Here is a 60,948-nt window from a genome sequence, read left to right as displayed (position 1 = left end):
TTCAAATATATATATATAATTCAAAATCAAAAATTCCCATCAAGAGAGTCCCTATTCGCTTTCCACATCACAAATAATTATACATTTTTGTTCTGTTGTTCGCAACCGAGGATCAGTTATCAATGCAAAATTTGAAACCCGATTCCAACTATAGATTAATTACCCCCCCCCCCTGAATTATCTTTTTCTTAACAGAATACTGTTATTATATAATATAAGATTACGGTAGAGGAAGGTTATCTAAGCTAGTTTTAATACTATAAAATACTTCAGATACCTACTTAGGAGGAAGATTATGTACAACATTTCTAAACCCTTATAACCAGTGCCATAATATATGTTGAAAATATTGTTGGTGTTTGAGCGGAAAATTAAATACCCCCGCCGCAGCAAACCTGCAGACTAAGCGAATTTCCATTTGACTGATTGGATTTACACTGAAATGTCTACTTAAAAATATAGCATTTATTCCCGATTTAAATAGAATTAGTTTAACAAGTACTTAGGTTTGCTGCATCAGGGAGGGTAAAACTGTTTTTTTTTTGTAAAATGTTAATAGTTAGTAAGAAATAAAAACATTTTCCAAATTTGATCAAAATATGTTCATAAACAAGCAAACTACAACAGTTTACTCATTCTCCATAAGAATAACATGGGAATTTTAAATTTACAATTTTTTGGAATTTTCTCCGTAACCATTAGGCGCATAATAACGCTTCAATATACTAAATTATTTGTTTTTTTAAGCTCTACAAAATGGTTTGGAAATAAATTGCTAAATTTTATGTTTTTTGGGTCAAAAATGGGAAAAACCTATTTTTACCCCATAAAACCCCCCGTAAACACCCGTTCCCATGGTCCGATCATGCTGGATCGCGAACTCGTTCGAATAAACGTAGGTTTACACGTTTGTACCAAATTTCATCAAAATCCGATCATTTTTGCTCGAGTTATCGTGCTGACGGACACATATATATATATATGAATTTGAACGGATTGTGTTTTTGGCCTCTAGGGACCTCAAAACGAAAAAAAAATCGGTCCCGCGTCCAGGTCTTACCATGAGTACTACGGTAATAGCTTATTCCCTATATGGGAAATTCGCTAAAAGAGAGCTGTTTGTTTTGATGAATCGGTACTTTCCTGTTAAAGGGAACATTCATTATTATCGATGATTATTTTCGATATATCGAAATTAACAAATTGAAACATATCAGCTGACAACTACGATAAATATTATTCAGTATATGAAACTGTTCCAAAAAAAATAACCTAACATAACTAACCAAACTTGCTGTAACATTTAAAAATTCCGTGTTTAACTTGCCTTTTCTATTATCAAACCCAGACGGAAGTTTTAAATGGTACAGCAAGTTTGGTTGGTTATGTTCATGGCCGCCTTTAACTACAAGGCCGCGGCCTGTAGTTAAAGGCGGCCGTGGTTATGTTAGGTTAGCTTAGAACAGTTTCATTTCTTAATCCATATAGACTATTTTAGCCTAAACAAGATCATTTAGTTGTTGTCAATTTGTAATAGATCTGATCGGAAACAAAAATATCGATATATCGAACAAATTTCATCGATAATAATGAATGTTCCCTTTAACAGGAAAGTACCGATGAATCTGACTGGACTGAACCATAGATTAAACATATCTAGTATGTTTAATCTATGACTGAACTTAACTGACGAAACTGACTGGACTTTAAGTTGGATGCGGTTGGATGGAGTTTTTGAAGTTGAATTGAAAGCAGGTTGAATTGAATTGAATTGAATTGAAATTGAAACGAAACTGAAAGTGAGAGTGAGATGAGATTAGGTATTTGTTTTTGTTGTCTGTCTAACTAACTCAAACGAAGAAACGAGTTTGTTTTGTTTAATAATTTAAATTATGAGTTTGGTTTGGATAACCTAGAAATTGTAAACTAGGTTTAGATAGTATCTGTTATCTTACTAGTTCTTAGTATTTCAAGTTCAAGTGCCTGAGGGATAAATTTGTCGTAATAGGTAAATTATCTATAATTATACTGTATTCTAAATGTTTTCAATGGACTGACACACTAGGGCCTAGGAGGCTCTATGGGGAGGAATTTCTACAAACAAAGAAACAAAAAGATGGTCTAAGACCTCAAGCACAGACAATATAATACTTTGTTGTATTTATTATAAGGTTTATTCCATTGTCTGTGCCTCAAGGGTTTGGCATCTGATAGGAATCTCATTAATGTAACTAAATTAAAGAAAATTTGAGTGTTCCTGTTTAGGCTTTTACTTTTAGGCCCACCAGATGGTAAACATTCGGTAATGTTCATTGAACACCATGATAAAAGAAATGACAATTAATTGTCATTGACCACTAAAGTTAGTCAAACTAAAGATAAGTTAAGTAAGAAACAGAGGATACATTCAATGGTAGGCCTACTTAGTTTTAAGTAGTGTCTAGCACCAATTGCTGGTGTCCAAAGCAAATTTTATTGGTTGTTCCCTTCTGCTCTACTTTGCCCCCTTGCCATCACATACAACAGCACTCTAGCCTTAAGCACGGGTCACACTAGGCTGGCATCAGCGGCGAATTGAAAGAAGCCGCGACTGTCAGCTTAATGTGACCACAAAATTTGCAGCTGACACTGAGCTGACTCAGCCTGGATTGGTGAGCCGGTGATGCTGGTGCCAGCTGCTGATCACCAGCGGCTGGCGAACAGCCTAGTGTGACCCGTGCTTTAGGAAGATATGTGCTACGGTACAAATGCTGTAAGCCAGAAATATGCTATGTGGCCTGCCTTTTGGGCTCTTGGACTCTATTATTTGATGTTTGATTTGTGCATGTTGAATTGTAATGCTTGATATGACTTAGCCTATTGTACAGTTTGTGTTTAATGGCCAAATAAAATGATTTATGATTTATTCCTGGTTCGGTACATTTCTGCCCCCAAAGCACAAGGTTGTCCACTCTTGCTTGTATCCTCTGTATCTTACTTCTCTGTGGCCAACACAATCCCTTAAAAGTCTATTAGGCCTAAGTGAGGGCTTGGCTTTTGAAAGCCCTTAAGTTACTGCAGAACAAGTGTAAGGCGCATTTACACTGGAGTTTTGTTTTAAGAAATGTTAGGGCCTAGCCTATCTAAGTTACTTTTAAACTTATGTTAAGTTATTGACATTTTGTTTTGACTTGTAACTTGTTTAATTCATTAAAATTTTACTACTTAAACATCCAAGCTTCCACGTCAGTTCCCACGATAATGCCAAGTGAGCACTGAGCAGGATTTGTTTCTTGCTGCTGCTGCCTGTTTGATTTTGGCGAAGCTGAGGAAACCAAGAAGATTTTGTGTTAAGCCTTCTCGGAAGGCAAGAACTATAAGTGGAAGTAGCATGTTGCAAGATTTAAATTATAGTTAGCGGCAAGTGGGATGTACAATACGCTACGTTCTAGTTCTAGGACCATTAGTCCACCCCTCTTATAATACAATATTTTAATATCAAATTTTAAACATACGTTTGGCCTAATGTTCTAGTGTAAGTTTAGACCAAGTTCTAATGCTTGTGGCCTATTCTGATTAAACTTCAGTGTCAATTTCTGAAGGCAATACGCTATTGCATTTTTCACCACCTTTCTAATCGACTCGCAGGTGAAAGGAATAGATTTTCCTAAATAAAAATGTTATGATTTAACAAAACAAGAATTTGCACTGCATAAAAACCCAACTGTTAATTTTACATAGGCTTGCCTTCATTATAGGCGAGCAGCCAAGGGTACAAAATAAAAGTAAATCTACAGATTCTTTGATTTTAACATCTTATCCATTTCCCTCCGCCCAACTTAATTAACTTAGTTAGGCCTACTTTGTTTTCAGATTGATCATTATGAAAAATGACAGTGAAACAATGGCTAAACTTTCATCATCACCCAAATTTGCCAAGACAGCCCGAGAGTGGATCCTTGCTTCGGCATTATACGACGGAATCGAAGACGAGGATATTAGGTTTCAGTACAATTATTTACTTGACAAATTAAGGTTTTAAGTTAAATATAAGCTGGCTTATTCATTTATCTTATTTTTATTTAGCTTATTGGTTTCATTTCACTACCTACCATCCTTAATGTTCAGTTTTATTTTATTGAGTTTTCAGCTTACCCTCAGTAAAAAATTGGGATACAGTTCCACAGATAACTACAGTAGACTCCCTCTTATCTGGACTCCTCAGGACCGAGGCCAGTCCAGATAACTGTTTTTCCGGTTAAAACGACCTCCAAAATCTCTTAAAAACAGACCGTTTACTGTGATATTCGACTTAAATTCAGGAGAGCATTGTATTTAGACACGTGATCACTACGGTAGTCTAAAATCTTTCCCCACGAGAACAGTCGTTTCAGTACCGCCCACTTCCTGCTGATCTAGTCCGGTTAAACCAATGTGCTGATAAAAATTGTCCGGTTAAAGAGATGTCATTTCCGCCAAGTGTAGTCCGGTTAAAAGGTGTCCAGATAAGAGGGAGTCTACTGTATATTAAGATAACTTATAGTCTATAGGCTAATTTAATTTTTTTGTCTTAACTTATGTCCATTTTATTGGTTTTAGAAAAAGGTAAATTTTTTAAATAAGGTACCTTGTTTGCCATTATCTTAAACTAAACTAAACCAACCTTTCCTTTAAACGCCACAGCACATTGTGAAAGTGTTATAAAAGACTCATGACAGAAAATCAATATTTACATTCAATATTTAAACTTATATAGAATTAAATATTTTATTTATATTTATATCGGACTAAGTTAATATTTCTTTCAAGGTTTCAATAATATATCGTAGATTCTCTGCGATGCTGTAGGCCTACCCAAAAATTGATCCTACAGGCACCAAGATGTTTTAAATTTTACTTTTTTTTATTTTTACAAGCAATAAGTTTTGACACAACCGCAAAACTACGTTAGCTGCTGTTAATTCTACCAACTTGGCAGAGACTATATGGATGGCCTACCGATATTATTATAATTATTGATCATGGACATAGGTTTATTTTACCTGCTTTTTCAGATAGTGTTGTTTTTACTTAAGTCTCAGTTATGTCACTTATAATTTGCATACAACTTGTCTACTGAAGAATATACCTAAACTCTAGAGAAATAATACAAATCAACTAGGCTGATACGGTTATTATTTACTCTGAAAACTACACTATGACTTACATGTACTGTACTGTAATGTATGTTATTAGCCTATAGGTAAAATTTATTACTAGTATAATGAGAACAAACACAGCCTAGGTGAACAGTTTTTACAATCATAAGAGTGTTGTAAAATTTCTACTTTGTGTTAGCTGTTATGAAAAACAAGAAACTAATAGCACGATAATTTATTTAAAATATAAAAACTTAAAACTAAACCTTTATAACATACAATCGACTCAAACTACAACCAACCAAACTACAATCGATTTAAACTAGCTGTTACAGTTAAAAGTTTTGGAATTGAAGATTCACTTAACAGCATTTTTGTTTTACTTAAAGTACAACACGAGTAACGGATAAATGGGGTTCAAGGATTGAGAGAAAAGAAGTCAAATTGTAATTCTTCAATCTTCAACTTATTGGCTGTTAAGACCAATTAATTGGTTAGACAATGAGTGAGTGGTTGGGACAATAAGTTGTTGCACACAATCAGTGGCTAAGAGAGAATGGTTATAAACGAAAAAAAAACCTTTTTGGATGTTATGAGAAGTGATTTTTTGTAATTATGAAACGGATGTAGGCAAAGAGTGTACGCAACTTGCGTAAATAGCCTTAACAACACTTTTAGAAGTTTTAAAGGCACTCGCCAAGGCTCTTACCTTAAAGTTTCTACTTGTGTTGTTAAGACTATCCTTACGTGATCGTTGCGTAAACTACTATAACATTTTTTATTGTAAACAGGTTTAAGGGACACTATTGATCAATGGACTCATTTTGCTATTGAAATTTGACACTTTTATCTAAACCCCGGTCTGACAGGCCCACGGGAATTTTCACAAACGCATATTGGCAACACTGTTTGCTTGGGGGATTCCATTCCCCCAATACCTTCCCCCCTTTTCCTCCCCTACCTGTTGATATATTGTTTGTTAATTTTGCGTGGGTGTCATGACCTTGACAGAACATGACTGTTGACAGGTTGTCTGTTCATAACATGCCCGTCTCAAAAGCCCAGCGTTAGTGTGTGTATTTTAAAGGGGGTCTCACAGGCTCAGGGTTTCGGTTTGTGTGTTTCTAAGCGGGGTCCATTATTTTCAAATGGGGTCTTACAGACTGGGGGTTTCGGTTAGTGTCAGCCTGGGTCTGTATGTTAGTAGTCCTGAGCCTGGGTAGGGTTTCGGTATTAGTGTTAAACTAGTAACTAAAATTGATATTGCTTTTTTAAAGACAAATTGAGATGCTAGTCTCGGAGAGAGGTGCCAACCCAAATGTTCTACTACCCGAGTACGGGATCTCTCCGTTTCACCTAGTGGTGGCTAATGAGAGCACGACATTTGCTGTAAGAGCCACGGACCTTTGCCTTCAACATGGTGCGGACCCTAATGTCAGGTAGTGTTATTTTCTCTTGCAATTAGTCTGTACCACGAAATATTAATGTTGATAGAAGATAGTAACGATACTATGGTTTGGACTGTTCCCTTAAAACATCAGGAAACCCTAAAGGCGTAGACATGGATAAAATAGGCTAGAAAATACAACGTTTAAAAATAAGTAAATTGATTCCCTATTGTTAGGTCAGAACTTCAAAACAGCAGACAAACTAATTATTTCAATATCTTGAGCCATAGTGTTTTTTAGCCTAAAAATGTATATATAAAAACTAAATATGCTGTTAAATGTTGTATGGCCTAATCAAATCATTGGATCATGTGAAGAAACAGGTTTAAAATTTAGAATTAGTTTTCTTTAGAAGTTTGCTTATTTATGCAGAATTTTATCTATATATTTAATACACAGTTGTAACACTGTTCTCTCAGTAATTACTTGACCGATCTACAAGATTTATGTCTCAAATTAAAGGGGATAGTGTGTAGATTTACCAAACTTCCTTATAATTTACGTTTTTTCTAAGGGCTACGACCTACATCCCTTAAAGGTCGAGTCAATACAATTCTTATTGAAGAATATAATACACAGTTTATAAATTATTCGTCAGCTGTTTAATGTTTGTCAGACATTTGTTATTATTTTTATAACCTCACTTTCAGTAAGTAGTTATTAATCTAGGTGTTCCTGTAAAAAAAAAACACCCGATTTTGTACAAGGAAAAGTTTATTTGTTAACTTTTTATACCACAATGTGTTATTTATAAATGTATTTGAACATTATTTGTAGCCTATGTTTTGGAATGAATTTTGTATTTTCTAATAATGTGTTAGTTATCCTGCAAAGTGATTTGAAGGAAAGTGGTAATTAATGAGTTTAAGTTTGAGTATGGAATGTAAAATAATACACATAGGGGACTAAAACTTATTGTTTCGATCAATATAATTTATTCTCTACGGCCACCAAACAATCATAGGGAAATCCGCTTGCAAGTTGTACAGATAATTGCTAATGAGTGGGAAACGTAAAAACATTTTATCGTAGGTGATGAATCTTACTCAAGTTAGACTTTTAGCAGTACCAAAATTTCCCTTTCAAGATGGCGAGTACTCTGGATATGTGGAACTACAATTTATCAGTGAACTATACCCAAACATTTTTTTCGAGTACACAGGGTAGTTGATTGAGAAACAGTGACTTACAAATTCGGTTCTGGCGAAGAAGTGCTTGACTTAATGTTTAATTGCAATGTTGACTAGGGTTATTACAGTGTTATAAAACTTTGTCATGATTCCCTGGGTGTGAAATAAACAAAAATAAAAAGAAAAGGTAAAAAGTCACTAACTCTGCGTAAAGAGACAGCCAGAACGAAAAAACACGTGGAGAACCATCGAACCAAAGAAGTAAATTGCAGTTAAATGTGCTCTGGAAGTCACTACAAAAAACACCGATTCTTTTGTATTGGGATCGTTTAATTAGATTTGTCACAACTGCAAATCTATGAATATTGAGTCAGAACAGACTAACAGGGACACAAATATATTCTCCTTATGTTGCCATAATGTGAAGGTAAAATTAGCTCCTTATCAACAAATATTTGAATAATACATTTATTGCAATGGCGAGTTCTAACTCTCACTTAGATGAATCAACATCATTTTGGTACTTCATATAATTTTAAGATTCGGGACTACTTTTACCATCGGATTGGACCGTTAATAACCTCTAACATTTGGCTAAACTAATAAATGGGTTTGATTAACATAAATAGTTTATACAGGCCAATTATCAGTTCTATTTCGTGTAAAAAAATAAGCAGCCCCTAAAAAAATACAAAGATAAACAGTATTTGTTAATATTATTATGTCTCTTATTGTTGACAATATTCCCGTGGCGGAGCACGGGCGGTTACCTAGTCTTTTTAAATTCAATTTTACAATAAATATGTACCAGAAATAAATTGTTTTGGATTTCAAATTGCCACTTCACCTAGCAAGAAAATGGTGAGGATATATCGGCAAAACAAAACTTATTTTTCCTTAATTTTCTTATGTTTTTGCAACAATTCTTTGTAACATTAAGTAGCAACAAACATTTTAGTAGGCAATACAAATTATAATTATAATAAAATTATATAACACATACAATATTATACAAAAATGGACTGTAAAAGTAAAGTTTTTTTATTTCATTAAGCGTTTTTTATGATTTAGATCAGAAGACGGGTTGACGCCAGTCCATCTGGCAGCTATGTGGGGATGTGTGGAAGTGTTACATCTGCTATTGGCTAGCGGAGGCAACCCTTGGCTAGTGGACGACCTCGGACTAAACGCCTTCCACTACGCAATACAAGAGAAACAACACAAGTGCTACCAACTGCTCAAAACTCTGTGTAACTCTCAGCCTAAACAGTCCGGATGTCAAAAGTCACCGTACCATTTGAATCTCAGTGAGTAATACAATAATTGACTATGAATAGATTCTATTTTGTTTTTGATAGGAACAACAAGTTAACCTGTACAGTAATTAAATAGTCTCAATAGGAAACACATATAAACATATTAGTCAATCACAAAGAAAGGATGAATGCTATGGTGCAAAAGTCAATATTAATTCTCAAAGTGTACGAGTTTTAAACAGGTACAACGTAACATACTTCTGCTCAGAATTAAATATTCAAATTGCATTCCAGAGCGAGTAATTCTCTACAAGAATGATCTACAGATTGTGTACGAAGCTTCACCTTCAAGCGCTCAGAAATCTACGTCAACTCAGACCTCACCTAATGCTCCAAGACAGGCTTCAATTGAGGTATGTTCAAAATACCCCCGCCGCAGCAAACCTGCAGACTAAGCGAATTTCCATATGTCTGATTGGATTTACACTAAAATGTCTATTTCCTATTTAAATAGAATTATTTTAACAGGTACTTAGGTTTGCTGCATCAGGGAGGGTAAAACTTTTTTTGTAAAATGTTGATAGTTAGTAAGAAATAAAAACATTTTCCAAATTTGATCAAAATATGTTCATAAACAAGCAAACTACAACAGTTTACTCATTCTCCATAAGAATAACATGGGAATTTAAAATTTACATTTTTTTGGAATTTTCTCCGTAACCATTAGGCGCATAGTAACACTTCAATATACTAAATTATTTGTTTTTTTAAGCTCTACAAAATGGTTTGAAAAGATTTTGCAAAATTTTATTTTTTTTGGGTCAAAAATGGGAAAAACCTATTTTTACCCCATAAAACCCCCCGTAAACCCCCGTTCCCATAGTCCGATCATGCTGGTTCGCGAACTCGTTCGAGTTTATCCCGCCTTACACCTTCAAACCAAATTTTATCAAAATCGGACAAAAATTACTCAAGTTATCGTGCGGATGGACACATATATATATATATATAGATATATACAAATTTGAACGAATGGTGTTTTTGGCCTCTGGGGACATCAAAATGAAAAAGTAAATCGGTCCCGGGCCTAGGTCTTACCATGAGACCTACGGTAATAGCTACTTCCCTATAGGGAAATTCGCTAAAACTATTTTGAAAAAGGCTAATAATTTTAGAGCTTATTTTTGGATTGAATAAGATTTTTTCTGTTACTATGGTGGACTTTTTCTTACTAAGATGGAAAGGAAGTCATTGAGTAACAATTTTCCTACCTCTCTTACAATGCAGTTTTATAAATCATTTTTAAGTTTGAGAGTTTAGTTTAGTTTCAATTGGTAATACTTTTTTGAACACAAATATCCATTTTCTGTAACCACTTTTTAGTTTTTAATTGCTCAGCTACTGCAGTGTTAAATAAAACATGTAATTTAACAATTTCTCTTAGATTAATTTAACATCTTCCTGTAAACAAAACATACTATTTACTAGTTACCATATTATTTAAATTTGTAGACACCATCAACATTCTTTTTGATAGTTTACGTCTAAATGGCCTGATTTTTTTCAGGGAACCACAAATGGTCTGAAAAAAAAGAACTGCTCTTCCAAAACAGAGCTCGTTGAAAAGGATGGAAATTTCCAACATCATGATTCACCTGTCACCTCAAAGCTCAAATCAATAATTGAAACTCACAGAAGAAACTCAACACTTTTTGAATATTCACCTTCCAATGAGAGAAAAAGCAGTTTGAGCAGCGGAGTGGACTCATGGAAGTGTACGGATCAAAGTGACGCAGTCATGACCTGTTATTCTGAACTGGTCAGTAAATTGAACGAATTCAACAGAATAAGACAATCACTAAAAGAGAGTGATGGTAATGACTTGTTAAAAAAAATAACCCAACGTAAAGTTCCATGTGCAACTCCTAAACCTTATACAGCTCCACCTCGGACTTCTAACTCCACTTGCGACTCATCTTTCTGTGACAAATCCAACCAGTACGATGTGCCCAAAAATGAAATAGCTTTTGTACAGGATAGTACGAAAGCAAACTCTACTTTGGATGATGGAAATTCTCAGTTAAACGAGTCTTCTCCTAGTATAGGATTCATACTAGACAACTTAAGTGATTTGTGCAATCAAGACAACAGTTTGTTTTCTGACATTGCTTCCGACATTGACGCATTCACAACTCCAGTACAAAATGATGTAGAGAACATGACGGAAGATGAAGTGATTGTTATAAGTTCAACTGAGAATACTTTAAATGACTCGGTTTACCCTTTTGTATCCTGTGAAAACACGGCGGCAAGAGAATCAAACGAAGAGTTTGTTACTTGTAGAAACTCAGAGTCTTTTTTAGAGGGAATCAAAAACAAACAGGAACCACCAGCAATTGTGGATGCCTTAAACAATTATTTTGAAAAAAATCCGAGATCTTCAACAAATTCAGAAGTGTTTAAAACAAGCACACCCGAAAAACCAGGTTAGTGTCTAAAACAGTTTGAATATTGATTGGGTAAGAATTTAGGCTTAGATAAGTCTGTCAGGTACTACTGGTAATGTATGATACAGTCCTAACTACAATGACATAAATCTACCTTCTGTCTGTAATATTTTGCTTGCAATTGTTATCCATTCCTCAATTGATCTTGCCAGGTAATCTATTTTAATGCATTGTTTGTGACTGACTACTCATATGCCCCAATCATCATCCATTACATGTATAAGATTAAGGCCACTTTGAAACAACTTTGATTATGCGTTTGGATCTATGTAAAAAAGTCTATTCAAACAATTTATTAATACTAGTGCCCCTGTTGCTCGAATTCGAGCAATTGCTAAGAATTACAGGCGTTATTTTAAAACGACTAACAGTCATAATTTCTGATGACTTTAAAAGCGATTATAAATTATAAAAAAAAACATTATTTCTATTTCTTCTCCTTGGTTGTGTTCTATGACTTTCCTATATTTCCATAGTTTGCAAATCGGGTCTTTCAATGATTATTAAGAAATGCAGCACAGTGTTAATTAATTCAGTTCTCTTTTTAGTATATCAATTTATACAGGCTCTCTCGCTTTTTTCCATTGTATTATTTACACCAACCCAAATTCAAATAGTAAATATTTCATTTCAACCAAGTCAGTAAATCTCAACGTTATATTGCTTTCTTGATCCACTAGTCACTACTATTCCAAACATCTCCCACCCTATGGTACGATTCATAGTATTTTAAAATATTTCCAAAGAAAATTGACCCTCTCGCCAAGTATAAAAGGCTTTCTAAGATTACATTTCTGGGATCTCACTCGACCATCGCTTTTGAAGTTCATCACCAATTCACAAACGTGAATGGAGTAAAGTGTAGGCCTTTTGAAGTTCAAAGGGTTGAGAGAGATTGGATGCGAAAGGAGATCAGAGGTGGTCTTGAAGGTGTTTTCCATGGTGTAGGCTGACTGCTGTTGTTCTTCAGACTTGTTTAAAGCTGTGACCAAATTATATGGATCGCGGTGTGACTAAACGAGAAGGATTGTCTAACTAATATTGGACGTCACTAACTCACTATTAGACTAAGGACTACGGTCAGCCCTGGAAGTCTGAAACATGTTGGTCACCAAGCAAAGTTTCTTGAAATTCAAAGTCTATCTTGAAAAACTTATTATGGTTCCATACTTTTATCTAGAGTTGTTTGAAATCATTACGACAAAAGTGAAACTTCTTCAACAAATTATAATCTGAACTCAATATTGATAGTGTACATTTTCCAGCTCGTGGAAGTAAAGAAAACACCTTCCTATCAGTGTTGGATGATCCGAACACTGGTGGTGGAAAGTGTGACGGAGCCGTGGCTAGGAAGCTATCCTGGGTGGAGGCTCAAGTTGTCTCTTCCGATGAGGAACCTTACATCAGTATATCTGAGGAGTACGAGTACACTGACTTAGACGAGGGAGTTGTTCTTATAGAGAAACGCTACTTGACGAAAGACATCAGGTGAGCAGTTTAGATTGTAGAAGAATGTTTACTGAAATACATCAAACAATCTGCTTCGATATAACGCTCAGTAATTAGAAGGTTGTTGATAGTACAGTCCAGAGAAAAGATATTAATTAGCTTTTCGATGGTTTGAAACTACTCCTATCCTAGTATGTCGGCCTTATAAAAATCTTAACTTATCTAGAAACTACTAAAGAATTTTTTTCCTGTAAGATTTAAGGGAGAGAGAATGCAATCAGCTGATTCTGATTGCATGTTAAATTGTAAGGTTAGGGAGTCCTTACTCGGTAGGCCTAAGGTAATTTATGGTGTTTTCATCTAGGACCGCTAAACATTCCTCATTTACTTTAGTAAATTTTGGATTTAGGAAACAACATGTGAACTTATAGACCTTTAATTAGGACCAAAATGTGTATTTTTTTGAATGTCATGTTTTTAGGCGAGGTTTATTATATTGATCAGCTTGTGGGCTTCACACCACGGCGTTTCGCAGGATGTTATTTCTGGTCCCGCGAAACGTAGGAGTATATCCAAAGACGATTTTTTAAATGTGCGTGTATGTTATGTGTTTGTGTCTTCGTTGAGTTACATTTTGAGGAGTCCTGGATTAACAAATTAGTGTGAGTGAAGCCCACTAGCTGGTCAACAAAATGTATAGTGTGAACTGTCTCTTTTTAAAGTTCTGTTAAAAACCCGTTAATGACTAAAAGTGGTGCAAATATAAACACTTAATCACAATAGTGTTCAAACTGCCAAACATCATTTTAAAAATTGTTGTATTTTCCTCTAAAAATCACACACAATTTGTTTACCTTAATTTTTAATCTCAAGTGTGCATTTATATCATGAATAATGAATATGATTACCTACAGTATTTATTTTTTCCATTCTTCATTTCATGACAAACATAACATATAATTTGAATATTTAATGAATATCTAACCTATCTATTTTTAATTTCTATAATCATTCTATATTCGAAATATAAATTTAGCAGACATTTTTTAGGTACTGTAGTTGTTAGGTTAGTTTTAGATATGATGAATTATCTAAAATTTGTAATGTTGGTGACTAACAGTAGGTCTGTTCAGTACATAATGCAAACTTAATATTGGATTGCAATGAGTCATGTTTAGTATCGAGTATCAACATTAGCTTTGGAGGTCAGCTGATCTTACTATCTGTGTGGCACTTCATTATCAGTTTGTGTACTGTACATCACTTTGTGATCAATTAGTTGAGCTGTATATCTGCTGCTGGGTTTGATTCTAGTAAAATAATAACATAGCTTAGTGATTTGTTATCAAACCGGATACTTAACCTAGGTAAGAACACAATCCTTTTCAGTAATCATTGTTACTAAAATCTTCTAGTTCATTTTTTAGTTTATTTGGAGGTTGTGTTTAAAATGCATACGTTCACACCTTACAGTGGTGTTTACACTTTGCTGTCTTAGACTTATTATGTTGGAAAATGTTTGTTTAAATAAGCTCTTACTCTTTTGTAGAAAAGCTGACTTTTTAAATATAAATTTTTTAAATGATTGCAAAGTTTGATGTTAGCTTTTCAATGACAATTTATTTTTTAAAGGAAAACCAATTGGCTAGTAACATTTTTTTTAAGAAACAGTGTTTAGCTTTCTTACCTGACAAAACGAAAATCCAGGGACTAATAGAAAAATAATAAAAGAGCAAAAGGTATAACAGTGATATTTCATCCTGATGTAGAACTTCTTTAAAGAGGAGACCCTGGACTCAAGTTCTCAAGTACTGTAAGCTAACAGAAAGAGGTTTTTCTTTTATTATTTATTTTCTGTACTTGTGTAGTGTGTATATTTTATGAGGCTGAGGGTTTACCATCCAGTATGCCTTTAATCCTCAATTGTAAATATATGTTGTTACGTTTATTTCTTTTTTCAGTATGTCAGCTTCAGGACCTGATGGTAAAGGTGCAAGAGAAAGCTCTAGTAGTGGTGAGTCGTTAAATGGTTTTGGAAATGTTGTGAATTTTTTTGTCAGTTTGATTGTTGAACATTTTTAACTTAAAAAATGTAAGTTATCCCTTAAACCGTATAGGCTACAATGTACTGTTTAGTGTAGGTGGAGATTGTTTAATAGTAGTTTACGCAACGATCGTGTAAAGATAGTGTTAAAGACACGAGTAGAAATTTAAGTAGGCTACTACAAGCATTGGCGAGTGCCTTTAAAACATCCTTGTAAAAACTATTTACGCGAGTTGCGTACACTACTTTACCTACAACCGATTTTTAATTTCTAACAATCACTACACAACTCATAACTTCTAAGAGAAGTTATGTTTTGTTTATAACCTCTCATTGCCACTGACAGTGATGCAACAAAACATTGAACCAAACACTAATGGTTGAAACTCACATATTTATTGTTTGTCGTTCATTTATATTTTCACTTACTATTCTTGTTTGTTGTTCATGTTCATTGGTTGTTATTTAAAGTTTTGATTTGTGTACTTCTATTTAGTATGCTTGTACCTGATGTAAATGACCTAATTTATTTTGTAAATACTACAGTTTAAGCCAGTTTTTCTCCTATTTTGATACTGCTCAAATAGTTTTTACTTCACTGCATGTCATAAAAAAAAAAAAAAAATACTTTTGTATGTAATGTTTAAGTTGGATTAAGTCATCTTGTATACCATATTGTAAATTGGTTCTTGACCGTTGGAAGGTAAAATAAATAAATAATTAAATAAATAAATTGCACTGATCATTAACAATTAAATTTGATAAATAGCTCATTAGTTGAAGTTCAAAGCATTACAATTTTACTTCTTTTCTCTCAATCCTTGAACTTCATTGGTCTGTAACAAAACATCATTGTGTAACAAAACTTAAAACAATGCGGTTAAGTAAGTAAACAATGCTGTTAGGTGGATCTTCTCCATTATAATAACTGAACTGAAACGGCTTGTTTTAAAAACAGTCGTAGGTAAAATATTTATTATTTAAAGCGCACTTCTGATTGGGTGGTGGGTTTAAAATCATGCCAATCATTAAATAGGCCTACTTATTTCAAGTAAAAATTAAGCTAGCTTATCTGAAAATTAGAGTCCATGGGCTAATTGATACTTTAGGCCTACACAAATTAAAAATTACAAACATAACAGTGATGACACTGATATTTCTTTGCCTTAATTTAGGACCTCTTTAGAGAGGACCTCTTTTTCATCATTCATTTTCTGTAATTGGCCTATCTTTAACATCAGTGCCCAACAAGTCAAGCAGTTGACAGTAATTATAAGTCCTGTTGTAATATCAAACACAACAATGATGCTATATTTCAGAGTGTGAATCGGTGTCAACACTGTCAGGGTCGGAAGGAGCGTACGAGACGGATGACTTGCGGCGAGCCCTCGTGCAGCACGGGTTTGTCCCTGGACCAATCACAGGCAACACAAAGCGTGTGTATCTGCGAAAGCTCAAGCGTTGTCGACGCAAGCCTCAGTCACAACCTTCACCTGACTCTAGTCTACCAGGTATGGGTCATTGTCCTGTTATGTAATTGTGACTGTGAAATAAACTGTATGCTGTCACGTCAAGGTGTTTGATTTGTGTCTTGAGTGTATTTAAATAGGCAAAAGTAAACAAAAGTCTTGTTATAGGATATGTGCTGCGTTTAAGCACGACTTTGACCTTGACCACAAGAAGTATGTAAAATAAATTCAAATAAATCTTTAATCAAGTCTTACAAAATAAAAGTGAACATGAATTTGTCATTGTTATAAATGACTTTAGTCCAATACTAACTTATGTACAAAGATATTTACTGTATTACAATTCATTATACAGACTATTATACAGTAATACAAAATTAGCCATGTCTTATGCTATGTTTTTACCAATTCTCCTTCAATATAAAATACATGTAATGTATTACAAAATTTAAAAGCTCAAAAAGGTCAATATATAATAATATTTAATGTGGAATTAAACAACATTGATTTGCCAATATCTCCAATATAAGTTATTCATGTTAAATTTGAAATCTCTTAAGTTTATTTTAGAACTTGTTAGAGCCTTATTATGCGCGGCCACTCGAGTGGCGCACGACCGCGACTGCTCAAAGGCCACTTTTAGCGGGCCATGTTATCATATGGAGCTTATTAAGCGACGCGACTGCGGTGGCGAGGCATGCGGCAGTCGCGCACCCTCGCTACTAGTCGCGAGCCCACGCGACTGTCGCGTCACCAGCAGGCCATGTTATCATATGCTGTTTATTACGCGCGGCCACAGTCGCGGGCCACAGCGGACCCAACTCTCTACACTTGCCTCAATCCTGATATTTGTTTCAACAATTTATTATATTAACTATAATATCTATATATTAATAAATATTGGTTTTCTTTTCCGAGTCGGTTCGGCTCTTCTACCTGACCGATTTTTATAATTTTGGTCTTAAATTTAAGGTATTCATAAACAAATTTGGCACCAAGCATCATCATTTATGTATCTACTGTATTATTCGACAAAAAAAATTAACCAGATTTTTTTTAATTCTTCAATTAAAGCCGTATTTCGCCAGTTGTGATTACATTATCCTATATGTTTTGGTCTAAGAACATTCAGTAAAATGCCAACTTTAATTTTGAGCTATTAATTACTAAGATCGGACGTACGTGAAGCACGCTACTGATTGACGAATCAACAATAATAATTATTATTTTAACACTTATCTGCAATTAATGATACGCAACTCCATTTTTAGTTATTCTAAATGTCTTAGACTTAAAATGGGACTAACCCTCAAAACAAAGGCTTTCATTTGAGATGCTAACACCATTTGAATCAGTTAAGTTCAATATACTGTCTGTATTACTCAATTATTACCACTATATTGTGAATACTATGTTGACCCGGGCAACGAGTTTTGCTGCTAATATTGTATTAGTATTATGATTAAATCAAGTCAAAACCATTATAATATTTAATTTAAGGTAAGTACTTGCCTCTCCTTAGCTGAAATAAAATTATTCATTTTCTTAAGCGATACGGATGAGTCACCTTATATTCTTCCTAAAAAGGACGTCTCGTCTCCCGGAAACAACCAAAATACATCTTGTCATCATCTCTGAAATCATCATATAAACACTGAAAAATACCCCTGAGGTCTTACTTTTAGAAACGGATTGCCTCCCAATACTTTAGTTTCGTCTACGTTTACGACGCTTAAGTAAAAGTAAAATAAATAGTTCAGCTTCTTTACTTATTCACTCTGAGAAACTACATGTATGTATGTAAAAAATTCAGTCAGTCGCGTGGCCTCGCCACACCTGTCGCTACCCCAAGCCACACCTGTGGCTACCCCAAGCGACTGGCAGTCGCGGTCGCGCGCGACTCGAGTGGCCGCGCATAATAAGGCTCTTAGAGTTTTCCTCATTTCTAATAAAGCAAGGGAGGGAATGAATTGGCTAATTCAAATCTAGTTAAGGCTTCCTTTAAATTTTTTACGTCATTGTATCATGCATGCGTAATTTACCAAATCTTGTAAAAAACTATTAACTGGATCATATTTAGTAGTATTAAACTTAAAAATATGAAAAACCTGATGATATTAATATTTAGTAGTGAAAGAGTTAAATATGGTTAAGAGATAAAAAAAATAAACATAATACACTGTAAACACATAATAAGTTGTTCTTGTCATATACTACTAAGTGTTGAAGGTTACAAAATATGAATAAAAGATCTTCCTCCACAAAATACAAATGTTATGGTTTCAAGAGGATGTCTTTCTAGGATGTGTTTTAGTCTTAGTCTTAGACAATTAATTGACCTAAATCCCATCTTAAGTTATTATTTTTACTTAAAATAAGTAGTTGAAGCAACTCACTAGGTGAGGTAGCATTTTCACAACTGAACGCTGCTTGTATCCTAGTCACTCCCGTGTTCTTCTTAGCCACTTGTCTCGTGAACGGGGCCTTATTGACAGCCAGCGTTTTTCTTTAATTGGTACTTACGTATCATACCGACCGCAAAGATCGACTTCCAAATAAGATTTTAGTTAGTTTAAATAACAAAATCTTCCTAACCTAACCTAAAACATAGTCCACCATAGGTTAGGTTATTAGGTGGGGTCGGTATAATACCTAAGTACCCTTTAATTAATTGAGAGAAGATTGAAGAAGAAAACAGTCATTGAAAAAACAAACACTCTCCGAAGAAGTTCTACACTAAAACAAAATATCAGTGTTGTCTGATTGTTGTGTATGTATCTCAAAGCCTTGGGCTGTACAGTTTTTTACTTAATCCAGTGAAATTAGTCCTGTACTAGATAAAACCATAGATAAAACAAACTCCCTTAGTAGATTTCTCATCCTTATGGAACAGCTGAAGCCAATTTTATTGTTGGTTCTGTACGTCCAACTGTAGATTTTGTGTTTTGTTTACAATATGTTTCTTGTTATTTCAGTCATTTAAAACCTCATTCTACCAAATAAAACAATGTAATTATAAACAATAACTGGTCTCCTAGTTATATAACCAAACAGTGGGACACAAATAATGAGAAACTTACCCTAAAAGAAAAGAAACAAAATTTTGTCCTCCCCAGCGATCAGTGTGGACGTACATGAACTAGACTCGAAAAACAAGCTTCAAAATTTACAATGGGATAAGGAGTCTACTTGTGTTGCTTAGTCTATGATGAAACTCTCAAGTTAGCCACAATATTTTACTAACAACCAATTCCAAATAATCTCTAAATTGACCACTTGTCTGGTCCTAAAATCCAAATTCTTTTCCTGTTCCCATGGTCACATTCGATCCTATACCTCAGGTTGATGCCTGTTAACGGTTGTGTGGTTTGCAGCGTTCAGCACTGAGCTGCTCAAGACATTGGCTCAGCCGTGCGAACACTTGCTGGCTGAGTGGTCTCACCTCGAGGACTCCATGACTGGTAATGAACAAATTTACACAAGTAAAATTATACTCTCCTAATTAACATGAATGTTATACCCTTTAATTAATTGGGGTACCCAGGGTACTGTACTTCTTTTGTTGGCAAAATGGAACTTTACAAATCCGCATTGAAGAAAATAAATTTTATCTGTTTGAGTTGATCCGTCACAGAAGTAAGATACAGAGGAAACAAGCTTATGGGACAACCATGCACCTTCAGCTCCGGTAGGTTGTGGTGAAAATGTACTAGTATCAAACAAGGAAGACCCTGAACAGTGATGGACATCTGGCATATTTGTACAGCAGTTGTAGCAAACAGGGTCTTCCTACTGTGTGAGTGCTATAGTATGTGATGGCGAGGGGGGAAGGAGAGCGGAGCGGGACGACGAATAGAATTTTCTCTAGACACCAGCGATTTGTAGGGTCACCACTTGAGTTTAAGATTGAATTTATCCTCTGTTTCTTACTTCTCTGTGGCTTAGTTAGTTGACAATTTCAGTGCCGGTACACAACACAGGATCAACAGTTGGAGAGGGATTGATTAAAGTATAACTAACATGTGTTCTAAAATCAAAATGTAAAAAAAAAATACGGCTTATAAGAAAAAGAAAGGCACAACAAGTAGTTAGCAATCTACCAACATAATTTGAGAAAGATGAGCTTAAGCCTTGGTTTTAAGAATTTTGGGGTGGATAGGATAAACAGCTGGCTTACCCATATTGCAAATAATCTTCTATAATATTAAAACGAAACAGGGTATTTTTATTTCACGATTCTGAATCAACCACTTGACGGATTTTCATGATTTTTCTGTTGAAAGAAAGATAATTTTGAGAACTAGGGAATGTCAAAGCCATAATTTTAGTTTAGGGTTTCAGTTTTTTAGAAATTAAGTTTTAATTTTTAAAAAGTCTAGCAGCCGACGCTAGCAATTTAAAGTATTTTCAATGCTGGTTTAACTAACAGCTGGTTTATAACTGTCATTGAAATGTTTATGTTACGAGTTGTTTGTTTACAAAAATATTGTTCGTTGGTGTTTGCCTACATACTATTTCACTTTAAAATGTAGGTAGTTTTCCCCTACCGTGAAGGATCTGCGTTATCAGGAAATGTGTTATTTTGAACTAGACATCTCAAACACTTGCGTTTAATCAAGTTTTGTCGTAAATGCAATCCGTGTAAGTATTTAGTTTATGCATTGCGAATTTCAACTCATATTTGTGAAGTATTTTTTCAGCAGTTTATCGCTTAATTGTTTAAGATATAAGTGGTTTACGTGTCGATACTTCTTTATCTTTATGTTTGAATGTGAGTATATCGGCATACTAAAATTTTGGTTAGTAATGAAAGCGTCAATCGGTGTAGTAGGTCTCTATAAAACTGTCAAATAAACTGCAGCAGAAACCAAAGTCGACTCATACCATACCAACTATCCCTGTAGTACTGATGATTCAGAAACTTGGGCACTGACCAAAGAACCGAAAAACCTTAATGCTGGGTTAGATAATAAAAGTGCAGAGAAAATATACAGACCAGTTCAAGATTACGGCCCGGAGGTCGAAATAAAAAAGAACAGAGAGCTAAGAGAAATGTGTTAACAACCAAATATAGGGATGCTTTCCAGAAGTAGGTACAGCTTGGATGGACAGGCTCTGCATAAACTTTTAAAAAGTATATTCCAAGGAGTACCACACAATAGACGGGAAATATCAAGTTATGAAATGCGTCCTCAGACTGGGATCTAAAGTTTGAAGAGGCAGGTGATAGAAGAGAATCCTCATAAAAGTTTCAGTGGTCACGGAGGTAAGATAAGGTACGGTAAGTACATAAGTAGTACAGTATGCAATTAGAGGTGGGATGCAGCTACTCTACTCCGGTAAAATTATCGGATTTAAAATGCATATCGCCATATTTTAGGTCTATATTTGAATGGAATAAATAGGTGGTCACGTTACATTTGTTTATAAGGTGATCATCCCCATTAAAACTGCCAGAATTTGTGTCTATGCGTGTAAACTAGATGTTCTGAATTATTCCGTTTTAGTTGACAACTTAATTCCCGTACGTAGGACAGGCCACCAGCTCGTTTATAAATAAAAAACTTTTAAAACAAAACGTTTTTAAATGCACTGAAAAGTAGAAAATAATTTATAAATATGTGGAGAGTATAAATACTTGTAAGATTTAAAACAAAAAACGTAGGGTGCATGCAATAGATATTACTTTCTCCCCCTATACCATAGTATATGGAGAAAGTATTGTTTTCGTCAAAATTTTCGAGTTTGAGTTTTGAGTGGATATATTCGTTTTGGGTCCCCCTGGACCCAAAAAAGTGGTTTTCGAAGTGCTGTCTGTGTGTGTGTGTGTGTGTGTGTGTCTGTGTGTCTGTGTGTGTGTCTGTGTGTCTGGATGTGTACAGAGCTAGGGACTACACCTGTGGTCCGATTTCGATGAAATTTGGTATGTAGGTTCTATTCCATGGTACCTCCAGGCGTTTTTTTCATTTTTTTGAAATTTTGATTTTTAATGGGGATTTTCCCATAAAAACCCATAAAAAACCGGAAAAATCAAATTTTCTAAAAAATGGCCCGAACGATTTTGATAAAAATTTAGTATGTTGTAGCCCTTTAAATTCTGAACAAAATGGTACAAATTCCATTTCTCTAAAAATTACGGTTCAAAAGTTATGGTAAATTATGTTATTTTCCCATAAAAACCCCGTAAAATAACGAAAAATAGGATTTTAGAAAAAAAATCCGGTTTTAATTTAACATAGTATGTTATGGTCCTCAGAGTTTTGATAGTTTTTTCATAAAAAAAAATTATTTTTTTTATGGGAATTTTCCCATAAAACCCCATAAAATAACGGAAAAATAGAATTTACCCAAAACGGCCCTAACAATTTTGATAAAAATTTGATATGTTATAGTCCTTTATATTCAAAACAAAATTGTACAAATCCCATTTCTGTAAAAATTACGGTTCAAAAGTTATTGTAAATTATGTTATTTTCCCATAAAAAACCCCATAAAATAACGGAAAAATCTGATTTTCACAAAACTGGCCCAAACGATTTTGAAAAAATTTTGTATGTAGTCCTTTAAATTCTGAACAAGATTATACTAATCCCAATTCCGTATATTTACTCTCACCGCTTACACAATATGATAAAGGTTGTTGACAAACTTATGGGAGAAAGTATGTGTCAGAATGCTGATACCGTTTATTTACAATTACCTTCACCTATTGAACTAATGTATTATAATCAATTGCATGCACCCCACGTTTTTCGTTTTAAATCTGAAAAGTATTTATACTCTCCACATATTTATAAATTATTTTCTACTTTTTAGTGCATTTAAAAAAGTTTTGTTTTAAAAAAGTTTTTTATTTATAAATTATTTTCTACTTTTAGCGAATTTCTCATATAGGGAATAAGCTATTACCGTAGTACTCATGGTAAGACCTGGACCCGAGACCGATCTAATTTTTCATTTTGAGGTCCCTAGATGCCAAAAACACCATCCGTTCAAAATCATATATATATATATATGTGTCCGTTAGCGCAATAACTCGAGCAAAAATGATCCGATTTTGATGAAATTTGGTACAAACGTGTAAACCTACGTTTATTCGAACGAGTTCGCGATCCAGCATAATCGGACCATGGGAACGGGGGATTATGGGGTAAAAATGGGTTTTTCCCATTTTTGAACCTAAAAACAAAAAAAATTGTGATTTCTTTCTAAAACGTTTTGTAGAGCTTAAAAAAAGAAATAATTTAGTATATTGAAGCGCTGTTGTATGCCTAACGGTCACGGAGAAAATTCAAAAATAGTGTAATTAAAAATTCCAGGGCTGTGCGAATAGTTCAAAAAACGAATCGAATCCGAATCTTTTTAGAGATTCGATTCGGATTCGAGAACGAATCTACTGTTTCTAACTGGATTCGGATTCGGAATCGATATTCAAATTTACTGGTAAGAGATCCGGGTTCGGATTCGATATTCGAATTTCTTGGAAATAGATCCGAGTTGGGATCCGATATTCAAATTTACTAGATTCTGATTGAATATAATTTTCAATATAATTTTTTAGACACTAAAAAACTACTTGTGCACTCCGATTTGCTGTTGACTGGTTCATGTTAGGAACCTGACCAACTTGGTGTTAGGTTTTAGGCACATTAGTGTAGGTCGCATTTGAACCCTATCTTGGCTATCAGTAAACTTAACCTCACAGTGTTAGTTGTTACTTGTAATAGTAATGCAGACATAGGCTTGTGTGGAGGATTAACACCAAGGTGTATAATAGGCTGGGCCTATGTTTTAGACTACACAAATTGGTAGTCCATCACTTTTAGCGAGTAACTTAGGCCTAGGTGGTATGCCTAACTTATGCCAACTTAACCTATTTCAAAACTTCAAATAGGTAGGCCTAAATTTTATAACTTTTTTTTTTGGCCCATTTCAAGAATTTTTTTAAGCAATTCCCTAAGTTATTTCAGCCCCAGAAAATGTGGTCTAAAAATGTGAAAATTGGTACTGCTGACTTTCCTCGGTTTTGGATTCGACTCTGAACAGGTTTAAATATTCGGATTCGATAACAGCTTTAAATTTCAGATTCGGATTCGATCCAGGTTCGATAATGGCTGTAAATTTGAGATTCGGATTCGACCCAGATTCGACTCGGGATTAATTAAAATATTCGGATTCGATCCGGATTCGATAAAATCTGTACAGCTATGATTCGGATTCGGATTCGAACCAAAATTTCTGGATTCGCACAGCCCTGAAAAATTCCCATGTTATTCTTATGGAGAAAATGAAAATTGTTGCAGTTTACTTGTTTATGGGTATATATTGATAAAATTTGGCAAATTTATTTATTTCATCCTATACTATTGATGTATGGTCAAAAAACACTTTTTACCTTCCCCGTAGCAGCAAACCTAAGCACTTGTTAAATCTAATGTTATTTAAATAGGGAATAATATGTCTTATTTATGGAAATATTTTAGTAAAAATGTAATCAGACAAGTTGAAATTCGCTTAGTCTGCAGGTTTGCTGCGGCGGGGGTATTTAGTTTTTAATGTGTGTGGATCTCTATTTCAAACATCTATATCAGATTAAGACAGAGACATGTGAGAAATCTAAGTTTTATTTGAGTTTCTTTTCATATAATTATGTATTAGATTGAATGTATGGCCTACCTACTAACTATAAATATATTAATCTATTTAATTTATTGTTTACTTTATAGAATACTAAATAAATAACAATTTATGTAATTAACAAACACCTTTATATATGCAATCAGATTGTTTATCTTTATTTTGAAATGTTTGTATAAAGAATCTCTCTCATGTACCTGTTAACCCAGGGGCGGTTCCAGGGCTGAGTTTCGGGGGGGGCCACCGGGGGGTCTGGGGGGTATGGAATACCCCCCTGGCAGACAGGGGGGTCCGGAAATTTTTTAAAATTATGTGCTGAAATTAGCGTTTTTAAAGCTATTTTGAGACCCTAGCTTTAAGATTTAAAAAAATGTAACATTCGAGGTTGTTGCCTTATTAAGAATAATTGTGGAATTTCATGAACATTTCTTCAGCAACAAAGTGCAAACAGTCAAACTCGAACCTAGTTTTAGGTTAGGTTTATTGATACAATTCAAGAAAAGTGTATAGTAATACTGTAGTATAGGCATGAATTTGGTTATATGCAATAAAACTTCTTGACCACCTGGTGCCGACTTGGGCAGGGATATACGGAGGGCGCATATAGTGGTTCCAGTGAACTCATCAGGCATGTTGAACCGTATACAAGCTAACACACAAAAAAAAAACTTCCCATCCAATGTTAAAATGTGAAGCTTGTTCTAAGGTGTAGTACTTGTATGTCATACCAGAGTGTCTCGTGTCGACTAAATAGCCTACCTAGCGTAGGCAAGTAGTGTCATTTGCCCGTTTTCGGGGATATCTCTAGCCCTGGTTTTCGGGTGCCTTTGCAAGCTCTTAGTTTTATCATAGACGAGCAAAAAATCCACGTAGGCCTAAAACACTCTCTAATACAGTTGGCTGATCTACTTGTATAGATGAGAAGTCTAATAGTTTTATACAATGTAAAGCCGTGTAATTAATTGGTTTGTGTCATTGAGTAAATCAACGTGTTCAAGAGATTTTGGGCTTTATGAAAAACTATACAAGTTGGCCTTTATAATCTATTCCTCTTTATCTACCTCTAACTTTGCACATAGTTGTCCTAGACTAGGACGACTATGTGCGGTCCTTGTTAATTTTTTGAGGTTATGTACACAGATTTAATAGGCTACTTTAAAAATATCCTTAAATGCATATGAGAGCTCAATAATTACAATTGTATTGCGTTGAAAACAAACCTCTGCAAAATGCTTGTAAGGTATCAGCTTAAAAACATTTTTTTCAGGCTTGGCTAATTTAGGAAATTGAAATTGTAGGTTCAATATGGCGCCCATGGTCCATTGAATAAGAATTTACCGACAGACACCTATAATCTATTAAAGTTGTGCTTACGATACTTCATTATTACTTCTCAAATACTGACGAAGAACCCATAAATAACCAATCACAATGCAAGGGTATAAAATCAACTAGTGACAACGTAGCATAAATTCAAATTCCATAGATGTTCAGTTCACTCTCACTGCTGCTCTACTCAGTGTCTACTCGCTAGTCGCAGTGTTGTAGTGTTGTAGTCGGCTGGTCGCTACTACTACCACAGCAGTGCTGCTACCAGTGCTAGCAGTGCTATTGGCTACTCGTCACCATCGATATATAACTACTATATATCGATGCTCGTCACCTGGCGTGATGGTGATGAGTCATCGATGTGTACTACGTGCCTGCCTAAAAACATTACCCGTTTAACTACGAACTGGCGGCACCGCGCACCTGTGGCGAATGTGTGTGGCCCAGGCTAGTACAACTTGAGTACGACGATGACTATCGCGCTCTCACTCCCATACTATTTTCCGCGTAAACGCCAGCTCCGCCTTACCTGTGCTACCTATTCTTGTCCTAATGAATACATCTGTACTTGATAGCCTACTCACATAAAAAACTTTAAAAATAAATTATTATGGTTGGAGTTTAAGTTTGTTTATCTACATTCTCGGGGGGGGGGGGGGGCATGGCCCCCTCTCTGGAACCGCCCTTGTGTTAACCTTCACTCTTCGAACTGTCAAATTTAAGTATTTACAGCTGACTTAAATTAATTGATGTATTTACATTCTTTCAAAATGTAAACATGTGAAATTTGGAATCCCATGGGGCGTAGCCCAAGGGAAATATGAAAATTGAATGATATAATATTGCATTGTCATCCATTTGTGAGCTATGTTTCAAATTTCAAGTCTCTAGCTCATCAGGAACTTTGTTTAAAATTGATATCAAAATTTGTAGGAAAGCTAGCTAATAAAAACAAGCCCATGGGGCGTAGCCCAAGGGAAATATGAAAATAAAATGATATAATATTGCATTGTCATCCCTTTTTGAGCTATGTTTCAAGTTTCAAGTCTCTAGCTCATCGGGAAGTATCAAAATTTGCAAGAAAGCGAGTTAACAAAAACAAGCCCATGGGGCGTAGCCCAAGGGAAATATGAAAATTAAATTATAAAATATTGCATTGTCTTCCATTTGTGAGCTATGTTTCAAGTTTCAAGTCTCTAGCTCATTGGGAAGTTAGTATAAAATCAAAATGGATTGCAAAATTTGTACCGGACAAGGAAGCAAGCTAATAAAAACGTTTTAAAATAGCTACAAGTACAGTCCACAACAGCTTGTTAGCCTTTTCTATTGTAAGTCTTTACCAGGTTCTAGATTCTATATTATATGTGTTAATTTGTAATTTTTGCGAGTAAGTGAAGCCTGCTGATCAGAAGAATTCTTAATAATCAATATTAACTAGGTATTTGTTTTGAAAATTTACAATAGGTTCAACAATTCCTCTACAAAGGTGTTGCATTCTACTGTGTTGTGCCTTAAATTAATCTCTTGCATTCATAGCAAAGATTAAGAATAAAATATTGGTTTTATTGCCTATCTAATTCATTTTTTGTAAGCTCCACATAGTTGTTTCCCGTGAAACATGTTTAGAAGATTCTGACAGAATGCCCTGTCAAGATTGTAAAAAATTAGCTCTAATTGCTTCAACAGTCTTGTCCTTATCTGTTCAGCCTCCTTCACCTGTGCTCGACGTCCGTGGCGTGAAGGTCAAGCAAAGACATCATTCACCTACCTACTACTAGATCCTCGGGTCTCACACAACCTGCCTGCGCGTGCGGCCACTGACCCTACCCTCACACACACACTCTGGGGAGAGTTCCTGCGTAGCGTGTTCTACGTGGGGAAGGGGAAGAGATCTCGTCCATACTCTCATCTGTACCAAGCGGTGGCTGCATGGCAGCAGAAGGAGTACAAGGGCTCTTGTAAAAAGGTGAGTTAATAATAATGACTTTCCATTTCAAAGGAACGGGGCAAAAGTCATTACTGACCTAATTTCGAGACAAAGGTTGTAGTCAGAAAATTAAAGACAATCTTGCCAAGGTCATGGAATACGATTGAGTTATCTTAAGATATATGGCTGCGATTGTAGGAGACCATCATGTCTCCGTAATTGCTGAAGATGCTCCAGGGTGTCTACCAGTCGGGAATTCCGGGAAATTCGGGAAAAAGTCGGGGATTTTGAAAGGTCGGGAAAAGTCGTGAAAAAGTCATGAATTTCGGCCGAAAGTCGGGAATAATCTAACCTTTCAAAATTAGGGATGAACGGGTCTCAAAACTTTAAAAAAATGTTCTGGATCTCTTATTCCTGATCATTGGGACGGGATTACATTTGAGGGGTAGGGGATGAAAGGAAAATGCATCGGAATTCCAATTCGATTCAGTGATGATCAAAATAACGATTTGAATCATGGGCATTCAGTGTCCATAATATACGTTTTTGAACCAGCATCCATACGTTATGGAATCAGTATCTATACGGTATTGAATCAGTATCCATATACGTTATTGAATCATTATCCAAATAGCTTTTTGAATCAGTGTCTATATGTCATTGAATCAGCATCCATATATACGTAGTTGACTGTTACATTGATAATGTTACTTTGACTATCAGTATCCATATAACTCATTGACATTATTCAAATGATTTACATTAATTATATAAGCTATTCATTGAGATGAGACATTGCTTAGCCATACAAGTTATTACCATCCAAGTACATGGCATACACTGAGACATTGCTTAGCCATACAGGTTATTGCCATCCAAGTACATGGCATACACTGAGACATTGCTTAGCCATACAGGTTATTGCCATCCAAGTACATGGCATACACTGAGACATTGCTTAGCCATACAGGTTATTGCCATCCAAGTACATGGCATACACTGAGACATTGCTTAGCCATACAAGTTATTACCATCCAAGTACATGGCATACACTGAGACATTGCTTAGCCATACAGGTTATTGCCATCCAAGTACATGGCATACACTGAGACATTGCTTGACCATACAGGTTATTGCCATCCAAGTACATGGCATACACTGAGACATTGCTTAGCCATACAGGTTATTGCCATCCAAGTACATGGCATACACTGAGACATTGCTTGACCATACAGGTTATTGCCATCCAAGTACATGGCATACACTGAGACATTGCTTAGCCATACAGGTTATTGCCATCCAAGTACATGGCATACACTGAGACATTGCTTGACCATACAGGTTATTGCCATCCAAGTACATGGCATACACTGAGACATTGCTTAGCCATACAGGTTATTGCCATCCAAGTACATGGCATACACTGAGACATTGCTTGACCATACAGGTTATTGCCATCCAAGTACATGGCATACACTGAGACATTGCTTAGCCATACAGGTTATTGCCATCCAAGTACATGGCATACACTGAGACATTGCTTAGCCATACAGGTTATTGCCATCCAAGTACATGGCATACACTGAGACATTGCTTGACCATACAGGTTATTGCCATCCAAGTACTTGGCATACACTGAGACATTGCTTCGCCATACAAGAAGTTATGTATACCTTGTAGTTCTGATTCTATCCTCTTATTTTATCAATGTAAACCTATTGAAAGATTTAGTATTTAAATCTTACAAAGGTTTTTATTTGTTTACACCCAAACATATCTTTATTTATAAAATGAATAAAATAAAATAGGTAACATACTTAACAACATGATGCTGCAAGTAAAAATTATGAAATAGGCAAGAAGCTCACTGATATTTCCAGAAATACTGGTTCTTCTAATGTATGATTGAAAACAGATATTTCACTCCACTGAGAAGTATGAATAGAAAAATTCCACGTTGCTTCGAATCGAGTTACATCAACATTTTTTTAAATCGAATCGTTGCTTTGAGTTGAAATGTTTTGCTGCTTCACACACCCCTACATTTAATACGGGATTTTCTTGGCATGTGATACGTTTCGATCGTCAGTGATTTCCCTGGGTCGTAAGTGACAACATATGTTGACGAAGGTACCGTGACCGCGAGACGGAAAAAGGTGTAGTAACATGGAGAATGGACCGCGTTTTTGGTCGGGATTTATATAAAAATGGTAATGAAAAGTCGGGAAAAAGTCGGGAATTCCATTTGAGAAATCTGGTAGACACCCTGTGCTCATAATTTTGCAGCGAGTACAGAAGATTGCTTATTACCTTCCTTGAGAATTAGGGCTGCACTCTGAGTTTTGACCAATGTGTACATTCGCCTTTAACAATCTTAAGAGGTGAAATTTACAAATTTGTACACTAAGATAAAACCAATCACAAAATTGTAACAGGTTTTTAGGTTAGTCATAAGATAACAAATTGTAAATTGGCCTGATTAGCCCACTTTTTACAGATTCAACGAATCTTAGACATTTGGAGGTCCGGAGATGGTGTGATCTGTCTTCATATTTTCTTGAACGTAATTCCTGTAGAGGCCTTCACTCGTGAAGCTGCTATGATCTGTGCCCTGACGCTCCCACAGCTCACCAACGAACAGGTGAGGATTGATGTTTTAGTTGTTGGAAAACATAATAAATATCTGGAATCATTAAAATCCATTGCCATAGGCCCAGAACTGCATTAATGACAATGGGTTTTACAGTTACCAGTCAGCAGTTCAATATTGGTAAGACCCAAATAACTCAATAACTTATTCGGCAAAATTGACAATAGGCCTACAAATTAGCCAAGCAAGAATACTGTAACATGTTGAAACTAAAACTAAATACATGATGACTTAATGTCTTAAATCAAATATAATATAACAATAAAACTAAAATTTATTGAGACTGTCCGTTAGCAACATAATTTATGATTGGTCACTGTAGTGCCATTTTCTCATAATATAAGTGAGGAATTTAAAGTGTTATTAGCAGGCATTCTGTGTCTGATATTGACTTTGTTTGATGGGGAAGAGCATTGAAAAGTTTAAAAGCAGTGAGATATTTTTAAAATAAGCTAGTTGAATGTGATTGTATTCATATAAGGTATTAAGAGCAGATTTATATGAGTGGGTGGTTAGTCTGAAAATGAGAAAGATTTTACTCTAAAAAGTTATTTACTCTCACATTTACGTAAGTAAAAATTAAAATGTCTGATGATCTAACACATCCTACAACACGGGTCTTAGGTGAGGTCATTGATAATTCTAAATAGCATAAAAAACAGTAGAGTCAAATTAAAAATTCAATGTCTGATGGCCACCATTGGTTCTGTTCTGCACTACAAATTTATAAATTATATTACTTACTTTTGAACACATTCTTTTCCCTAATCTAAGTCTGAAGATCTTTGAAATCTTTACATCTCTTTATCTAGCCTCATTGTTTGTAGGTTGGGAAGTTCTACGGTTCAGCCGCAAGTTGGAATGAGAGACTCAAACGTCGGCTTGGCTGTGTTTTGTTGCATCGAGCGTTTAAAGTTTTCTTGGCGGAAGGCGAGAGACAACTTCGACCAGCTGATATAGACTAAGACTTTATTAGAACCTAAGGCATTCATCTTTTACTACCATTAGTTTTTACAGTAAAATAAGAAGAAGTTATCTAAAAAAATGTGAACAGCCATGATGTTTTTGCAAATTGGAAATATAGAGAAGCTTACAATTTTTAGAGGTGAAACAAACTACACCTACACATTCATAAAAACGTTTTAGGAATATGAATGGTGACACCATGAGTAATATTACCTAATTCTTCGTCTGGTTTTCCTAACTATGAAACATTATACTAGTTTCTATACTTTTTTGGATAATTTTAGTTGAAATATGCAATTTGATGGGTGCATTTTCAGTTTTGGTTCCCATCGGTTTTGTGTAAAATAAAGTGGTCTCCACCCAGAAACAGTTAATTACATTATCAAACCTTGACAAAATTGAAATATTTGTAAAGCTTTTCTACTTACGACACCTATTAAAAATTAAGGGTTTTTATAGTAACTAGTAAACATAAAATTGTAGCCCTATAGCGTTTAATAGATGTCAAACATTCTAGTGAATAATTATAGTCAAAAGATTTAATCTCCGCTCAGTATTATGTTGAACTATTGAATAGTTTTTAAGACTGATATCAAACTATGAAAATAGTTTAACTGTCTCTTAGTTTAAAGTTAGGATTTTTTCGTGCTAACACGTCATGGATGCCATACAGAAAGTTAACGATGAAAATTGAGGTTAATTTGTTAAGCTAGAGGAATTAATTAAAGGTTCTTAGTTCTCTAGTTGCATTTTAAAAGAAATTGCTAAGTTCTTTCCTCTTTAGTTTTCTTCCTTTATGGTCTTGACTCTCTATAGTTTACTATATACGTTTGAACTAAGAGTACAGTAACTGTTATTTGCCCATTCATTACCTTTGATAGCTACTTAAATGCTATAGATATATTTATATATAAAAAAGACTATTATATTTATATTGTTGAGATTTCAGATTCTTTATATCTGAGTTATATTCTGTAAGTATTTGTGACCAAAGACATCTTTCAAATACATGAAGCTTTGAATCTACTTGTTGATTATTTAACCAAACCCCCCCTCCCATTTCAAAATAAAGGTATCAGCAATCTGACACACACTTTCTCCCATTAGCTTGTCAACAACCTTTATCATGGGTAAGCAATGGGAATAACTATATGATATTTTATAGAGAACATCACAAATTTGCAATAACTATTGTACCATAGTTTTTACAGCAATGATAGCTTGCACTATTTTGTTTAGAATTATAAGGACGATAACATACTAATTTGAATCAAAGTTGGCTTTTCCCGAGAATATGGTTTTTGTTATTTTCTGAATTTTTAATGAGAAGATAACATAAGCTACAATAACTTTTGAACCGTAATTTGTACAGCAATGGGAATTATACAATTTTGTTCAGAATTTAAAGGAATATACTTACTTAATCTGTATCAAAAACGTTCAGGCCATTTCTGAGGAAATTGGATTTTTCCGTTATTTTATGGGAAAATCACCATTCAAATCAAAATGAAAAAAAACCATGGAGATACCATGGATTAGTACCTACATGCCAAATTTCATCAAAATCGGTCCCTAGGTGGGGTCTCCAGCTCTGGTACACATCCACATACAGACATCACTTCGGGGGTCCCAGAAGGGATATTTATATTTCCACTCAAACTCGAAAATTTTGACAAAAACAATACTTTCTCCATATACTATGTTATAGAGGGAGAAAGTCAAAATGATTGTGATATGGAGTCTTCAGTGCTTATGGTATCTGAGCTCACCTAATCATCTGTGTGATCTCAAGTAAAATCTGTCACCTCTGCTGAAAAAGCAAACAAGAAAGAAAGAACAGTCAGTAGGTACTACAGATTTTTTTAAAGGTTTGAATCTGGACCCAACTAACCGTATGACGATTTGTGATTCTAATAAATAATATGGCCCTGGCTAAAAAAAAACCCAGCAGAAGCAAACTATATTAGTACTGTACTGTAGGTATTCACGCTACAGAAGGAGAAGGTACCTCCCTCGAAATTTTACTACTGAGTATGTCAGTCAATAATAGTGTAAATGATTATATACTGGTGTACTTGTGTTAAAATACACACCCTGCAAGTGCTATCGTTGGCTTAGAGTTGATTGATTGTCGTTGATTAATTTAGAACCTGCAATTTATTTGAACCTCTGACTGACTCTAAATCAGAATACGACTTTTGCATTGTTATGTGCTGTTAAATTGGGAGAAGTTACTACAAGTTAAAATACCTACAGTCTAATATCTTTACCAACCTAACATTCTTAACATTGTTCGTTTCTCTACTCATTTGTAGGTGTAGCCTAAACAAGAAAAACATTACTTTATGTGTTTTTTTTTATTAATTTAAGATAAAATTATATTAGATTTATAACACATTGACAACCAAATAAATAATTTATATAGGTATTCTTTTCTTTTCTGTTGCTAGAGCGTAATATGGTAATATGTTTTGTAGCTTAATCAAACCGAACCAAATCAAAAAACGCCTAACATCCAACGTTCAGTGATTAACCCACTGAGCTCAGTGGATTAACCTCAGTAAAAAAAAAAAAACAATTAAACAATACTGCATCTGACATACAGTAGTTCAGGTTCAGGATAGAAAAACCCCCATACCTGTAAATAAAATCGAACAACGTGGTTGCATGGTCGTACGCAAACTAGCCTTCCAAAGCGAATTTATTATTCATCCGATCCGATTCTTTCCATCCAGTCATTCCACTCCAGTCAGTGAATCCGTGTTTTGTTTTTGTTTTGGTGGCTTGGTTTCTTGCTTGGTTATTTGTTATTTGGTTATCTTGTTGTTTGTTTGTGATTTGTGGTGATACATTGACCATTGACATAACCTTTCGCTATTGTCAAAATTATCATTAAAATGTGGTTATATTAGGGTTTTTAATTGTATCGGAATGTTTGCTAACAATTATTAATAGCTTAAATTTAGATAGGCCTATTTAAGGTGATCAAGTAGGCCTACATAGGCCCTACTATAAATTCAATTATGAGTGATCTGGGTAAGAAAATATCATTTGGTTTTAGTAAGCTTGCCAAAAAGACAGCTATTGTCCCCACTAATTTAAATAAGAACAAACAAGATGATGAAGTCAATAAAGTAGAGTTTATCGATTGCCTGGAAGGAAAATCTATCAAATTGAGGGATCCAGTAAAAGAAGAAACTGGACCATTAGTTATTCCACTTACAAGACCGAAGAGAGACAACAAATCAATTCAAGAGGTAGGCCTGGATGTCAATAAAGTTAATGGAAAAAGCTTAGATAAAGAGATTGAAAACATTTCTGTGACACCATCCAGTGAAAAGGATAATCAAGAAACTGTGGGTGTTGATAAATCTAAAGATATATGTTCTAACGATGTTCAAAATAAACAAGAAACTTTAGACGAAATTGCAGCTAGAGAAATACTTGAAGAATTAAATCGAAAGAAGTCAGAAGATGAGGAGAGACGTGTTTTCAGTGTTCCTTTGACAAGTAATGCACCTTCAGGAGAGAAAGAATCAACTTTAGAAGATTATGACAATGTCCCTGTTAATGATTTTGGATTGGCTATGCTTAGAGGTATGGGCTGGGCCCCTGGAAAGGGTATTGGGAAGAATGAAAAACTTGTTGCTCCCACTTTGCCTACCCTTCGTCCTAAAGGAATGGGTTTAGGGGCGGACAAAATTATAAAATCAGCTGAAAAGAAAAGTTCAAACGAAGATTTAAAAATGGTTAAAGGTAGTTTTATTCGTATAATAGCTGGACACGATAAAGATGCGTATGGTCAAATAGAGGGGCTGGATGATGAATCTGGAAGATTGATCGTAAAACTTGCCTTAAAAAATACTACTGTCTCTTTGAATGAATTCATGGTTCAGTTGGTTGATTCAAATGAGTTTAAGAAAAATTCAAAAGTGATAAATGTTAGTAAATATGAAGAATATAAAAAAGACGAAGCCAAAATAGAAATGAAATCACATGATAGCAAACGTGCCAAAGTAATAATATCAATAGAAAATAAATCTTCTAAATCTGAGAGTAAAAATAAATCTTCTGGAATGACCCGTTCAAGTTCATGTGAAAGTGAAGAGTATAGTAAAGTGAAAGTTTCTTCTAATAAGCATTCAACTGACAAGTATAAGCAAAGTCAAAGTAGACGTTCAAGGAGTCCTCATGACAGAAGTAGACTAAAAGGAAAATCACACGACTCATCCAAATATAAAGTTAGCTCAAACCACCCTATCAAAATTTCAACTGATGAGGTTAAAAAACACAGGTCTTATTCATCAGATAGTTCCAGCAGTGCTAGTAGTTACAGGCAATCCTACAAACAGAAATCCAGTTCGTCCAAGCGGAAAAGTTCAGCTAGAGATAGATCTCTGAGTAGACAGAGGTCTAGTTCCAACTCATCTACTTCTGATAGTTCAGCGCATTATGCGAGAAAGAAGGCTACCAAGCATAAAAAGAAAAAGTCAAATTCACATAAATACCGATCAAGAAGTAGGTCTCGTTCACCAAGAAAACAAAAACATAAAAAAGGAAAAAGATAGGCTAGTGCTACGGACTCTTAAGGTTTGTATTCTATTGCTGATTAGGTCTATAGTTTTTAACCCTCCGAGTGTTATTTGTCGATGCTTCGACACATAACACACTTTGTGTAATGTTTTGTGTCGATGCATCGACTCACAAACACTGTTTACGGCGAAGGCTCTATGACTGACAAAATCGGATTGAACTGGATCGAGTTAGGTAGGCCTACTATCGTTTTATTTGTCAGATTCAGAGCTTTCTCCGGAGGTCTGTCTCTAAGCGCTTTTCATTTTAGTTCCGAAAATATTTTAGCAGACAGCTGACGTGCGTATTTGTAAACAGCTTGGTTAACCTCGCACCGATGACTGATGTGTTTTATTACGTTTATCATTGTTTTAGTGTTAAAAATCAAAAGTAGTGATATACGTGGTGCATTATAAGAAGATTTAAGTGATTTTGAAGGGCTGGTTGATGATCCTGAAGAAATAGGTAGTGATATTGATGTAAATTATCAGCCAGATTCCTAGCTATGGTTAGGCTATGCATTCTTAGCTAAACGCTATATACTGAAGTCTGTTTTTTGCCCATAACTTATTTATTTGCAAATCTACTTCCTTATATTATTATATATTTGTAATCCTTATAAAATTTAGAACAAAGTGGCTACGGTATTTTTAAATATTTATAGGCCTATAATTTATACAATTTCATTGAGCGCAAACTTATTTTTTTTGAAAATTTTCCAAAATATTCTTTTTTTACCTAAAAAATTATTTTTTTGAAACAAATGTTCCTTATGATTTATGTTTAATATTGAAGCCCATGATTTTCCAAACAAAATGGTATATAGAACAGTATAATTAACATTGTTTTCAAGCTTCTCAGATCCGTTTTAATAAAACCTTGCAAATGAGCAAAAAATAGGCAGACATTAAGGCCAAAACAAGGGACACTCGGAGGGTTAACAATATAAGTTAGCTTAGGTTATTTTTGGAACACTTACAAAATTGAACCAAAGCAGTCTGGGATTTTTAAATGCAGATTTTGTAGGTAGGCCCAGGTAGCCTACTAACCCTATTTAACCTAGAGGCCAAAATCAAGGCATGTGCAAAACCAATGGCAAAACACTAATTATACTTAAAATGGTTTACAATACTTGCATATAGTAATCCTTTGGTTGCTGATTTTGGCAACTAGTTTCAGTTCATTATTGAACCATCTTCAGGCCTCAAGATGTCAAATAATCACTTCATTCGAAGGTCGTTAATAACAGAGTTCAATAAATAAGACATATACAAAACACGATACACGGAACGTTTAAACAGAAACACATTGGAGGAGTTTGAAATATACAGAGCAGTTAAAGCTGACCATCAAAACGTTTTGAACGATAAACTCTCCTTTCAATCCAACTATATTTACAATACAGCTATTAGGATACTGGAGGGGAACAATGAATGAATGAACAAGCACCGGTGATAAGAAGACAGAGACAACGTCATAGACCACTTTGACCGCTAGTCTAGACTTTACCTCAGCCCGGTCACGATCGATTGTCAATGTCCCTTCGTGTTTTTTGTAATGTGCGTCCATTCCGTGTATCGTGTTTTGTATACGGTATGTCTTATTTATTGAACTCTGTTATTAACGACCTTCGAATGAAGTGATTATTTGACATCTTGAGGCCTGAAGATGGTTCAATAATGAACCGAAACTAGTTGCCAAAATCAGCAACAAAGGATTACTATATGCAGGTATTGTAAACCATTTTAAGTATAATACAGTAATCCAGAGGCTAAACAACTATTTTTCACTAATTATAATTATTAGACCTCTAGGCCTAGTTGTATGAGAACAGAAAAAGGTTGCTTTTCATGAGTCTTGAAATTGTTGTTCAAAAGATTTTTTTGTTAGAAAGTTAAAAAAGTTATGGAAAAGTGTTAACAAAGAGATAGAAAACATTAAAAAAAACCTTTTTTTGAAAATTTGTCAACAATTTTTCGTAATTTTTGAAATTCTTCTGAGATCTTGGGAAATCATTGTCCTCTTCGATTGCAGCAAAATCATGATCACCAAAGGAATATAGGCTAGCCTAAAATAATAATTAGGCTAAATTATCCTTAGACATGACAAAATTGTGAGCGTCCCCTGTGGTTGTGGTGAAATCTTCAGCTATTGCGAAGCAATTGTTAATGTTCTCGGACGAAATAGTGAGCATCTTGAACTATCGTTGAGACATAGACAGTGTTCCCTGCGGTTGCTGTAAAATCGTGAAGATCTCCCCCATTTGCGGGGACATCATCATCGTTATCCGTGTCTAAATGTAGTTGCAATTTCATATTGCGCATTCTTCACAGATGCATTCGGAGTTTGGGAATATGCCTATAAAAGCTTAGCTTGAATATCATACGTTATAACTCTATCAGATTATCAGCCAAAATCAAATTACTAATAGAAAAAAACATTCTTATAAAGACCCAAGTGAGCCCCTTCACAGGCCGAGGCCCCCGGAAACTGCAGTGTCCGCCGTTAGTGAAATACGGCCTGGTTCTGACCACTGAGTGAGTCATACTCACTTACAATTTATTTAAAGCTTCAAATCAAATAAATAAAGCATTTCCCTCTTTAAATGTCTGAGTAGGAGTAGAGACTGTTAACATAAAGAAAAATGAACTTAAGCCTAATGTTAGCTGTTACCTACTATTTACATAATTTGACAAATTAAGCTTTAGCTCTTTGATCGCAGGTCACATTTTGGTTTCAAATTTCCCTCCAAACTGGTCAAGATTGAGGTCCTAATGGTAGCACAGGTGTTCCTGTCATAATTTTTCAGTGTCGGTAGCGATTTTTATGATGATTCATTAGGTTTGCTAATTTACGAGGCATGTTTATTAAGTAAGTAACATTTTTAAATTTCTCCATTCCAGCGCTGCAATTGGCATTTTGGACATTTGTGGTGTGCAATGTGCATTTATTGGCAAGCCTGCGCCATTCACCTTAGGATTTGGCAACAATCGGCCGTGTTTACATCCGGTTTTGAGCATTCAAAATGATGTCGCCAATTGAGACTGCCGCCGACTGTGAAGTGCGTGTTGTAATTATAATTTTAAGTGCTTAGGGTGTGAAAGCCATTGAAATTCATCGACAGATAAGTGAAGTGTATGGCGAGAACATTATGAGTGACGGAATGGTACGCAAATGGGTAAGGGCATTTAAAGACGGCCGCACCAACGTTCTTGTTCATGATGAGCAACGCACTGGGCAGCCATCTGTCATTACTGATGAATTGGTGCGTAAAGTCGATGAAAAAGTTAGAGAGAACAGTTGGCTTATGATCTCATCATTATCTGAGGAGTTTCCTTTTCTCATAATGTGCTCGTCATACACTTCACTAATTTAATGATGAACTTCAATAGCTTTCACACCTTTAGCACTTAAAAATCTAACTACAGCGCTCACAGTTGGTGGCAGTCTCAATTGGCGGAACTATTTTTAATTCTCAAAACCGGATGTAAACATGGCTCATTGTTGCCAAATGTCTGGCGCAGACTTGCCAATAGATGCACATTCACAGCACAAATGGCCAAAATGCCAATCACAGTGCTGGAACGGAGATAATTAAAAACGGTACTTACTTAAAAAACATGCCTCATATGATTGAATAAGGTTGTTTATCCAGCCTAACCAAACCTAACCTTTAATGTGCCTAGTCCGGCAAAGTTACATACAACTGCAATTGGTTTTCCTTGATAATTGAGCTTTTAATAAAAGGTCCTGGCTAAAATAACTAGCCTAAGTGAGTATCAAAACCAATTGGGACCCCATTCATTTGACACACGCACACTTCTCTCCTCTTCGACTTAAAATACACAGACTGGTTGGCACCATATTATTTCAATCTAATCAAGTACCGAACCTTATTTGTTTGTATATTGAATAACTTATTTTTAATATGATTATTTACAAAGTACAATGTTGTAAAGTTAGTAGGAGACTGAACAAAACAGAATTTATTAATATTTTGGTATAAAGAAAGGAGAGTACCTATAAAATTGCCTGATTTGAACCTTTTTGAAATTGTTAATTTACTGCACTTATTTAGTCTATTGATGAACTAACGAAATATTTGGCTTGTTCTAGATACCATACTCTCATTGCAACAGGAATCAGGTGCGAGTCGTTGCTGCCCTTCTGATGAACCTCATCTTCAGAAGAACAGGTTTTTAAAGTAATGTAATGTACTAATGTACTTATTTATAATCTTACACAAAAATGAATGTATTTTACCTATTGCCTAGAATTGCATTTTATCTTGTTCTTTTAGAACATTTGATATAAAGTATGTTTTGTAAACACAATTATGTTAAAAATAAATAGTTCATGTATAATTTTTTATCACCTATGATTTTGATTTCTTTATTTCTGAAGGTAGCCTCCATAGATGTGAGGGGAGTGGCATAAAACTGTATGCATTGACTGTTTACATCCATCATTAAATAATATACCAAAAGAACATTTTAGCGAATTTCCCTATATAGAAGTAGCTATCACTGGAGGTCTCATGGTAATACATGGGCCCTGGATCGATTTACTTTTTCATTTTAATGTCCCCAGAGGCCAAAAACACCATTCATTAAAATTTTTATATATGTATATAGGCCTATGTCCGTGAACGTAATAACTTGAGTAATTTTTGTCCGATTTCTGTGAAATTCTGCTTGAAGGTGTAAGGCGGGATAAACTTGAACGAGTTTGCAAACCAGCATGATTGGACTTTGGGAACGGGGTGGGAAAATGGTTTTTCTCATTTTAGATTCTCAAAACCCAAAATTTCCCAATTTCTCTAGACATTTTTAAAGAGCTTAAAAAACAAATAATTTAGTATATCAAATCTTTATACCTACAACAGTTTATTAATATGTTTGCAAAACTTCATTATTTATAACACTCTTTCTGTTACTCTTTCAGGGAATAGGTTCTGCTAGCAGCTTTCTTACCATAAGTAGCCTACTGTTTCAGGTACAAATTCTACATATTTTGTTAGAAATACTGAATTAATTTATTGGATCAGTTTATTTTCAACATTTAGACCAAAACAAACACAATTTAAGTACCTCTTAGTCTTAAATTATTATTATCAGTGAAGGATAACCAATAAATACTCCCGCCGCAGCAAACCTGCCGACTAAGCGAATTTCCATTTGTCTGAATTGATTTTCAATTAAATTTATTTAAATAAAATTAGGTTTAACGAGTACCTAGGTTTGCTGCTACAAGGAAACTATTAAAGTGTATTTTTTTAGTAAAGTATTAATAGCTTAGTATAAAATAAATAAATTTGCCAAGCTTGATCCAAATATATCCATAAACAAGCAAACTACAACAGTTTACAATATTCTCCATAAGAATAACATGACAATTTTAAATTTAAAATTTTTTTGAATTCTTTCCCTTACCAATAACCGTACAAAAACACTTTGATATACTAAATTATTTGTTTTTTTAAGCTCTTTAAAAAGGTCTAGAGAGAAATTGGGAAATTTTGTGTTTTGAGGGTCAAAAATTAGAAAACCCATTTTTTACCCCATAAAACCTCCCGTAAATCCCCGTTCCCATGGTCCAATCATGCTGGTTCGCGAACTCATTCAAGTTTATCCCGCCTTACACCTTAAAAACAAATTTCATCAAAATCGGACAAAAATTACTCAAGTTATCGCGTTCACGGACATATATATATATATATATAAATCTATATATATATATATACAAATTTGAACGAATGGTGTTTTTGGCCTCTGGGGACATCAAAATGAAAAAGTAAGTCGGTCCCGGGCCTAAGTTTCCTACGGTAATAGCTACTTCCCTATAGGGAAATTCGCTAAAAAAAGTTAGGCTAAGGAAAGAATGTGTGAGTTTCCGGTGCAAGAAATCTGTAGATCAACAGTCGAATCGGTTGTAACCAGCTGATAAATTGACATTGAAGCATTCAACATCCAAAGACATAAAAATGATGATCACTGCAACAAATTTGAGCCTGACATAACAACTGTACTTTCCTTAACACGTTCGCTACTGCAATAGTACAAAATCTTTCATTCACATGGACCTGCGACGGCCGGTTTCTACCCCTAGACTGCTGTCGCATATATGCGACGGCTAGTCACATTAAAATAGACTGCCGTCGCATATTTGCGTCGGCGTTCTAATGTTATTATATCATTGTAACGGTCTAATTGAAGATACTGAATTCCCTGCAGTGGTCTACAGAGATGTCTGACGCACAACTGTGTCGCTTGGTCTGTGGATATGATGATTGGTGACGTCATCACTGGTGACGCAGTATGTATGCTGCATTATCCTATGTAGCTTTGATATTTGTTCAGTTATAAACTGTTCTTGAATAATCTGTTTTTTTTTTTACTTACTTTCACCTCAAAACACCAACAAAAATGAACCGTCGCATATATGCGACGTTCGGTCTATTTCAAGAAAACTATGATAATTTTCACTATTGTCTTCTCTGTAGACCGGGCGTCGCAAATATGCAACATTACACAAGGTTATAAAAAATACAAAAAAAACTAGAATAAATTATTTACAAACACGATTGTAGCGTATTACAATGTAAATGATCACTGTTTTACAGGTTTTCGCCCGTGGTCTGTGTGTACTGTTATCCAAGTGATAGCCGGTCTAAGTGTAAGATTCAAATGTATAGCTCGGTCTGTGGCAATGACCGCGGCGTCGCATATATGCGACGCTCAGTAGCGAACGTGTTAAGGGCTTCAACCCCCTTGTGTTCCACTTTCAAAGATTCACTGTTGCTGACAAACTTTCCTTAAAACGGTTCAAATACGAATTATAATCCATCAGCTGATCCATTAGTTGAAAATTTATCCACAGTCAGATTGTAAACAAAGAGACTAACAAAACAGTTTATGCAAAAGGCTTATAAATTACTTTTTTGATAGTTAAAACCTGTTTAGGACTTGAACCTGTTTGACTACTAGTGCTCAATGCAAGTGTAGTGGAATTGTAACTTTGTCCCAAAGATGGATCACTGATCACATTTCCATCAGTATTTTTACCATGTAGTGATTTCCTGAAGTCCAAGATTTTACTGTGAAAAATTTAAAAACCCCGCAATGTAAGATGCTTTAAATCAAACTTAAAAAGATAAAGTGTTCTTGGGGAATGGTTCCTTGGGGGAACAGTTTAAATATTTTTTGTCAAGAAATAATATTAATGGTTGCAAAGTTGAACACTCACTAAAAGCAATAATTCGTCAAAGAAGAAAATACTACGGGCAGGTAAGGAAGTTTTCTTTCCGAATTAGTTTTTACTTCAGAAGTGTTTATTCAAGTTAAGTTCAAAAGTTGTAGAGATGTTTAAATTTTCCATTTAATTTGTTTTAGTACCTACCCGATATTTTATCGTATGACTAACTCTTTAGTGTTATATTGTTGGATCAATATTCTTATAACCAATTACTTTAAATAACGAAGTATGCATGTTGTTAAGTACAGTTAAAAACTTACAATGTCAGCCCACTTAATAGATTTTGCTTAGACCAAACCATCATTAGAGCTTTGTATACTGAAGCATTGTTGTAATAAAGGTTTCGAAGAAAATTCCAAAAAAATTACCATAGAGGGCTCTGTCAAAAGTCCATGGCTGCTGAAAAACTTTAAATGGTTTTGAATGTGAATTGTACAGCTGATTCTTGGTAGAATTTTGAACTAAATTAAAAAGTAAACATGAGCTGAAAACGGTTGAAAAAAGGCTTGTTTATTTTGAGCGCCTTGGCTGGAAAAAATTAGGAAATGTTTTTTATAATAGTCATTACTAAAAATTTATTTTCAACTAGCTTTGTGCCCGTTCTACGCACGGGAATCTTATAATAGTCAGTTGAAACCTTCTTATATAAAGAACAGCAGTTGGTTTGCATATCATTTTCAGATAGGGTTTGCTGGTAAATCTATTATCTATAAACCTAATATAATGACATATAAAGAAAAAGCAAAACTTATACAGTAAGACATCAATTAAATTGAATACTACTGTAATAAATAAGGTGCAACACTAACGATAACTGATTTTTAAATAGTGATGTGTTGGTACGTAAAAATTATTCTTATTGATACCACCAGTTCTAAGGAAAAGTACAAGTAGCAAAAACCAACGTTTACAGTTAAGAACTATACGACCAATTAAGTGAGTAATGAAGTTCCGAGGTTATTGAACTCTCTTTTTTTTGGATTTTCTGTTAAAAAGTTATCGGAAATCAAAGTTATTTCCAATTAATTGCATTATTTGTAAACAACTTTTAATGTAAACATTTTGGTGACAGTTTGAACCAAATAACCTCATCCAAACAACTTTTTGTTATTTAATAAATGACGTACTCTCTAAAAGATGTTTGGCATATGTAGTTTATATTAGAAGGAAATATGAAACTATCACACAATATGTGTTTTTGAAAGTTTTTAATTAGATTTACTAAGTAAGGAAGGCCATGTATTCTAGGGAAAAGTAACGGTATCAAGGATCGTCGTCAAATAGGTTGTTATGAATAATTGGGTAGGCCTATGTACCCAAGATACAGTCTATGGGCCTATTGGCTGTATGGTACAGCGATAGCAGCACATAGCGGTGAGTAGAAACCGAAAGTGACACATTGGAAAAGCGAGTTTAGTATCATCCGTAAACCTCTGTTACAATCACCCACTGCAGTTATGATTTTTCACTTAACACTTTACACAACCGATATTGAAACACCATCAATGAGTGGATACCTAGTTAGTAAGCTATTGGCGACGATGATTTAATAAATGTAAGTTTCCCAGCCCTATACAACACTGTTTCAAGGTCTTTTTCCCGGTTATCAAAACTTCAGAGCAAACACAAAGAATCTCTAATTTCATTTTACACATTATTGAACTTGCGATTAATTAAATCCTTTATGTAAGGAAATTAGTTTTTAATCTCACTTGGTTTGGATTTTGCTTTCAAAACGTGATCGGAAATGTTTGCAGTATTTGTAAACAACATTTAATGGTAAACATATCAGTGACAACTATAAAAAATAATCTTTTCCTACAGTTACCTAACAATGTACATGTTCTCTCACTGATTTGAGAAAGCAAAGTGGCCAATTCGCTCATCAGTGAGACAATGTTAACATTGTCTCACTCAAATTACTTTGTCTCACTCCAGATTTGCAACGTGAAGATACGAAATAGTGAGCGCGTAACATGCAGGCAACGTCGTATGCGCGCGAAATACGTTGGCAGCACTGGCTGTAAATCAGCTGGTCAGCTGCTGTACTGTTGTATTTGTCACTTCACGTTATGTTATATTAAATGTTCAATTATGTGTAAAAATAGGTTATGTTTCTTCACCAATTTATTTGTTTTATGGTAACTGTAGGAAAAGTATAATGTGCAACTCGAGTGCAAAGTACAATATTGCCTCACTCTAGAAACCATTCCTCACTCGCCTACGGCTCGTGAGTAAGGATTTCTCTCGAGTGAGTCAATTGCTCACTTTTCTCACTAGTTGCACAAATAACTATAATCCGAACAGCTGTTTGTTATTTCATACTGTGATCATAATGTGATAAAAATTGGCCGAAAACTTGTCAAAAATCGCACAAAACTGCATTTCTGAACGTCCGTAATTTTATTTACAAAGTAGTGAGGCCATATTTTAATGGCTAAAGACAATCTCGCCAATCCAGTGAATACATTAAAATGATTTGGATCTTGATAGGTACTCTCGTTTTTCAGGAGAAGGCCGCGTAAAATGGCTCTTGGGCCGTGACAGACAGGAAGACAGACAGACAGACAGAAATTTAGATGAGACTTGTTTCGGTTTCTTTAATGTATGAAACGTAAAAATAACCTAAAAGTTTATGATTCTGTGCAATGTACAGACATAACTCCAATTTTATTTTTATAGATGGATTAATGTTCGAATCAAACAAGTAGTTGAGCCATAGATGTACCACTCTTTATACTTTAACAAAACTTTTCAGAACACAAAACATCAACTTTCTTGACTGTTGCTTTAGTGAACTGTAAATTATGTTCCTTTTTGATTGTTTAGCTCGTGAATTTAACCATATAAATTATACAAAATAACTTTAACATTAAATAGTTTTTGTTTTTTTTTCAACCTTGGCATTAAAAAAGACGACATACCCTGCTTCCTTGATGAACAATATACTAGTTTCATTTGATAGCCTCTGGATATTCACCTACCTATTGAACCCTCCTGTTTCAAATCCCGCACGCGCCCATGATTGTTTTTTAATAGACTGCTTTTATTGATATTTTTTCAACCTGATTGAGGTGGGTAAATAATTCTTTGCGGTTTAGGAATCTAGTTCACAAATTTTATTTGTTGAACATTAGTACGGTGGTTTTATTAACCTAATAACTTGGTTATAGAACATAATCTTTGAGAGGTAAAGTGGTATCGCAAAATGCCTAATTTGCGGCCCCTATAGAATAAACTACTGTGTAGTAATGACAGGTTCCACAAGCTGCACATACATGTACAGTACACTGGCACAAATGTGACATACTTTATTTGTAAGTTATTTGTCATAATATAATATAATAATATACTCATAGTCCTCTATAACGTATATGAATATTATAAGCTGTAAATTATGTAATCAGTTATAATAATGTTATAAATAATGTATCAGTTATGATAAAAAAAATAGAAATAATGAACACATTTGTTGTGTTTGATAAGACATTGGGACAGAAATGTAAAAAGTGGATAAACAAAAGAGACAATGAAATCATTATTGTTTGTTTGAGGTAAGTTCCATTTCAGAGCTCAAACAAAGTTCAAGAATGCTATAACAAAGAGAAACACCAAAGACAACGGAATTCCTCTTGCGATCTTCAAAATAAAGTTTTCTTCAAAGATATTACAAAGAAACTAGGTTTCAACTGGCTCACACAATCTTTCAACTGGTTTCACATTCTTGATAGTGTTAAGAACAAATGCACAATGTATATTTTAAGTACCGAAGATCGGCAAACAACTATTTTATTTTAAAGTACCGGTAAAGGCTACCATATTTGATACAGTACCAAGTGATGTAATTTGATGAAGATTTAGTATCATCCCTTATTTATATGAGGTGATTAAGGTAAATAAGGTAAATACAAAGGGAATTTGACAAAAAATAATGAGATTAGAAGTGGATATTTTTGATCCTAAATCTCTTCTTTCTTTTGTTCCAAAAATAGTTTCCTCGGCTCAGCAGTTACCCAACTGCTTAATTGTACGAGTTCCTTCAAATACCCACAGAAAACATACTACTGTAACCCTCACTCAGAAGTACAAAACTATTATCCTGTGGATGATAAGTTTGGCAAACACAAATTTAAGCCACGCAAAAATGTAAGATTTAACTAAAATCAGCAAGACATCCCCGCCTACTTCCGAGCACTGGGGCTCTATAATTTGAATATAGTTCACATTTTCAGTTGTTCTATTTTTAAATATGTCTAACGTTTTGATGATGGGAGCGAGCTGATCTAGTGGTACAGCGCAGAACCTCAGTCCCCGAGATTTTGGGTTCAAATCCCGCCAATTGCCAATAGACATCTTAGTGATAATGCCACAACCTTCTAGACGTAGCCTAAAGTAAGGAGTAAAATGGTTCTAGGCTAGCCTACGTCATTGGATGTGAAGGTGGGTTGTAAAAATCAATGTTAAACTCGTTTTGAGTTCAGTTGGATTAACTATTTATTAAAATTGAAATACAATTTCTATACAGAGTAACTTATCCACTCTTCCTTAAAATTTACATTGAAAAAATGTTGAAGTGCCTCACAATATATTCATTCATATCGTAAACGATTAAAATAATTTCATTTTAAATTTTCTTCAAATTTATTCCACACGTGTTTTTTTTTATTTCTGCCAATTAATTTAAAGCTTTGAAAAGTGTTCTCAGTTTGTCCTCCCGCGTCAACTTTGTCAATTTAAACTTTGAATCTCTTTACAAAGTGCTTAAGCAAATCGTATAACAAGTTAAATACTGCTTGTGCCCAAAACTTGATGAGTCTTAAACCCTGTTTAAAGCGCTACCACTACAGATTTGAAGCAAAACTTTGACTGGGTTTAATTTGCATTAACATTTTCAGTTCAAAAATTCCTGAATATATTTTTGTATGAAAGAATTTTAGAGTATATGTGATGATTTAAATGTAATATAACAAAGTTGTATAGGCAGTTGTTTATTTACATAAATATATGAATATATTGTACAAATTGCACAATAAAAAAGCTAATATTCAACATTTCAAGCAAAGCTTGTTTTCTTTTCTCATTTCCTCAACTTTTCAACCAATAGATTTCCTTTTCCTACAGTTACCTGACAAAGTGGGCTTCCTTGCACTGCTTATAGCATGAAATAGTTATTTGTGCAACTAGTGAGAAAAATGAGCAATTGACTCACTCGAGAGAAATCCTTACTCACGAGCCGTAGGCGAGTGTGAGGAATGGTTTCTCGAGTGAGGCAATTGTACTTTGAACTCGAGTTGCACATTATACTTTTCCTACAGTTACTATAAAACAAATAAATTTGTGAAGAAACATAACCTATTTTTACACAGAAGTGAACTTTTAATATAACATTTAATGTGAAGTGACAAATACAACAGTACAACAGCTGACCAGCTGATTTACAGCCAGTGCTGCCAACGTATTTCGCGCGCATACGACGTTGTTGCCTGCATGTTACACGCTCACTATTTCGTGCTTTCACGTTGCAAATCTGGAGTGAGACAAAGTAATTAGAGTGAGACAATGTTAACATTGTCTCACTGATGAGCGAATTGGCCACTTTGCTTTCTCAAATCAGTGAGAGAACATGTACATTGTTAGGTAACTGTAGGAAAAGTATCTAATTGCTGCATTTAATTACTTTTTCCTACAGTTGCCTAACAATGTACATGTTCTCTCACTGATCATGTTAACATTGTCTCACTGATGAGCGAATTGGCCACTTTGCTTTCTCAAATCAGTGAGAGAACATGTACATTGTTAGGCAACTGTAGGAAAAAGTAATTAAATGCAGCAATTAGATACTTTTCCTACAGTTACCTAACAATGTACATGTTCTCTCACTGATTTGAGAAAGCAAAGTGGCCAATTCGCTCATCAGTGAGACAATGTTAACATTGTCTCACTCTAATTACTTTGTCTCACTCCAGATTTGCAACGTGAAAGCACGAAATAGTGAGCGTGTAACATGCAGGCAACAACGTCGTATGCGCGCGAAATACGTTGGCAGCACTGGCTGTAAATCAGCTGGTCAGCTGTTGTACTGTTGTATTTGTCACTTCACATTAAATGTTATATTGACAGTTCACTTCTGTGTAAAAATAGGTTATGTTTCTTCACAAATTTATTTGTTTTATAGTAACTGTAGGAAAAGTATAATGTGCAACTCGAGTTCAAAGTACTATTGCCTCATTAGAGAAACCATTCCTCACTCGCCTACCGCTCGTGAGTAAGGATTTCTCTCGAGTGAGTCAATTGCTCACTTTTCTCACTAGTTGCACAAATAACTATTGCCGCACTCATTTTTGCCGCACTCCAGTATTCCAACCAAACAGCACAAAACATTGTACTTTTATTAGACACGTAATACGTGTTCGCTTAAAAATAAGTTGGCAACTCTTAAAGATACTACGACTACGAACAGCTTGGGCAGCATTTCCCAATTCGTTCAACGCTTTGATTTTACCTAAACTAAAAACGTATTGCGTAGTGTTTAAAGACTTATTATTTATATGCTTTATAGTAACTGTAGGAAAAATCTAATGTGTAACGCGAGTGCAAAGTACCTTTGCTGCACTTGAGAAACATTCTACACTCGCCTGCAGCTTGCGTAAACATTTCTCTCATGTGCAGCAAATTGCCACTTTGCATACTAGTTACACAAATAACTATTGTGCTATTGGATCAAATTTAAAATCAAGTTGTTTCTTTAAAATTTCAACCTGCTGCGAAGGGCATAATTAGTCGGTTTTACAAGTTTCTGTTAGGTTAGCATTGGAAAAAATATTCTATAATACATTCATGTATAGGGTTTCTCAGCTGACTGATCTTTATTCGAACGAATATTCATAACCACAGTAAAACCATAGATGTAACAACAGTAAAGCGGATACATTTGCAGTGCTGTTGTTGTAGAGTAGTATCATTGTCTATTGGATACTCAAGTAGACTTCCCATCATCGATCTCTATTATGGTGCTTCCCATCTATATATGGAACAGCTGTAGCCAATTTTTTATTAAAAAAGAATGTAGCTTAAACAAGTTGAATACTTGCTAATTAGTCCAGGACCTGACTAGGGTTCTGTGTGCATGTCGTGTATAGAGAATTTTGCTTTTGCATTTCAATATAGGTGTCTTAGGAAGTGTTTTCCACTCGGGTGTCAAGTTCGCACCTGGTACGTTTTCGAGCTATGACGTCATCAAAATGGCGGCCATTGATTTTTTTAAATCGTATATTTCGCAAACTATTTGTCGGATCGGAATGAACTTTTTTTTGTTTGAAAGATAATTTTAAATGCTACCTGTTTTAAATTTACACATTTGTTGTATGTTTAGTACATTCTTCGTAATTTTGCAAAAACCTGTATTTTTAAATATTTTTGTGTTATTTCTGTTTGTAACGTTTTATTGATACAATTTATCAAAAACCACCAATGAAAAAGTTGTAGAACGTTTAAAAATCTTTACAAAAATACCAAATTCGATATGTTTTACTCAAAAGATTACGTCAAGAAACTAGATAAATCTCATAAAAACACCAATTTTGGCGCAAAAACGCCTATTAGTCCGGCATCTAGGGCAGTTCGCAAGTCTTATAAAGACAGTTTTACCATTCAATGTTGATGTATGTGTCTAAATAAGTGTTTTCAACTCGGGTGTCACGTCTGCACCCACTGCAGTTTCCGGTTATGACGTCATTAAAATGGCGGAAAGGGCTATCTTAAAAATAACTATATTTTACATACCATGTATCGGATCAGAATGAACTTTTGTTTGTTTGAAAGATAAGTTTACATGCTATCTTTCTTACATTTACACTTTTCATGTATGTTTAGTAAATTTTTCGTAATTTTGTAAAAACCTATATTTTTAAACATTTTTGTGTTATTTTTGTCGATAACGTTTTATTGATAAAATATATCAGAAATAACTTAAAGACAAAGTTGTAGCACATTAAAAGGGCTTTACAAAAATACCAAATTCGATATGCTTTACTCAAAGGATCACGACAAGAAACTAGAAAATCGTACAAAACAACCTAATTTGGCGCAAAAACCCATATAAATCCGTCATCGATGGCTGTGTACGAGTCATATATAAACAGCTTTACCATTCAATGTTGATGTATGTGTCTAAAGAAGTGTTTTTAAGTGCCTGGAATGATTTTCAATTAATCTATTAAATTACATTGTTTAAGAGTATCTATGTTTTTTAACGGTAAAAGTGTTTTTGAACGGTTATTGGTTACTGAGAAAATAAAAACATTTTTTATTTAAAACTCCAATGTTATTCTTATGGACAATATTGTAACTGTAGTAGTTGGCTTGTTTATGGATATATTTTGATCAAACTTGGCAGATTTATTTATCCAGTACTAAGCTATTAATATTTTAATAAAAAATCCACTTTATTAGTTTTCCTTAAGCAGCAAATCTAGGTATTCTTAAACAATGTTAATTTAATAGATTAATTGAAAATCAATCCAGGCAAATGGAAATTCGCTTAGTCGACAGGATTGCTGCACCGGGGGTATTTATATAGTGGAAACATTCTTATGGACTAATTACATTGATTTGTTGTGCTTTTATTTGCTTAAAAGAAGGTAATGGTCTTATTTTAAGTAAAATAGTTGGTAAAATCGTAACATGTAGCAATTTTAAAGACATCATAACCGGAAACTGCAATGGGTCCAGACATGACACCCGAGTTAAAAACACTTCTTTAGACACATACATCAACATTGAATGGTAAAACTGTCTATATATGACTCGAACACAGCCATCGATGTCGGATTTATATGGGTTTTTGCGCCAAATTAGGTTGTTTTGTACGATTTTTCTAGTTTCTTGACGTGATCCTTTGAGTAAAGCATATCGAATTTGGTATTTTTGTAAAGCCCTTTTAATGTGCTACAACTTTGTCTTTAAGTTATTTCTGATATATTTTATCAATAAAACGTTATCGACAAAAATGACCTTAAAATGTTTAAAAATATAGGTTTTTGCAAAATTACGAAAAATTTACTAAACATACATGAAAAGTGTAATGGTAAGAAAGATAGCATGTAAACTTATCTTTCAAACAAACAAAAGTTCATTCTGATCCGATACATGGTATGTAAAATATAGTTATTTTTAATATAGCCCTTTCCGCCATTTTAATGACGTCATAACCGGAAACTGCAGTGGGTGCAGACGTGACACCCGAGTTGAAAACACTTATTTAGACACATACATCAACATTGAATGGTAAAACTGTCTTTATAAGACTTGCGAACTGCCCTAGATGCCGGACTAATAGGCGTTTTTGCGCCAAAATTGGTGTTTTTATGAGATTTATCTAGTTTCTTGACGTAATCTTTTGAGTAAAACATATCGAATTTGGTATTTTTGTAAAGATTTTTAAACGTTCTACAACTTTTTTCATTGGTGGTTTTTGATAAATTGTATCAATAAAACGTTACAAACAAAAATAACACAAAAATATTTAAAAATACAGGTTTTTGCAAAATTACGAAGAATTTACTAAACATACAACAAATGTGTAAATTTAAAACAGGTAGCATTTAAAATTATCTTTCAAACAAAAAAAAGTTCATTCCGATCCGACAAATAGTTTGCGAAATATACGATTTAAAAAAATCAATGGCCGCCATTTTGATGACGTCATAGCTCGAAAACGTACCAGGTGCGAACTTGACACCCGAGTGGAAAACACTTCCTAAGACACCTATATTGAAATGCAAAAGCAAAATTCTCTATACACGACATGCACACAGAACCCTAGTCAGGTCCTGGACTATTAACTCAAAACCTTAGTTAAATTATTGAATTAAATTCATACAAATCTAAATGTAGAGCTGAAATAATGCAGATAACATTCCTCATTAGAAACCAACCAATCAATATTACTTACTGCAATGATACATTCATTGATAAATAGTTAGAGTTTGTCGTCACGTATCTTAAAACAAACTATCATAACCAAGTGTGTATGATGTTTGTTTTTCAAAACAATTTCGCAATATTTTTACAAACCATTGTGTAGAGCGTAAAAATATCAAAAGATTTAGTACAATGAAGCATTGTTGTACAACTATTAATCTAACACTAAATAAACTAATACAACTGTATAAATTGAATTGTACATTTGTGAAAAATTTGAAAAAAATTCTACAATAGTCAGGGTTACGGCCGACGGACTATAGTCGGCCGTAACCTCTACTATTGTAGCCCTTTCCTGAAATTTTCACAAATGTACGACAATTCAATTTATACAGTTGTATTAGTTAATGGGTTTTGAGTTTCTATAAGTTCATTACCTCCATTGTTAATACATATTTCAGTATTTTCTGTGAAATAACTTGCCTAGGCAGTATTATTCGAGTGTGTACGTTATATTATAATTTTCGAGTAAAGTTTGTGAGTCATGGGTATCAATGGTTAATGGTCATGGATAGTCATGGAAATTAATGACAAAATTACTGTGGACACCCTGTAAAATATAATGTTCAAATGAAAGTCCTTAATCATGGAAGATAAACAGCCAAGGCAAACTTTGACACGCAGACTCATTGCAGAAGTAAAAGTAACTAATTCTAGAGAAAACTTTGCCACCTTCAGGTAGTATTTTACACCATGATCAATGATGGCACTTCGGAGTTTACTACCGTTTCTGTCATTGCGTCTTATTAATGGACTATGTTATTATCCTTGTTCTTAATGTACTTGTAAATCTATGTTTGTATTTGGTATTTAAGATCCCATGATCTATTTGTATCCATTATTGTCATAGTTAGTTATCCTTATGTATTCTATCTGTATCCACTTATATGAAACTTAACGCCCTTTCCTCACCTTTGAAACCTCGTGAGCTGAGTAGTGGATGAGATTTTCTATAGACACTATTTCAAATTATAATAATACGTTTTTGAATTTTTTGACTGATAAAAGCTGTGAATAGTTAAAATGCAAATAGTATTGATTGGCTGTTAAAATTTATATTATTTACTAAAAAGGCACAGTTCAGAGTTCAGGACATGTTGTTTACAAACAGAATTACTTGCAAAGATCTAAAATTATTTTTTATTTTATATGGAGAAAAATAGTTTGTATGTTATTTAATTTTTAACTATTCTATTTACAGTTTATTTAACAAATATTAGAACCCTATATTTTAATGTTAATTAAATGTTTTTGTGAAAATAGCTTTTGGATTCTTAAAAAAAAATATTTGTTAGTATTTTGTCGTTTTATTTAAGAGGTTGATAAACAATCATACAAATTCTCTTAGCAGACCATCTCAACTGCAATTCCAAATCGCTGTCGTTTCTGTCAAGGAAATTTATCTAATTTAAGCTTTATTTCGTAATGTAGGTCTACTTTTTTACTTTTTATATAGATTTAAATTAGCTATTTGAATCATAAATATGTTTTCAGTATAGAGGTGTTTCATAAAGACGTTTTCAACATCTTTTCAATACAACGGAAACAAAATGAATGTTTAGAGTAAAGGCTAACTTAACAAAATGGGTGTGGTTGAAGCTATTACAGACTTTTCATATTTTTATGCAATTAACATACCTACACAAGATACCCATAGCATGATTCGCATTAATAGAGGAAACTGAATTAAATTGATCCTTGAAATGTTCACAACATTCAAAATTACTGATTTGTTGACAAGAAAGAAAATTAAAAAAAAAATATACTAGGTACCCTATTCCTTTTCCTATAGATTATTAGAAAACAATTGAAAAAAATGATTAAGTCAGAGAAACATTAGGTTTTGTAAAAATTTAACGATGATTTATTCCTGTTACTTTGATGCTTGTTTTGAGTTACTTAGTTCTGACACACTAAAGCGTCCCTTTTAAACTGTTTCTGAAAGTTATCTAGGGTAAAGTATGCCTCCGCTGAGAACAACAATTTGTCTTCAGATGGGAAAAGTTGTTACCTTTCACCATCCAGAACTTGGGCTGTCACAGCGACATCGCTACTAGTAGTTACTATAGTTACTAACTAAAGTTGACGTTTGTTAGTAGCAAGACTAAGGCTGGACTGTTCCCTTTCAAAAAGTAAATAATACCAATTGGCTTAGAGAGACACAACATAATAAATGGAGACAATCAGCCAATATCGGATATGGTTGTTAAAGTAAAAGACAAAGGTTTAAAAACTTATACTGATGAGAAAGCGCTTGGATTTAAATACTCATTAAGTCAATAATATTTTTCAAGCAGCACAAAAAGTATAAGAAACATGAACATGTACAAGCAATCACGCCCAAAACAATTACCCAAAGAAAGATGTGTGTAAACCTTGAGCTAATGAAACCGTCAACTAGATTAATTAATTAACAGGTTCTCTTTGAGCTTGAATGGCTTTCTGCTCCTAATGGATGCTTGGCCCAATGTGATTTTATCCTATTGGCATTACCTTGATTCGAAAGTAACTTTAATTCGAAAGTGGAAAATAAATATGGTTTTGCATAAATTAATCTCAAACGGTTGACGTGTTTGCAGTATGAGATAATAACTTTTTAATTACCATTTTTACGATTTCATTGAACTTAATAAATCACGTCTTCCGACACATTTTCATGTTAACGCTGTAAACATTTACAAGACGTTACATACAAAACATGTTAAGTATGATTAATTAATTGTTTCCGCAGGGCCTGATGATGACCGGTGTGATCGATTGGCCGAAATAAATTGACAAATTCTTTCATACATGTTCACAGTATACACGTAGGTATTTTGAAAAGCTGAAGAAGATATTTTTATCCTATTACATCCGTAGTCCGTACAGATCAACAAATATCAGATTTAAATACATTAACCATCCCATATAGTGAGCCGGATTTCTCATGTGAATATATCTTAGCCGGTGAAATGTTTTGTTGACTAAGTAAAATTTTAGGACTAGGGTGTGGAACTGGCTCAAATATTTTCGACTGAAATAAAGTTCCAATGAAATCTAGGAAATGAATTGAATCTATTACATGATTGTGGTCGCATTGAAAGGGAAAAGTGCATTTGCAAAAAGGAACATAGGCTAGAAAACCCTAAATTTAGTTCTTGTTTTGTTACCTAGGTTTTGTTACAGATTAAATCCTATAGTACCAATTTCTATGATATATTTAAGATGCGAGTTAACCTAATGGTAGAGCGCGAGACTTCGGTTCCAAAGGTCCCAAGTTCGAATCCCACCAATCACCAATTATTGAATTTTTTAAAGTGATAATGCTAGCCTCTAGGCCTACCCTGAGGTATAATGTAAGGCTGTGTTACGTTTTAGGTTGTGAAGGGGAAAATAAATGTCTACTTCTAAATATTGCAATAATTTCCTGTGATAAACTCTATAAGAATGTGTAGAGCTCACACCTCTTGATATAAAATGCTGTTAAGGCGATGAATTGAGAAAAGTTTGTGAGTGGTACAATAAACCCTAATTTGGATGTCTGGTAAGTTTTAAGTAGCAAAGAGTTATTTAATAGCCACTTTAAGCAAGTACGGACAATGTACACTTTGTTTAATAGCAGTTATCCAAGGTGTATTGTCAATAAAGGCAAGTAAAAAGTTAACTTTCATATTATGTGTCAAAGTTTTCTGACAATAAATTTAAATTTTATACTTTTCTTATTCTAAAGAGGAAATTCTACTTCTGTTGTAAACAGCGATTTTATTGATCGAGGTTGAAAGAAACTTCATCATATTAAAAGATAATAGCTGGGAGATGGCGAGGGTTTTAATAATACTTTTACAAGACTTATATAATTTACGAAACATAATGTGAAACCATGAACCATATAGTAGGCTTATGACTTTTTACATTACAGAACCAAACCTGCTACAATTTAAAAAGCAATTAAAATCTTTGTTGATAAAGTTTACCTGTTACAGCGTCCAAGAATTTGTAAATAGAAGAAGCCCTTGTATCGCTGGCTCTTGCAGGTAAAGTGAGTCTCAGGGTTTTGCAGATCGCAAAACTTTAACGATGAATAGTGTAGCCTAAATATGTATATAGAACTGTATAGCTTTTAGTACTGTATAATACCTCTGTAAATAGTTGTAATGATGACTTAGCCAATACAAATGGTACAATATTGAGTTAATTCTGGCTTAATAAACGATTTGATTTGATTTGACATCAAGACATGTCATATTGTGTGTCGTGCTTTGAATCTTGCTCTCTGAATGGGGTTTCACCAGTATTTTGAAATGATTGGTACCCTTTTAAGATGGTTTAGGCACATATTATATCCACACCCATTTACCTCTTATTTAATGCTACAAAAAAATTTAATGGTATGCAGTTGACAAATATTTATTTAACCAAATAAACCTTCCCAACTACACGACTCAACATTTCATGCATGAATACCAACACAATAGAGTAATGATTGTTTAAAATAAACCCAAACGGAAAATGCCGTTAGTGATTTAGTTAAACTAAAATTAATTCCGAAACAATGAGTTTTGTATATATCTGCCTTGTACAAATGCAAAGCTGACTATTCTGTTGTAGACAAGCGCCTAGAGCGAGTTGAGTTATACTCTACTGCTAAGCCAAAGTTATGTTCTTGCACAACTGTTTGTGCTGTTGTACTAAGCAATGCATGATCTGCTGAAGCTAAAAATGTTTTTGATGTACGTACAGTTTATAGATAACGATAAAGTAATCTATATATATAAAATCCAATGTATGTTTGTAAGTATGTATGTTTGTCCTTTATGGACTCCGAAACTGCTCAATAGATTGTAATAAAACTTTCAGGCATTATTTATCATTATTCAAGGATGGTTTGTGTGAAGTTTGGTGCGGGAAACGGACAGAGGAGCGCAAGTCGTAAAACTGTCAACCCCTCGGCCGAAGAATTCGTCGGGGTAGGACCAAGGAGCGCAGAGGTGCTTGCGCTCCTTGGTCCTACCCGTGCAAGGAACTAATCCCTTACTTACGAGGGTTGAACAAGACAATGCCTGCGAGTAAATCCCATTAGTCCCGCCTCACTGATTACACCATTGATTCAGGTATATTTTTCTAGTGCAACTTATTACCAAACTAATGTATCAACAAATTACCAGGCCGTACACTTTAACTTTCGAATTTAAATTGCAATATAAAAGCTGATCCTTCAGTTGAATGTTAAACCACATTTAGATTTCTTTTATTTTGTAAAAATGGATTTTAAATAGGCTACTTTTTAATAATTGCGACTTGATTAAGGTAGGTGACTTTAGTCTTCATGGTGTAGATCTAAAATCAATGAATGGAAATTATTGTAAATTAGTAAGTTTATTCACTTTTAATAACTGCTTTAAACAAACATGATCTTTGAAAATAAAGGGGTATAGCACCGTTAGTTTTACCTTAGAAAAGGTGTTGAACCCTATGAAAATGTGCAAATTTGCAATGGGACCCCTCGCTATGAAATATACTAATTTTTATGCAGGAATGGTTTGTAAAATCCTTAGCTAATTTAAATCCATGAATACAATTAAATGCTTTCAACGTGTACCCACCATTGATAAAAAACCTGAATTTTACATCTTAGTTTATAGGTAAATTCAACAGACAGAAACCATCTCTTCTTTATGATATGTAAAATGCGCATATCCATTGAAGTACTTTATTTTTCCATTGATTGATAAAAAGAAAAGGTAATACGAAACATACGTACCAATACAGTATATAGTTGATATACTTTGCAGTTTCTCAGACTCGAGAGCAAGGATCGGAGTCAGAATTTTACTATGTATATGGTATTTGTGTCAAAATGATGACTTTTTATCTGGACAATTTTGTACTATTTCGAATCCCATATATTTTTTCCAAAAATACAATACGGGCCATTCTCAATTCATTTCACATTTCTTAGGAGGAAAGCTTTACTTTTTAGTGCCAACAGTGATAACATAATATTACAAAAACAAGATTTTACAAAGGAACAATTTTTTAAAGTTACTTAGCCAACACTATGGTAGCATGAATCAAATTCCATATAATTTTAAATTTATTGCAATTCCAAATCATCTTGCTAATTTAAACTCAATTTGTATTACTTTCTTTTAATTTTCGAATTATCATCTATATTTGGCGTTTATGTTGTCACCATGTAAAACGTTTGTTAAATGATGTATAATATAACATTGTCATCACAATGTCTAAATAGCAACATGTCACAACGTCGAACATCATAATTCATTGTTACTAATGTTTGTACAGGCCTAAAAAATGTTTAAACTGTAGGCCTACGGTTTGATGTTTTTCAAAAATAACTTTGTTCTCGCTGGATAAATAAGTTTGATTATTTTGCCCTGAAATAATCAGTTAGCCTTATTTAGATGAAACAGTTATTGTTAATTTAAAGAAAAATCACAGTATATTACATTGTGGATGCTGACTTATGGTGCACTCTGATTAGGATTTATTTGCCCCAACGAAGTATTTTTACCCACGAATCTGTGACATTAGTTAGAAAATGTACCAACTGCACCGTTAACATTAACCGAGAGTAGAACTTTCTTTAGGAATCTGCACCGGTAACGAATTTGTAAAATTGGTCACCTTATTAGATGTACAGCAAGAAATAAAAAAAACCCCACGTCACTGATTGTAAGTACTTATTATCTCTTATTTGATTCTAGACTCAAAAGTTTATTTTTTTAATAGATAATTTACTTTGTAACTGGTAACACTACTTGAATAAAGACAAGTTTTAATTTTTGTAGTTTACTCTTTTTTTAGAATTCCTTTTAGAGTATGTGCCGGTTATTGTTATTTGAATTTAGCATTAAAATAGAGTAATTATGTTTATATTTATTGGTAATGCGGAGGCTATAAAATCTACTTAAACGATGCTTAAACCATTACTTTGGAAATAGCCAAGTAAATTCTGACTAAACAAATTTGTGCTTGTCTAAACAGTTGGGAATAATTATAGGATCTTGAGGAGTAAATGTTTTCATTAGATACACTTTTTTGTCGGCAATACAACAGTTAAAAAAGTAAACGAAACAAAATAATCGATTTATTTTCAGATATTTATAACTATATACTTTCAGAAAAACCTAAGTAATTCTTATACAAAAAGTATTTTTAAATTTAAACAAAGCCTATGTAAACACTACTTTTTGAAGTAAATTTAGCCCA

The 60,948-nt window shown here is 34.2% G+C and overlaps 2 protein-coding genes across 2 annotated transcripts; both read left to right on the top strand.

Annotated features, from left to right (window-relative positions):
* Window positions 1-1,901: 1,901 nt before the first annotated feature.
* LOC129001420 (uncharacterized) lies at window positions 1,902-32,843 on the top strand. The gene is made up of 13 exons (XM_054428682.1): window positions 1,902-2,008; window positions 3,853-3,981; window positions 6,395-6,556; window positions 8,767-9,002; window positions 9,246-9,364; window positions 10,519-11,437; window positions 12,724-12,946; window positions 14,869-14,921; window positions 16,271-16,462; window positions 19,795-19,881; window positions 28,093-28,352; window positions 30,811-30,954; window positions 31,791-32,843. Exons 2-13 carry the CDS (start codon window positions 3,863-3,865, stop codon window positions 31,926-31,928), a joined length of 2,652 nt encoding a protein of 883 aa, XP_054284657.1. The 5' UTR covers window positions 1,902-2,008; window positions 3,853-3,862; the 3' UTR covers window positions 31,929-32,843.
* Window positions 32,844-34,738: 1,895 nt separating this feature from the next.
* LOC128999988 (G-patch domain and KOW motifs-containing protein-like) lies at window positions 34,739-40,865 on the top strand. The gene is made up of 2 exons (XM_054426816.1): window positions 34,739-36,519; window positions 40,618-40,865. Exon 1 carries the CDS (start codon window positions 34,953-34,955, stop codon window positions 36,495-36,497), a length of 1,545 nt encoding a protein of 514 aa, XP_054282791.1. The 5' UTR covers window positions 34,739-34,952; the 3' UTR covers window positions 36,498-36,519; window positions 40,618-40,865.
* Window positions 40,866-60,948: the final 20,083 nt, after the last annotated feature.

The sequence above is a fragment of the Macrosteles quadrilineatus genome, unplaced genomic scaffold, assembly GCF_028750875.1.
Source record: "Macrosteles quadrilineatus isolate MER2022 unplaced genomic scaffold, UCM_ALF_1.0 Scaffold_8__2_contigs__length_117827958, whole genome shotgun sequence".
NCBI classification, from domain to species: domain Eukaryota; kingdom Metazoa; phylum Arthropoda; class Insecta; order Hemiptera; family Cicadellidae; genus Macrosteles; species Macrosteles quadrilineatus.
This window is presented reverse-complemented; position numbering and strand designations above follow the sequence as displayed.

What these genes read in the sequence shown, in the direction of transcription:
- LOC129001420 (XM_054428682.1), top strand. Translation starts at nt 3,863, where the DNA reads ATGAAAAATGACAGTGAAACAATGGCTAAACTTTCATCATCACCCAAA. An exon ending in GGTGCGGACCCTAATGTCAG is followed by an intron (nt 6,557 to 8,766) that starts GTAGTGTTATTT and finishes TTTATGATTTAG; the next exon opens with ATCAGAAGACGGGTTGACGC. An exon ending in CCTCGAGGACTCCATGACTG is followed by an intron (nt 19,882 to 28,092) that starts GTAATGAACAAA and finishes TTATCTGTTCAG; the next exon opens with CCTCCTTCACCTGTGCTCGA.
- LOC128999988 (XM_054426816.1), top strand. Translation starts at nt 34,953, where the DNA reads ATGAGTGATCTGGGTAAGAAAATATCATTTGGTTTTAGTAAGCTTGCC.